Source organism: Clinocottus analis, unplaced genomic scaffold (assembly GCF_023055335.1).
Source record: "Clinocottus analis isolate CAN_PGR_092001 unplaced genomic scaffold, fCliAna1.0.p SCAF_7, whole genome shotgun sequence".
In the NCBI taxonomy this organism is placed as follows: Eukaryota; Metazoa; Chordata; class Actinopteri; order Perciformes; family Cottidae; genus Clinocottus; species Clinocottus analis.
The window spans coordinates 3787542-3859175 of record NW_027176229.1 but is presented as its reverse complement, the minus strand read 5'-3'; the positions used below and the strand labels follow the sequence as shown (position 1 = coordinate 3859175).

At 44.3% G+C, this 71634-nt stretch overlaps 4 protein-coding genes across 6 annotated transcripts in view; 1 reads left to right on the top strand and 3 right to left on the bottom strand.

Moving 5' to 3' along the window:
- Window positions 1-4941: 4941 nt before the first annotated feature.
- Window positions 4942-8842, bottom strand: ccn1l2 (cellular communication network factor 1, like 2). The gene is made up of 5 exons (XM_068605382.1): window positions 8594-8842; window positions 8242-8455; window positions 7180-7542; window positions 6308-6510; window positions 4942-6023 (listed from the first exon to the last, which is right to left on the bottom strand). Exons 1-5 carry the CDS (start codon window positions 8660-8662, stop codon window positions 5721-5723), a joined length of 1152 nt encoding a protein of 383 aa, XP_068461483.1. The 5' UTR covers window positions 8663-8842; the 3' UTR covers window positions 4942-5720.
- Window positions 8843-16363: 7521 nt separating this feature from the next.
- Window positions 16364-37470, bottom strand: fkbp15b (FKBP prolyl isomerase family member 15b). 3 transcript variants are annotated; one of them, XM_068566597.1, is made up of 30 exons: window positions 37275-37470; window positions 35364-35467; window positions 35056-35134; window positions 34757-34826; window positions 34593-34667; window positions 30761-30859; window positions 30501-30650; window positions 30343-30411; window positions 29550-29693; window positions 29248-29390; window positions 29105-29153; window positions 28901-29017; window positions 27939-28023; window positions 27717-27796; window positions 27537-27624; window positions 27272-27381; window positions 27033-27131; window positions 26796-26890; window positions 26332-26434; window positions 25053-25085; window positions 24237-24408; window positions 22578-22714; window positions 22129-22284; window positions 21776-21928; window positions 21061-21153; window positions 20863-20976; window positions 19372-19479; window positions 18393-18964; window positions 16959-17067; window positions 16364-16844 (listed from the first exon to the last, which is right to left on the bottom strand). In XM_068566597.1, exons 1-30 carry the CDS (start codon window positions 37322-37324, stop codon window positions 16767-16769), a joined length of 3534 nt encoding a protein of 1177 aa, XP_068422698.1. In that variant the 5' UTR covers window positions 37325-37470; the 3' UTR covers window positions 16364-16766. The 3 variants fall into 3 exon arrangements, with proteins under 3 accessions (XP_068422698.1, XP_068422699.1, XP_068422700.1); XM_068566598.1 differs by having other exon boundaries at window positions 27537-27606; XM_068566599.1 differs by lacking the exon at window positions 25053-25085.
- A 1575-nt stretch (window positions 37471-39045) lies between these two features.
- On the bottom strand, window positions 39046-43818 carry fgf17 (fibroblast growth factor 17). The gene is made up of 6 exons (XM_068605344.1): window positions 43787-43818; window positions 43658-43694; window positions 43267-43444; window positions 41748-41854; window positions 39792-39794; window positions 39046-39409 (listed from the first exon to the last, which is right to left on the bottom strand). Exons 1-6 carry the CDS (start codon window positions 43816-43818, stop codon window positions 39119-39121), a joined length of 648 nt encoding a protein of 215 aa, XP_068461445.1. The 3' UTR covers window positions 39046-39118.
- A 22890-nt stretch (window positions 43819-66708) lies between these two features.
- Window positions 66709-71634, top strand: part of LOC137778965 (ectonucleoside triphosphate diphosphohydrolase 2-like) — a 6951-nt gene continuing 2025 nt past the window's right edge. Inside the window, exons 1-6 of the mRNA XM_068566371.1 lie at window positions 66709-66955; window positions 68190-68307; window positions 68982-69132; window positions 69286-69445; window positions 70332-70559; window positions 71282-71554. Of these exons, the coding sequence (XP_068422472.1) occupies window positions 66836-66955; window positions 68190-68307; window positions 68982-69132; window positions 69286-69445; window positions 70332-70559; window positions 71282-71554 (1050 nt within the window). The 5' untranslated portion in view covers window positions 66709-66835. The remainder of the gene's footprint in view (window positions 66956-68189; window positions 68308-68981; window positions 69133-69285; window positions 69446-70331; window positions 70560-71281; window positions 71555-71634) is intronic.

Sequence of the window (71634 nt, the reverse complement as noted above, 5' to 3'; positions counted from 1 at the left end):
TAAGATGACATATTATGTGCAGCATGGGGGCAAGGTCAGAAAGTGATCCCAGTAGATGCAGTAGTAGTGTCAGAAGCAGCAACAGTAGTAATAGTAGCAGTAGCACAATGCCAGTCGTAGGTTTAGGAGATGTAGTCCTTTGAATCAGCGTTGACGTCATCGTGTTTGCTCGGCTGTGAATCCTCAGCCTGAACCTTTGTAGAAATGTTGACCTAAGTTCCATAAAAGTTGTTGGCTGTGACACTCTTAAAAATGGATGTGTCACGTTCCACACATTTGTTTTTAGCACAACAAGCCAATAACAAATGATTCATGTGTATGACGTGGGCGACTTTTCTCGCATTGTGTTGAAAAGGAACCACTTCAACACATCCCTTTTCAGAGGGCATGTTGTCAGTGAGGCCGCCAACTTCCACCACTCCCCGAGGCCCCGTTGGTTTCATCATACTTCCTGTTCCTCTGTCAAGGCCATGCTGAAAGTCACAGCTCTCTGTGAGGCTGGACAACACCTGTAACTTCCAGTCTGGGTACCCGGCCAATACAAACCTCTGGGGGGCATCGCAGTACCGCTGACTGCCAAGACAATCACATTTATGAAGTCCCTTCACTGACATCCTTCCATCTGAGGCTCCATTTTCTCTCTCTTGAGGGAAAGCACCTCAGTGTGATCAGAGCTTTGTGGTATTAGCCTAGAAATGAGTGATCCTGAATATTTGATAACTCCTCAGTCCACAGGCCATGAAATGTCATTTCTCTTTTCTCTTTCTCTTTATAGTAATGGTAGTAGAATCATGTATTTTTTCACTCTTTGACGGCAATCTGTAGTATGAAATAATCAGTATCTTGCACTTAGAACTACCTTAGTTGCTCTGAAGATGTGGAGTGGATGGATTTACATTGAAGTTATTGAAAACCCGGTACGTCCCGACCAGATGCTCAAGGGGTTGTGATGCGTCGGTATTAGATGATAAGGGACACTGACCAGACCAAGTATGACCAGGTCCAGGTACGACAATGGCCAGGTAAGATCAAGCCCAAGTACGACCGGGCCCAGCTAAGACCAAGCCCAGGTAAGACCAGATCTAGGTACCACCAGAACCAGGTACGACCAGGCCCAGGTATGACCAGGCCCAGGTGCAACCAGGCCGAAGTAAGACCAGGCTGAGGTGCCACCAAGCTCAGGTACAACCAGGTCCAGGTACGACCAAGCCCAGGTACGACCAGGTCCAGGTACGACCAGGCCCAGGTATGACCAGGTCCAGGTACGACGAGGCCCAGGTGCAACCAGGCCGAAGTAAGACCAGGCCGAGGTGCCACCAAGCCCAGGTACAACCAGGTCCAGGTACGACCAAGCCCAGGTACGAGCAAGCCCAGGTACGACCAAGCCCAGGTACGAGCAAGCCCAGGTACGACCAAGCCCAGGTATGACCAGGCCCAGGTACGACCAGGTCCAGGTGCAACCAGGTCCAGGTATTATCTATCTGAGCTTAATCCTCCTAATATCAATAACCAAACATTTACAATTTGGCATATGTAAACCAAAAGCCAATGTCCTACAACTTCAACTTACGTGTTGACAACACTAAGATTGTCAAAATCAGAACAATAATAACTTAAGTCCCTGAAGGGCAACGTTAGCGTCGGTGACGGTTGCTTTCATCCTATTACCCAAACCACATCCTAAAATGTATTTTAGGGTCGCAGGGCGCTGGAGCCGATCCCAGCTGACATTGGCTGATCTCAGGGCTCATACAGAGACAGACAACCAGTCTCATTAACCTGAGCTGCATGTCTTAGGACTGTGGGAGGAAGCCGGAGAACGTCCCACTGGGAGAAGGTGCAGACTCCACACAGAAGGACCGCCTGGGACCGGCCCCTCTTGCTGTGTGGTGACAGTGCTTATGATTGTATTTATCAGAAATGACTCTTCTGTGGGCACACATAGGTGAGGCTGCTGAAGTACAGTGGTGTCATAGAGAGGAACTGATACTAAACTCATTTATTATTACTGCAAACTTCCTGGAAAAGGTAAAAAATGATTGTTGTCGTACTTCAAATTCAAGTCGAGAGTGAGTTGTTTACTCATTGCACTCATTGACAGACAGAGATGAGGAGCAACAGAAATATGTTCCTAATATCTGCCTCCCACTCGTTTTTAAAGCACTTTTAATTTCACTGCGATGCCACGATGACCCTGAAACAAATGAGCAGTCAAACGTCGTCATGGGACACCAGCTTTTGTGCACAACAACTCTGTTGGAAGGATCATTTCCTTGAATTTGCACCAACCAAACAGTTCAAGCAGACAAACATCGTCATCAAGGGTAATGTTGAGCGCTCAAATAGGAACTGTTGGCGTCATCAGTGACGACAGCAGATGGTAAGGAAGTCTCCATGGTGCTATGGTATGTCATGTGTGCTGTTTGGTTGCTGCCTGTCGGTCGGCCGGTGAAAGAATTCAACCTTGTTTGAAGTGAGAGGATAGAGGGATATTTATATTTGATCGGTTGAATTTACGATACATAGGAGAACGTGTCAATATAACTGACATACTTTTCAGCCCAAGAAAGACTTTTCTATCTCTTTTTTAAATCTCTTTTCTAATTTTCTATCTCTTGTATTGTTTCGATTGAAATGTGGATGAGGATCACAGTCGACCGCCCCTCTTAAAATTATTCGAGATCGATTTCTTTCTGTGTTGAAATGCAAGGAGGGTGTAACACCTCACTCTGTTATCAAAGAACCAGGGTTACTTTAAGTAACCCAACGTTATTTTTCTAACTCGGTGTTTCACTATGGGAGATGTCGACCGCTCCCGGATTGGATGAGATTCCTATCACAGGGACTCTGACGCGTTGGCCTCTAGCACAGCATGTGCCTGTGTACCTCGCAAATCCAGACTAGGACCAGGAACTGCATTCGGCGATGTGTTTGAAATGGGTCGTCTATGACCTGTTAAGCAGAAATCCAAGCTAGCCAAGATATGCTGAGGGAGCTATAGTCCCTTCACGGGAAGAAAACAAGAATAATTTTAAGAGGGGTGGTCGACTGTGATAATATGAGGGGGCGGGGCCCCGGCACAGTTCGACCTGTCTGTCACGGACAGATGTGGTGTCATTGGAGCTTCCTTAGTTGGTCACGCCGAGGCGATTCTCCAAAGTGAAACACCAAACAAAGTTAGAACACGGACCCATGATGCACTGAGACGGCCTGAGCATGAACACAATCATCATATTAAAGTGCTCTCCTACTGGAGGTATGTTTTTGTTCGTGGAAACCATGGACTCTATGTGGGGTCATGGACAAACATTCTGTATGAGAGAATGGCCACTAAATATTTAGTAACGCCACTATTGTGGGGGGCTACACAGCTTCAAAATATAATTGACTATATAGTGTTGTTTTGTTTTAATTGCACAAATCTGTCTGCATAAAATACATACAAAATATATGATCAGATTATCAGACTACCATGACGTTAGCTGCAGACATCCATGGTCGCCTGACAAATAATCCTAACTTTACTTCTCGTGCCGCCATACTGAAAAAGTATCGAAATGCAATGACACCGTCGCACTTCTTGAAGAATGAACCCGTTCCATGTGTAGTAGCCACCAAGCGTTGAGGTTCCCACCACACTTCATATCTCAGGAGAGTCGGTGGAGATGAGGCCCACTGCATAAGGACTGACTGGAGCAGTCAGGAGGGTTCCTCCCTCCTTTCAGAAGGAAGCAGAGGCCAGGGTGAGGAATTTAGTGGTCCACCGCCATGTTTGTGCTCCAGAGCCAGCCGGAGCATTGTGTGAGGCCGCGAGGGCTCAAGAACGCAGAGCTGGAAATGTGTGAGGACGTCTGGGAAGCTCTACGGTAAAAGCAAGATACCAAAGAATAAAGGGTTAAGGAATCCATTGTTAGAACAAAGGCCTAAAAAACACGTGAGGGTCATGGTTGTCCAACCCAGAAATATGGGTATTGAACTGTATAAAACTCACCTTTTCTATTTGGTAAGTACACTCCCTTTGTAACTCTTTCCAGCAACATGTATTATCAGGCGGTTAGTGTCACGATGCATTTATTGACATGCCTTCTCCTTTTCGTTTAGTTTGCTAAAGCACAGCCACTGCAGGTTCCTGCTGAAGGGATGTTTTAACTTTTAAGATTCTTCTCCTAAAGTGTTTGACTGTGAAAGGTGTACTGGTCCTGCCTGTTTAAGCAACACTATGATTACAATCTGGAAAGCGTCCGCATTATTGGGACTATTGAGAGATTCTGGTTCATTTCTGTTGCGGTGTTAGTCGTCTCACTGCTTTGTCTCTAAACACCTTATCTGGATGTATCCAAATGACTTTGGTGATGCTCTGACTTTTCCTTTAGCGCCATCATCAACCTAAAAAAAACACACACATTACACACCATAGCAGAGCACACAATCTAAGAAGCCGTCATTGAAAACTAGAAAAGGACCAGTACTTTCAAACAGCTCTTACCAAAGCAAGTCAGTAGAAGAGTGAAAACATCTTTTACATGGAGAGAAGCCTTTGAAGAGGTTAGCATAGATGCTACTACAGCATCTATGCTAACCTCTTCAGGGGTTCCTTGTTGTTTTGAATGATCAGCTGCCAATTTGTGTGGCTACACACACACACACACACACACACACACACACACACACTCACACACACACACACACACACACACACACACATGCAGACACCTAAGTGGCTCCTCAGTCTTCACATGATGCTGATTGGTCCTGACAAACGCTCAACTTGAAGACGGACATATCACTGATCTTGTGATATTGTGAGAATCAAGTTCCCCACCACACTAAAACAGATAACAAAAGTGCCACATCATGCCTCTCCATAGATTTATTATTATGCATTAACCCAAAAAATAAGATGTATTACAGGTTGATACATTTTTATTTGATGTCCAGAAAATACAGACCAAAACATTCGATGAACGTGTGTAACAAGTTTTAAATACATCATCATTTCACTCCTCAAAATAAAACATTGTATGTACACTGTGAAGGACACACACACAAAAATAAAATATATAATCACACCCCGAAAAATGAGGTGATCCTAGTATTTACCACTCCACAACTAAGAGTGAAGTCCATATACACTATATTCTTTGATCAATATACTGCAGAAGCATAATGAGCACATTCTCTGTCTCATCCTCATCCTTCAAACAGACACACACACACACACACACACACACACACACACACACACACACACACACACACACACACACAAACACACACTCAATGCCACAATCAGTACAGGTGCATCACAAAGGACAGCTAATAAAGAACACATAGCCGCTACAGTAACTAATGAATATGTCATCTAGTGCTTCCTCATTATTTAAAATGCATGTCCCTCATTTCCATCACTTGTCATAAATGTTCCCGATTACTGGTTTCCATAACTACATTCTGTGTGACTGTCACATGGCTCCCTGTGGAGGGGACACAACATTACAATTCAATGAAAGAAGTTTCAGTAAAAGCCGACAGTCCAACACCGCAGCACGCTGCAGAGTGCGGCCCTGAAACACCAGCGTGGACAGACTGCTGTGAGGGCGCTTAAAGTGCAAGCGAGTGTATTGCCTAGTTAGGGAGGGGGTTAGGCGGGGGCTCACCCCGCTGACAGGCAGGGGGAGGTGCAGAGTCTTTGCCCATGTGCCAGGCATGAAGAGCCAGCCTCACTGCCTGAAGGTGTGGATGTCGTTGTGGAGGCTGACCGAGGGGCTGGAGGGCCCGCCGTGAGGACGGCAGCTTGTGTTGCAGCTGCAGCGCTGGATCCACATGACTTTCCTGTAGAAGCCCTCTCCGTCGGGGCAGTGGAAGCGCAGCATCACAGTGCGGGAGAGGGAGGGCGTGCAGCAGCGGCCATCGGTGCAAGTCCCACAGGTGCGAGGGCGGTAGCGCTGTGTCGTCCAGCATCCGGCGAAGGTGATCCTGACCGGGTCCTGGGGGCGGACAGTTCGCTGACACTTCTTCCCCTTCTGGGTGACAGAGATAGAGCAACCATTAAAATGACATCACTCAACTATTCTTGAATCTTTATCCAGGAACAATGCAGTAACTACGTGAAAATCACATTTACTCAGAGGACAGTAGGCTGTAATCAACTTAAAGACAGCTCACTACCAGTATGGACCGCTCAAAGACATGAGAGGGGAAAGAGAAACGAGTTCATAATGTCGTCTCCTGTCCCTTACATCCACTAATATATGATGTTTGTCTCCAATATGCTTTCCTATGTTAGCAGGTGCCCGTGTCAGCGTACCTTGCTAGCTACAGGAAGCTGCAGCTCACATTGCTGGATCTGACACAGTCTGGTTTCTCTGAGCAGACGACAGTCTGGGTTGTCACTGCTCACTCGACTTGAGATGCCCATCCCACACGTGGTGGAACACTCGGTCCACTCTGTGGTTTGTGGGAAACAGCTCGATTTGAGGAACACCTCAGACATGGGGAAGGACATCATATCTGTGGGGGAAACAAAGGCGATGACTCATAATCAAACAATGCATCCCAGAAAACCAAAAACATCCATCCATACAATTATGATCTTTGGATGAGAGCGGTGGGATTCCATTAACGGAAGAAGATGTGAGCCATTTGAGCACGATGTCTCAACAACAGGACACATTAGTTGTGGACGTCTATAGTGTCAATATCCGATCTTCACTTCAACAAAATAAATATCTGATGTGTGGTTGCCATTATATCAACTAAGCCCATTCATGCTCCCCTGAGGATGAACCATTTCCTGTAGTGCCCCCTCAGGATAAAATGCTACGCTAAATTGTATATTTTTCATATTTTTAAATCTCAAAATAAGGATTCATATATTCTTTATGAATCGGTGCCTAAAGATCTCTGACTGGAATATGTGATGTGAACATTTCTAACAAAAACGTGACCTGCTTTATCACAGAATTACACCAAAGTTACTGAATTATCTCTCTGAAACCGGTTCAAGATGGATCCCAAAGCAGTTTTTCATAGGATTTGTTTCATTATTAATCATGCGATAGGGAAATGTTGTGTTCAGTGATTCTGACGCTGAGTTTGGCTCCACCCCTGCACTCCAGCAATAACAAATCTCCCTCAGGCCACATGTCGTGTTGGTGCTGGGCCTGAGGAGAAGCTCACCCGTGAGCGTGGCCCCTCCGGCAGCAGCTGGGTGCCGAGGGTGCGGCGGGGCCTGCAGCAGGGCACTGATGTGGTTGGGAAGGGACCGGCTGTCTGGCAGGGAGGTGTGTGTCAGCTCGTCTGGCTCCTCACTGATGTGGTTGTTGTCGTCGCACACCCACTCCTCGCAGCAGCCGCCCTCGGGCCGGGCCAGCTGGGGCCGCGAGCAGCGCCAGTCGGGCAGCGGCACTTGGCGAGGACAGAGTGGCATGCAGCCCACCACCCGGTCCATACAGGTGCACTGGTGCTGGCAGCTGGGCTGGAAGTCCTCGCCATGCTGGTACACCCGCCCGTTAAACTCACACGGCAAACCCTGGGCCTCAGCTGTCAAACACACACACACACACACACACACACACACACACACACACAAAGGAAACACAGCTGTGAAGGGAGAACTTTGAACTTTGTAGGAGACAGTGGAAAACCTGCGTTTAGACATGAGCACGATCACAAATACATCACAGTCCGCGTCAAACTGCACAAATAATTTGACTTTCTTTTAGGGAATATGTCATGATTTCTAAACTATTAGCTTTCCATAATAAAAAGCAACGTGAACATTTGTGCAACAAAGGCAGAAATATTCTTTCTGTCAGCTGCGACAAGCCAATCTCCAAAACTCTGAATCCTAAACTTCCCATGATGCAACTTCATATTACCTTATAAAACACAAACATCTTTAAAACTTTACACTTTTAGTTCATGACACAGACTTTCTGCTGAAGCTTTGCTTTCTCCAAAATCACCCTGATGACATCACCGCGGCCATTTCCTCAGCTCCTCCAGACTGAATCTTTATATGTAAAAGCATACGAGTGCTGCTTTGCAGTAACACTGGTTAATTGCATTGTTACAGGTGACCCTTTGGGCCCTGGGACCTTTAAAAGGAATCGATGTCTTGTGACTCCCCCATGATGTGAGCAGTTCAACCGAGGTGGGGGAAGAAAAGTCAGAAAAAGATAAACAAAATGTCTTTCTTGAAATGTTTTCATTTAAATTGAACAATGAGCCTTCACTCACCGCGACACAGTCCCCTCGCCGGGTCTCCTCCGGCCCCCAGATGGCAGCGCAGCCCCTTGATGTGGTCGCAGGGCTCGGTGCCACTGCAGTCCTCATTAAACTGCCTGGCACAAACTTTACAGCAGCCACAGTGGTCGCTCACCCAGCTGACGCCCGGCGGGCACGGCGGAGGCGAGGACGGGCAGGAGCACTCAGCCGGGCAAGCACTGTCCGCCTGGGGACCGGGGTCAGAGGTCAGAGGGCAGGATGGGTGAGAGGGTGAACATGTACAAACAAAAGAATAAGACGACAGCTCCTCTGATAGTGCGTGTAACGACAGGATGTAGCGTGGTCAGAAGTGAGAGAGACTCACCATCACTGCAGCGCCGCCGAGCGCAAGCAGGGTGCAAATGATGTGCTGCATAGTAACAGGGCTAAGCATCCTGCTAAGAGCACATGAACAAAAAGATCAGATGGACAGAAAAAAAAAAGTATATTCCAAAGGAATAAAGATTGTAGACGTAAGAGGTTTTACATGGACCCGACCAAAGTCCCCTGAGGAAAGAGGTCTGGTGGTCGGTTCCAGGATCAAAACGTATCCACAGTTCAGAGTCTGTGCACCGAGAGGTACACCCGTCTGCTCCGGCTGCCGCTCCCACAGTAACTTGTTGTGAGCACAGCTCAGCTCTGCTTCATAGAGGTTTCCCTGTGCGGGGCCTGTTCTTATAGACACACATGCCCCGCCCCCTCCGCCATATCATTACCTCTTCACTCAAGACGGCCCGAGGAGGTGGTGTGAAATACTGACGGAGACGGATTCAAATGACTGTGTTGTTGTGGACATGTGACCTCAGGAAGAGACGTGAAGGTGTCAGAATGTATGCAAGTGACAAATGTTTGGTAAATAAAGAGTGACTGGAATATCAACCATGCAATAAATTCAAATATATGGAGCTTAGGGCCTCAAAGGTTGTTTTAAGTCTGACACATACCGGCAAGAAAACAAAAGGAAAGGATCGGGGGGACGGGTATAATGGAAAACCTGAGTGGGGAATCCCACTCCATGCTGGTCGAGTGTTGGACGGGGCAAGCGGGGAAGTGGAGAAAATCCCTGTGAATAACTCTTCCAGCAGCTCTGGGCTCTGTCCTCTGTGCTCAGGACATCCTGTGTTCTCTCCATCTCTTTCCGATTGGGCCTCCGTCCAGGAAATACAGGCCTGTCCTCGGGTTCCCAAGAGCGGTCGGAAAACCTCTACATTCCCATTGTCATCCCACAGCACGTAAAATAAAAAGTGTTTTGTTGGAGAGCAGGAAGGTGCTCACATTGAACGCTGGCCCGCACAGTCATGAGCCACGGGAAATGTCCGTTGGCGAGTGTGATAACGCCGCAGGTCTCCCTTTGTTCCCTGAAGAACCTGGGAGTACGCATGCATTCATACCTTCAGGAGCACTGACCAGCTGTGCTTTCTGTGGGACCAGAACAGTCTGGAGCAGGGAGACAGAGGCCGGGCTCAGAGACCAGCAGGACACCAGAGGATTACAGACATAACATTTGAAAGAAGTGGCGGTGCTCCCCTTGAGCACATGTGTATCAATATTACAATATTACATTGATCATTTCTACAGTAAAACATAGAGGAAAGATTGGTTTTGAATGTAGACTTTAAATTATGCGATTTCACATCATTTTGGACCGACAGTATTACTGGAGGTCTAGATTTACACGCAAAGAACTTCAATCATTATTTTACTACACATATCAACACCTTCGTTGGAACATCTCATTATTCTGGAAATGCATATTCTCTAAGTCAAGAGAGCAGATTCAGACAACTTTAAAGTTATGTTTCATTGCAGGCTATTTGATCACAAATGACAAATCATATTTTTTTCACAAAAAGCACGTGAGCACATTGTTTTTATGTCTGATTATGAATCTTTATCGATTATGAGCCTGATGTGCAGTGAGTATTGTTGAGTATAGTGAGTATAGACGTGGAGGTCTGAACGCAGGAGGAGTCACACGGCGCCATCATGAGCTACACCTCCACGTCATCCATGCTGGTGGGGGTCTGACGTACCAGTAACCACACCCACCAGTGATGTCACAGGGTACTGACACACCCTGACACACTACATCAGTGAGTGGAGGTAAAAGTACTAACAAGACTTCTACTAGCTGTTAAGTTGCTCATGAAATATTTCTGGGGACCCCTCATGACATATCATCACTTTTTAAGTAGATTTGGAGGTTTTTTTTTCTTTAAGGGGCCACAAACCAGAATGTTTTGTAACTTTTATCAACATCAGAACGTGTTTGATAACTTTGTATTTCAAGACATCATTTGAGTGCCAGATAGTTGAGAAGCATTGCCACACCGTCCGGCACCAAAGAGGTCACATGGAGAGATGAAAGAGAGCCGGCCTCAGACCCCACAGCACACCCAGAAAACCTCATCAAACTCGTGTTTGGCCTCAAGGTTGACAGTTGGTGCAACTCCACACAGCTCACTTCCTGAGAGCAGGTGTTGTAGCTCCAGACTAACGCTGATGTTACTGTGCAGCGAAAACACGACATCAAACCACACGCAGCCGCCAGACACCCGGCCGGCCGGGCTGTGAAACCACTGGGGCGCTGTGGGTGGGGCGAAATGGGGGGAGAGCACCTTGTTGGGCAGCGGCAGTCTGGATTCCTTGAATTCCTGGCCCACAAAGGCAGGATGTGTGTACTGGCCACGCTGCGTCGGACACTGATGGAGAAGCGGGAGGAGGAGGGAGTCGGAGAGGGGCGGAGGGGTTGCCAGTTTGGCAGCCTCCTGCCTGGCCATGTGCCAACCATTGTTTGTCAGCCAGGCAAACATTTCCAAAACACATGGAGGTCAGGAGTCGGCGGCGATTCATCACGCAGCTATCTGACACCATCGACCAGTCAGTCTGATGGACATTTTTCATACAAAATACAAACAAGGTCCCTTGTTTCTGCAAGAAACAATGTGCAACAACTCAGATGCACACATTCATAGCGATCCAAAGGATGAACAAGCGTTTGCAGCATGCGGGCCGAGGTGCTGTAACGCCACCAAGAGCTCAGATGTCCAGCTGTTGTTTTAGAAGTGAGCAGCCAGTTCAACACTGAACAAGGCCCGGTTGGCATTTACCGGTTTCATCCGGTTAAACGACTTTAAAAGTTAAGGGAAGTTTAGAAGTTTTTAGTCCCAAGATGCCTTTTTAATGAAATACCTAATAAAGTGACTGCACTTTAAAGATAGAAGATGTCATGGCCAAGACGTGTCTTCAAAAGCCTGACATTAAATCTTATTTAGTGCTTTATTCATACTAAACACTGAGGCCCCAGAGGCGTAAATGTAGTACCAGTTCACTGGGGCCCGATAGGGCCGGGGAGGGGGCGTGGGGGGGGGGGGGGGGGCTGGCCCTAATGTGTCGGGAGGAAGACGGCTTCTTCCAAGTGGCCCAGATAGCCTCCGAAGGAATGTGGCTGTGTCCTAAGGAGAAGGTACATTAGAAATGTTGTCATTTGCGATTGACGTTGTTCCTCATTTTGTAATCTGACTTCCGTTTTTGAGAGGAAGTGCCATTGTACGTGTGTGCTCAGTGTGGTATCAGCTGTGGGAGCGTGTGTGTGTGTGTGTGTGTGTGTGTGTGTGTGTGTGTAAGTGAAACCTTCACCTCCACCCGTTACATATCTGCTACATTCCTCATGCTGGTGTCCTTAAAAAGCCCCTGGATCACTGCCGTCATCGCTCGTCCCATTTTCCTTCAAACACAGACTGACCACACTGTACACACTGACCACCAGCTGAGGATTAGAAGTCATAGATCATAGATGAGTGGGAGCAGGTTATGTCACGAGCTGTGGTGACTGTCATCAGCCCTCTGATGTAAAGCTCAGCTTCTGTCACCTTTGACCTTATCAATAGCCATTGCAGATGCTCTTTTCTTTTTTCTCAGGACAGTTTCTCGTCATCAATCTCATCAATCTCTCACCCAGCATCACACCTTGCTTTCGTTGTCTTTACAGCACGTTGACATTGAAGCTGAAGGACACTGGCCAGCCGGTATTTGACAAGCTGGAGGTGAGACCGGGTTGGACTGGTTCATCTCCTATCTGACCAACAGGACCTTCTCTGTCAAACCTGGAGATCCCTCCTCCTCTTTTGTGGTGTCCCCCAGGTTCTATTCTGGGCCCCCTCTTATTTACTTGCTACACCGAGGGTAAATCTTGCGTAGACATCACATTGTTTTTTATTGCTGTGTGGATGACATGCCGCTTTTATGTCCTTTATAATGTCCTGCCTCCATTTCTTATCAAGAATTGAATGTCCAAACATGTCCAGCAGTTAAATGACTTTAATTATTGTTCTAATGACCTCTTCTGACCCTTCAGCAAGAGCAGCATTAACAATCCATCATCTGGTATGGCTGCTTTTCCTCACAGTGATTTCAAAAAGAGATCTGAAACCTGCGTGCACCTTTTGAGTTGTTGTTTAATGCCTATGAGACTAGAAAGGTGCGACTCAGAGGCATCTATCTCCGCCAGGCAGGAGTCTGGAGAAGCTGTTGTCCCAGAATGACATCCTACAACTGTACCGTGTGAAAATGGAAGACGGATACTTCCTCGAATGAACGCTAAAAAGTTCGGAATTTATTCCAAAGTACTAGTCCCATAATCCCGAACAAGGCTCCGGTTGGTTGGCTTTTCATTAGCAGGTCCCACAACCTCCTGGGACGAACACAAGTAAACGACGGAGGCCGGTCCTGCGTCCGCCGGTCCTGCAGCCGCACACAGAAGGGAGCCGTGCTTTGAGCTGGCGGCCGCCCAGGCAGCAGGCAGAGGGAAGCCGTGGCCCGCACATTCCTCCACAGCAGCTAATAGGAGCGATGACAGCAGGGAGCAGAGCAGCAATAACCTGGCCGTTGCGTGTCTGGCATGAGCAGGTGTGCTGCAACTACTGATGGACACATCCCTTCCACAGAGACCCTGAGCGATGCATCAAGTGGGTTTAAAGGTGCCCTGTGCAGGTTGATAGGAAGCAAACAAACATCCTGTGCAGTGACAGTTTAGAGACAACACCTCGTGTGCATCCTTGAGGTCTTTCCTCAGTTGCAACGCCGCGAGTCTTTGTATTCAAGCATTGTTCACGTGTTTCCAGGCTTCTTCTTCTCTTCCGTGTTGGCCCCCTGTGGATCAGACGAACATGTGACGGGTCCACCCGGGTCCATGTTCCTGAACCCAAAATAGATGAAAACTTTTTATATCAGTAATTTAACCAAAAAAACACCCCATGCAGACTTTCATACGTAGAGTTACGTGACAACGTTTATGTTTATTTTTGGTTCCCCCCTTATAATTCCCATTTTCGTAGCCTTTCTCCCGCTGTACACTTATCATAGCTCGTACCTTTTCAATGACAGGAGTTGTGTTCTCCCAACTCCAAAAGCCAACATCTCTGCTGAGATGAGACTGAAGCAATCAGTAAAGTTAGGGGACGAAAAGCGTCCGCATAGCTGAGGGGAACGTTACGGTCTACTGATGCGAGCATTACGTGATGCTTGTTGGTAGCTAGAACAAGTGAAACTGTGGGAGATGAAGTGGAATGTGTAAGTGTAGAGAAGTTCACACTCACAACGTTGTCCAACAATAAACGTCATGGATTCATCACTGTATTGTACAGACGACAACATAGAGGCAAAAGATGCAGACATGTGGACAGATGGGCAGAAAGAATAGCTCTTCTAGTTGAGTAGGATGGCTTGTTAGTTAGTGGGATGCTTCTCTGTTGCTCTTCTGAAGGTTTCTTTTTCCTTGCAAAAGGTTATTTTCTATTTTTCCTGATCCGATGTCCCGGCACAGGGATGTCATACATGTACAGACTCTACTCTGTCATTTTGGGCAATACAAAATAAACTAAATTGAATTAGTGTGTGTGTGGAGTTTATAATCCAACATTGGAGAACAATGTATACAGTGATTTTTTTTTAGGCTGAAGGCCTAAAACTGAGGTCATCTGAGTTTTGCAAATACAAAAGTGGCCAATGTGGGGGCCGTCACCCCATAATAACATCCCACTGGACGGAAACGAAGACACAGAAAGACAAAACAACAGAGTGTTGGGAGACGCGGAACCAACGAGGTATGATTGTATGAAAAAAACACACACACACAAAAGAAAACAGGGCGAGCATGAGCGTAAGGTGAGCGAGGAGAGAGCCGTCAACAAGATGCTGCCGGTCTCTCCAGCCAATCTGAGGTTCCTCGAGCGGCCCGCTGCATATTTAGTATACAAGAATAAACAAACTGCTATTTCAAAGAGACTTTAGTGTGGGAGCTGGCGGGGCAGCCGGCCGACAGAGAGTGTCCTGTTAGCGGACAGGGGAGAGGTGGCACCGCTACACAGCGCTGCCTGTGATGCAGAGGGGGAATGTTATCACAGCGAGGCCGTAAACAGAAAACGTTCCAGGGCTCCCCTGCAGGAACTGGGACACAAACACATAAAGCTCACTGAGTCGGAGGCTGCTGGAAAAGCAATATACAGTAAATGGAAATGAAGTCACTTTTTTGCAATGACAGCACAGAAGGGATTGTATGTGCGGGGAAGAAACTCCACCTTGATGTCGCTCTCGGCAACATTTGGCGCCTTCAGCAAACTGGCGAGATCATTAGTTTGCCCGGCGCTAATGCCCCCACGACTCTTCTGCGTTACTGGACGCTAAAATTAGAAAGGCGTGTCTGTGCTGATCCCAACTGGGATTCACTTCATGGATTCACAGAACTCTTTGGTGTGAAAGAGCAGGTTTCTTGACTCATTTTCAGGCAACATGCGCTGGTGATCTCAACAAATAAAGTCCCATAAGAAACACATGAGTGTAGCCAGAGAGCTCCATAAAGCAACAGAAGAGGAGTCTGGGTATTTAAAGCACTGAATCAGATGTACACAGCACTTCTTCTGATGAGTGGGGAGTCCCAGGCCTTTAAACCTGTGCTGCTCCTTCACCTCTTGACGTCACATGACTTGTTAGGGTCGTATGAGTCGTTGCAGCTCCTTCACTACCACACAGGACTATTTGACAACCAAAAAAACCCAAATTACACTCAATGCCAACGCTGTAATGTGTTTTTCTGCGATGGTATGGTTAGGGAACATCCTAGTTATGGCTTATGAGCTTTAGTTTACTGGTTCATTCAACAAGCTGGTGGCATTGTGTGATTGTAGCGGAGCATCTTTGTTATTGATCACTGACTCACAATCAGTGGAGACGTCTTCTGTTCGTTTGGAGACGTTGGTAAGAAATACACCTGTCAAAGATTTCACCGTCCGGCTTCATCACCGCCGTGACTTGAGTTTGCTAATGATTTAATGTAGGCTAGATGACCAGATACGGTACAGTGCCTCCTTAAAGTGTGCAGAACCGAAAAGACCTCAACCGATACACCAGCGGTACATGAATAAGTTCGCAGCTCCCTCTGAGCCTGGGATCAGGCGACAGCTGGCTTGACTTAAACATGTCTCGACTAACTTCATTAAAACACAATCTAACAAATACATAAATGAAGTGAATTGCCCCGCTCAAAGCCCAGAGCCATACCTGAGGGCTTGACCCCGCGGCTCCTGAAGGGGCGGGGCCGTGGTGGAGCCCACGTGACACAGAATCTCAGCGAGGTGCAACAAAGAGGGGCGTTTCCTTTCTGAACCACAGCCGAGACTTTCACACGCAGTCTCTGCCTGATGTTTCAGTGAAGCCTCCTCTCAAAGAGGAAGGCGTGTCACCTGCTCAGGCGGCTTTCTGGAAGCGGTGACACTCGGCTCACCTTCACGGGTTCCACTCAGGCGGCTTTGTGCCATTTGGTTCAGCTCACGGCAACTTTTACTGGAGTCTCCATCACCCTCTGCTGGTCTCTCGCAGTCATCCCCAATACTGAAGATACGCCGTAGTTTACAAACTAATTAATGACATTTAAATTGATTTTTTTTTAAATAACAAAAACACATTAAATGATATACCCTGCATTTAAGGACACTTTATAAATAAGCACCTTTTTTGTTTGTTTGAGGTTTTAAACGTGTTAAACTACTGCAGACAAACACTTCTTTGACCCCCTCAGTGACACGATGAAGCCAAGACCACAATTTACATGTCATTTATTTCATGGAAGGAATTTCTGGTTAGCAAAACAGTGTAAAAGTTCTATTTTTAAAGCAGCGAGCTAATAATTAAAACCACAGGATTTCTGCTGATTCAACAGACTAATCTGCTACAGTGCAATGTAAAAAGATTGGGACTGAAGTACATCACCAACAGATATCACATCATTTATTTAACTCGTTTCTTTTGATTGCCTCCTCCATTACAGGCTCATTTCAAACCAGACCACAGCCTGGACTCGTAGCCGTGGCAGCTGTCAGTCACACGTCTTCTCCGTCCAATCAGGTTCGTCGTCTCCTCCGGGCCGGACCGCTCCTCCACACGGAGACAGCTGCTGGAGCGCCTCGTGCCTCTTCGAGTGTTGGACGCAGACTTGTATGATATCAGTTTAGCCAGTCCAGATCATTATCCTCCTCTTCATCACCGAAGAGCGGGGCAGGGGGGGGGCGCCCCTTCAAGCTCTGGACACACAGCAAAGAGACGATGACGTTAATGCCGCCGGACAGAACAGACATCTTAAAGCTAACTTAACATTGAAAACTAAACACAAGCAAAGGAAGGAGATCCTTCCTCACCATCTCATCCTCCTCTTCCTCCTCGCTGGGTGCTGCGGGGGGGTTGGCGGGAGTTGCGCTCTGGAAAAATGGCTCCTCTCCATTTTCCTCACCCATTCTCCCAGTCGGACTGAGAGAATAGCCGAAAAAGGGTGGGGAGGTACAAAAAGACAGCGAAGAGGGAAAGGGGGATGAAGAAGCAAGCAAGGAAGGAAGGAAGGAAGGAAGGAAGGAAGGAAGGTTCAGACAGGCAGTTAGTTGGCAGGACTCTGCATGCTGTATAGAGATGTTACAAGTGTGTCTGACACCATGTGACCAGGTCGGGAGGTCAACATGGAAACCGTTGTGTTTTTGTTCAGGTTCAGCTGGTTCTTTGTCACTTGAATCAAACGTTTCACTCGACAGACAAACTATTGTCTCCTAAACAGAAGCATGTGCGCACATGCAGCGCCGTCTGGTTGTGACAGTAGCAGAAATATTACATGGTACTAATATTTAAGATTCATGGGTTTGTGCCTGCGTGCTCCATCTTCATGCCTCTGTGGCCTTTGTGTTTCCAGGGAAGGGAGGGAATGTCTTGAAATTTGACACAAACAACCACTTTGACTCAACGATGCACTCTGAGAGCAATTTGGTGGTCAAAAGGTCAAGGTCACAGTGACCTCACAAAACACGTTTTTTATGGCCATTACTCAAGAATTGATGTGCTAATTATGTCAATTTGCAGTCAGTGCTCATGGAGATTAATTAGTTCAGTTGGAACACTACAAATGTTGAGGACATTGCCCACGCTAAGGTGAAGTTAGTCTGTGGTGAGAAACAACAGCCACAGTGGTAAAACACGAACCAAAGAGACGACATCTCCACAGACATTGACAACTAGGAACGGAGTAATGCAAGGCATAATATTCATAAACCTCCCATATTTAATACTGTTGACTGATCACACAAAAATCCACCTTGTCAAGCATCAAGTAATGCATTCGTCTGGACCAATCAGCTCCTTGAGGGGAGCTACTGGCAGCTAGGGGCGTGGCTTAGGTGAGGGACGACAATGGCGGCTATGGAAGAGGTTAGCATAGATGCTGCAAAACTATACTGAAGGCGTTTCTCCATGAAAAACATGTTTTCACTCTTCTACTGGCTTCGGTAAGAGTTTGATTGACAGATGTTTCAACCATTCACCTGCCAAGTATTCTTAGAAAGGCTTCTCAGTAACAAACCATCTGGCGGGTCAGGTTAGCCATTTCCCTACAAACTGCAGTGATTCAGACACTCAAAAGAAGGATATCGACCCATCCCTAATGAACAATATCACACCTCTTATTATGAAGTCACTGAAAAGGCCGCAGAGCAGAGGCGACGGGCCACACTGCAGCCCTGAGACGGCTCCTGTTGATCAGGACTTTGCTCAGACTGAACCGTTGTGGGCCGAGTCTCAGGACCAGGACTCACCTTGTGTCCTCTCCTGCGCCGTGTGGCGGTGGAGGCGGATTGGCTGGGGGTCCGAAGGCTTTCTGAGAAGCCCCATGCATTTCTTCTACATGCTCTCCATTTCTTTCTGACACAGTTTCCTGTCCGTCCTCAGGTGGTGGATTCTCATCAGGTTCACCATCGACATCTGCAGACTTGTCGCTGTGTTTTTCCTCCGTAGGGATTTCAGGAGCAGGGGGTCCTGCCGTCTCCTGCTGCACTTCAGACTCTGAGGTCTCTTGCTGTCTCGGTTCCTCTACTGCTTCTGCCTGACTTTGTGTCTTTGACCCAGTCTCTGTCTCCGCCTCCTTCTCCGCTGCTACTTCCTGGTCCATCTGGGTCTCAGCGATTTTGGGAGAATCTGAATCGGCCTCATAATCTTTTTCCTCTTTGACTTCTCCGTCACCATTCACTTGTACATTCTGCCTGGTCTCCTCTCTTTGTTTCACATCATCACTTTCTTCTTCCTGCTCTTCTTCCTCTTCCTCCTCTTCCTCCTTACTCGATCTCAGTGAAGCTGCGTCTGTGCCACCCAGCAGCTGCAGGGTTACATTCTGGAATAGAAATATCCACTTAGTGAATACAATGAAGTAAGAAAGTGTGTGTGTGTGTGTGTGTGTGTGTGTGTGTGTGTGTGTGTGTGTGTGTGTGTGTGTGTGTGTGTGTGTGTGTGTGTGTGAGTCTTCACTGGTATCCTGTGTCTTTTAGAATGGCTGGTTGTGAAAGCCTGCAGACGCAGACCTGCTGTATCAGTGAACCTCAAACTCCACATGAGCCTGGGGGTTACTTGTGATTCCTCTCAGGCAGGACAACTGTTTTAAGTCCCTCCTTGAAGCTCCATCATCTCATATCTTTTTCTAAATGCAATCATCTTGAAGACCCACCTGCGATGGAGTCTTATGAGCTGGATGTGTGTAGTTAGTGTGCAGTAGTTATTGTGTGAAGGGGACACGAGACTTGCCTTAATAGTCGTGACGATCACCGCCAGCACCGCCTGGCCACTGTAAGACTCCCCGACGTCAAACTCCCCTCGCAGAGAATGAAACACTCCGTTCATCACACGCTTCACCTGCAGGGACACACGGCCGGCCTCAATGCTCAGAAACGATGAGTCACAGCACACGCCCACACAGACCCCGACCTTTAGACCACGCCACACTATATTTATTACATTATCACATCCAGAACGTTAGAACTCTATTCAGATTGAGATCTGACTATCATAAAAGATGCTGGTTCAAACTGAAAGGCTCTAGAAAGACTTTGCCTGTAGGACTTTAATAAACAACTTTGTTGGTGAGCTCATAGTACCATATTACCCCACTAGACAGCTCATAGTACCATATTACCCCACTAGACAGCTCATAGTACCATATTACCCCACTAGAGAGCTCATAGTACCATATTACCCCACTAGAGAGCTCATAGTACCATATTACCCCACTAGAGAGCTCATAGTACCATATTACCCCACTAGAGAGCTCATAGTACCATATTACCCCACTAGACAGCTCATAGTACCATATTACCCCACTAGACAGCTCATAGTACCATATTACCCCACTAGACAGCTCATAGTACCATATTACCCCACTAGACAGCTCATAGTACCATATTACCCCACTGGAGAGCTCATAGCACCATATTACCCCACGAGAGAGCTCATAGTACCATATTACCCCACTAGAGAGCTCATAGTGCCATATTAAACCACTAGAGAGCTCATAGTACCATATTACCCCACTAGAGAGCTCATAGTACCATATTACCCCACTAGAGAGCTCATAGTACCATATTACCCCACAAGAGAGCTCATAGTACCATATTACCCCACTAGAGAGCTCATAGTACCATATTACCCCACTAGAGAGCTCATAGTACCATATTACCCCACTAGAGAGCTCATAGTACCATATTACCCCACTAGAGAGCTCATAGTACCATATTACCCCACTAGAGAGCTCATAGTACCATATTACCCCACTAGAGAGCTCATAGTGCCATATTACCCCACTAGAGAGCTCATAGCACCATATTACCCCACTAGAGAGCTCATAGTACCATATTACCCCACTAGAGAGCTCATAGCACCATATTACCCCACTAGAGAGCTCATAGCACCATATTACCCCACTAGAGAGCTCATAGCACCATATTACCCCACAAGAGCGCTTCGCTCACTGAATTAATAGAAGCCGATGGACACGTGGTACCTTCATGGCAGCTCCTCCCATCAACGTATGATTGAGTGAATGCAACATGTAGGGTTAAATAGTTTTGGTCAAAGACTTGGAAAACGCTATAGTACAGTTCATTTACCGTCACTGGACATAGAAAAGGCATAAGTCCCTGATAAAACATTTAGAGTGGACGCCAGTGTTCAACTGGTTCTGTGTGTGTGTGTGTGTGTGTGTGTGTGTGTGTGTGTGTGTGTGTGTGTGTGTTTCCTCACCTCTGATGAAGTGTCTCCTGAGCCTCTCTCCTCTGCCAGCTTCTTCTCCAGTTCAGCCACTCTTCTGTCCAGTTTCTCCCTTACAGCTACTCCTTGCTGCTCCAAGGCTGTGTACTTAAAGAGAACAACATGCAGTGAGAGTGTGTGTGTGTGTGTGTGTGCGTGTGCGTGTGCGTCTCGACTAGTCGTCCATCTTACTTTCTGCTGAAGGGCTTGCAGCTCTTTGGCCTCCCCGCGGTGTTGGAGCAAAGTCTGTTCTTCTAAATCTCTTGACTGCTTCAAAACCATAAACTGTTGAGTGAGAGTAAACAAGGAAATCATAAAATCATATGTTCACTTACATAATACTAAAGAAATATAGAATTTTTCTTGATTCAAATTATAGTAAATCCAAGTTTACGTGTGGGAGTCATCTTTTTTAGCTAAACAGCTTTGGTAGAAAATTCTAAAGATATTTGTTTTCTTTGGCATTGTTTTTTTTGGTATTGTTTTGGTATTATTAACATCTGACAAGTTGTGTTCAAAGGCTTTTATGTGACCTCGCAATGGTCATTTAGGAACCTATTTCATTCACATATTCATGTAAAAGCAGATGTAAAAATAAAACGTGCAAGGCATATTGTGCTGAATCTGCTCTGCATCATGACCTTGCCCCAGATGAAAAGATTGAAAAATGACATTATTATTAAAGGATAACTCCGGCATCATAAAGATGCTGTACCCAGATGTATAAAGAAGATATTGTATTTTAGTATGGGCCTACATTTCCCATCACTGTAGGGAAATAATGAATTGATCTGTAGTCTAATAAAGTCACCATAATGAGCAAAATTGATCGTTGAGTCAACAACCAACGAGACAAACTCTCTGATCACATTGCTCGTGTTTGTTTTCTGGTGGCGAGCTTGTCTACCTTCTCCTGTAGCTGCGTTAGCTTGTCCTGCAGAGCATCTCTGTGCTCCGTTAGCTCAGCCAGCTGCCGACTGTGCTGCTCGTTAGCAGAGCCCAACATCTGCTCACACTTCCCCTTCCACTCGTCCTCCAGCTCCGCCTGCAGCTGAGACAACTGTGACACATGCACGGTATACGTTAGTTAGAGGACCCGAATGAATGACTGATGGAGGACCAGGACTTAACTGAGACTGGTTCGGGACCAGGGAAAAGTTCCTCACTATAACTTGAACTGATCCAGAATATGTTTAAGGGAACTCGGAGAGAACGTTATCCTACTTATCCCTACAGAAAACCCCCTTCATCGGACTCCACCTGCTCAGAAGCGGCGCTGCCGCTGCTGGTCCTGGCATTGCGGAGTTGAGCGCGAAGGTGGTCCACCTCCTGCTGGCTGCTCTTACGGAGCTCCTCCACCTCCTCGTCGCGACGCTGACGCTCAGCCTGCCACTTGTTCTTCCTCTCTGAAAAGGTCTTCAAGGAAGGGGAACCAACCGTTAGAGTAGAGAACCAAAGTCAGTCCCCCATCACCGACACAAGGACAAGCACATAATAATAAATAATAATACGTTTTATTTGTAAGGCACTCTTCATCTGAGAATCTCAGAGTGCCACATAGTTAAAATAAAAGTCATAAAATTAAGGTCATAAAAGTCAAAGTGAAAACGCCTTCTTGAATAAAAAGGTTTTTAGGCCAGTCTTAAAAGAGTCCAGGGTCTGTGTTGCCCTCAGATGGTCAGGGAGACCGAGACATGAAGCAGACTTACTCGTTCCAGGCTCGCTTTATCTGTCTTCAGGTCCTGCACTTCCTCCTCCATGTTGCTGACTCTCAGCTCCATCTCTTTGCGTCTTTGCTTCTCTGAGCGGTACTGAGCCTGAGTCCTCTCTGCTGCCTCCTTCAGCTCTGCAACATATAAAGCAGCGTCGTTAGACCGCCGTTTCAACATGGCCTCTGCTCAGTTAGTGAGTAACATCCCTTATCTTCAGCATTTCTTCTGTCATTCAAAATGTATTTAGAGCTGCTCAGAAAGCAACACGCCGTGTTATGACCAAACCTGTTCAAATGAACGTATTAGAGCACATGTGGATCAATCCACCGCTAAAAATAGTCCCCGACACATTTCCTGTACATGTGCGCAGCTGATTTAGCCTCCCGTGAGAGTCTGACTGTAGTATTTATGTGTTTACAGGAATCAGACTGAACAATTCCCAAAATGCTCGCTCCAATCAGTGTATCCACCATCCTGGATGTCATTATACAAAAGGACATTTGATAGGTGAACACTGTTTAGTTACTTATGGCATTTTTTCCACAGTGTTCCTCCAGTGAGTTCTGGTCCTCGTGTACCTGTTTACAGGTCGTCTGTGCTCAGTGTGCTGAATCAGTCCCTATAGAATAAACCAGGAATCAATAAAGTTGCGTTCACTGCAGCGACTGTTCTCACAAAAACTACGTTCAAGCTAAGATGCTACTTGGTGATATCTGCACAGTGTTAAAAGATTATTGAAAACTGCCAACGCTCTGTTCTGCATTTCTACAACGCTTTTTGATTAATATCTGACAGATGATGCTCCACAGCTGATCACGAGTGTCTGTAGTCCGGCCCTCTTAGAGGAAGAGAGCAGGCAGCGATAAAGAAATATGAAGGGAAATTTGATTTGAGGATTCATTGGTTCATATCTTTCATAACTGAAATGCGCTTAAAGTTTAGAACAATAGTATAAGCACAAATAGCTGCTGGTTTGACTGTTGGTGATAAAAAAAAAAAGGATCTAGAAGTGCAAAGTAACGTGTGATATGAAGTGAAATTAAATGTGTGATTATTATTATAATATATCATTATACCTGTAGTGATGCCTCTCATTCATTCTACAGTCTTCAACATCTGCGTCTCCAAAATGTCTGTACCCATGTCTAGATGATCACATTCTCCCAACAAGTTTCTTTTTATAGATCACAAAGATTATAAATTATATAAAAACTCCTGGTGTTTCAGAAAATTACTGAGCACTAGAAAGAAAAAAATAAGCTTGATACTGATACTGGTGGATATCTGTGGCCGTTTTTGAAGATTTTCAGTAATTTGTCAAAATGTTGGAAAAAATAAGAACAAATTCCCTTAAAAAACATCAACTAGATGAGATTGAACTGGATTCTTTTAGCTGTCTCACACATATGAAGTCTGGATTAGTTAAACCATGTATGTGGAGCAGAGCAAAGGACCGGCTAGGGGAGTGTCACCAGTTTAATATGTCTGTTTGTCGAAGCTCTTTTAGACATCATTCATTTCAATGAGGATAGAAGGCCCCACAATCTGCCTCCAAACTGACCGTCAAGTTGAACACCTCTCTAAAAACACAACAAAAAATGAACATCACTTCCATGAAGGGGATGTGTGAGGACTCCACGTGAAGCCAACACGAACCTTCCAGCTGTGTGTCCAGGGCAGCGATGCGCTGGCCGTGCCTCTCGCTGTCCTGCAGCGCTGAGCTCAGCTCAATCTGCAGCGCCGCCGCCTTCTGCTGGTGAGCTGTAGCGTCGAGCTGCAGCTGAGCCGTCCGGGCCGAGGACGAAGCCAGATCCTCCGTCAGACGCACCTGTGGAGACGCAGAAGGACAGGGAGAGGGTGAGAGGAGGGGAGGCGCCGGTGAGGGAAACCCAGGCCACACAGAGACAGCGGAGCAACGTGACGACAGCCAAGATGAGTGTCTACTGGTGCTAGTGGTGTGAGCAGCATGGACCTGTGGGAGAAACACGGAGGGGAGTCGGCTGATGGAAATGGAGCCAGAAGGGGAAAAGAAGGAAGAAAGTTAATTCAAATGTCGTTGACGTATGATATGAGAAGGATCATTCCAGTGGCAGGGGTCAGATCTGGGTCAAACAGTAGTTCCACATGATGCCTCACATGTTGAGCATGTTTGGAAGAATATTGCCTGATCAGCTGACAATATGTCGCATGTTGCATCCAGAGTGAATTTAAAATCGTTCGCAGAGGTTGTCTAAACTCACTACCGTCCGGTGAGGTGGACTTTTTTTTGCTGTTGTGCGCTCCACATGGGAATCATGGCAGGCCGAAAGAGAAGGTCTAATCTGTCAATGACAAACTGAGGAGCTGTCTTTGCTTTGTTTTCTCAAAACAACTGCCGATTTGGAGCACTTGCACCGTTTCATGTTGTCGTTTTTTTCCGCCCTCACTATTTGACCTCAGTCTGCGAGCAGAACACAGAGAAAACGGGCTCACCTGGCCGGAGCTCAGGTCCCAAGGCCGAGCATGCTGAGAAGAGAGAGCAGTAAATGCTAGATTGTTCTCAGAGCAGCACTGCAGCGCAAACAAGCAGGCAGATGATACCGTATCGTTAGCATCAGATGTGGACCAGGAAACAGAATGATTTAATACTACTTAATCAGGGCGTTACTCAAGTGAAAGTCACATGGCGTTGAACAGAAGGTAATGATGTGTACACCAGTACCGATCTATCCTCAAATAGAGTAACCTTAGAAACAGCTGTAAACCCTGATATACATGTAGATGGCTTTTCTCCCATCAACCTTGACTTTAACAATGTCTACTTCTAAACTTCTACTTCTACTAGACCCCATCTCGACGAGGCTGCTTAAAAGAGTTTTACCTTTAATTAGCACCTCTCTGCTTGATATTATCAATGTATCTTGAGACTAGCGAGCTCATAGTACCATATTACCCCACTAGACAGCTCATAGTACCATATTACCCCACTAGAGAGCTCATAGTACCATATTACCCCACTAGAGAGCTCATAGTACCATATTACCCCACTAGAGAGCTCATAGTACCATATTACCCCACTAGAGAGCTCATAGTACCATATTACCCCACTAGAGAGCTCATTGTACCATATTACCCCACTAGAGAGCTCATAGTACCATATTACCCCACTAGAGAGCTCATAGTACCATATTACCCCACTAGAGAGCTCATAGTACCATATTACCCCACTAGAGAGCTCATAGCACCATATTACCCCACTAGAGAGCTCATAGTACCATATTACCCCACTAGAGAGCTCATAGTACTATATTACCCCACTAGAGAGCTCATAGTACCATATTACCCCACTAGAGAGCTCATAGTACCATATTACCCCACTAGAGAGCTCATAGCACCATATTACCCCACTAGAGAGCTCATAGTACCTAAGTACTGAGCAGGACATTAAACACTAAAATAAACACGTCACGCTCTCTGGTGGACAAACTTTGCACTACAGCCACTGTTTCTAAACTACCTCAAACAGATCGTTGACTTTTCTTGAACGGTACGTTCACATTTTGCAAGCTACTTGGTTTCTGTGACGCTGTATCCAGGCCAGCTGTTCTGCATTTAAGGCTCAGATCACAAAAGGTATGGCACTACTCTGGAGTATGTGATGGTTTAGCGCCACAATAAACCACTATTTACTAACAGTGTAGCCTGTCTGCATAGCATGAGAGTAATGCGGTCTCACGTGAGCCCCCTCTCACCAGGAAAGACCAATCCTCACCTTGTCCTGCTCAGCCTGCAGCAATCTGGCCTGGTTCTGTTCACTGGTTGACTTGAGAGAGTCGTTCCTCTGTTCCAGCAGCAGGTTACTCTGCTCCACATACCTAGACCGCCACGGCACACAAGCACATTACATCCAACTCAAACACAGTAACAACACTTTCCTGATACTTCCTTTAAGCTCCATCAGTCAGACTGAGCCGTTAGTGTGTGTGTGTAAGTGTGTAAGTGTGTTATTTTAGTTTCACACTGCAGCATGATGGGATTACACAGAAGCACTGTCTCTCTAAAACAAAGACCAAATAAAAATGTGTCCTTATTTTATCCTTTGAGCTATTTGAAACCAAACTTTCAACAGAATGGCTCCATGTTGTCGTACGTACATCTCTAGTTGAAATAGTGGCAGCACATGATGTCCTGGCCGCCTGTCAGCTATAATTATGACTATTTGACACTTTGACTCACCTTTGGTTCTGGTTGATGAGCTCCCCGATTTTATGGTTTTGCTCCTCAATGCGAGAGCTTTTCTCAAAAACTTCCTTCTTTAAACATTCATTTTCCTAAAAATAAAAGGTAGAGTTTTTAGAACACAGTATGATTCCAGTACAGCGGCAGACGTTGTCACAGAAAAAAGTATCTTTGATATAAAGATACTGAGGAAAAAAACACCAGTAACAGAGGCTCCAAAAAGCGGCACCGTACCTGGATAATTCTTTGGATGTTGTGCATGATCATGGAGGTTTCCATTGACATATTAGGAACAGCCATGGAGTGACTCCCCTGCCTTTGAAGGTCATCCATCTGTGAAGGCAAACCAAAAAAACAAGAACCAGATTGAAGGCCGGCGGAGGTTCTTGGAAAGGGAGGTGTGGGAGGTCACCGCCAGATGAATCCTGCCCACCGGCCCTTTAAAGCCTCTTCGTCATCCAGAGAGTTCATACCTTTGAGGACAGCTGATCAACTCTATCTGCTACTTTTCCCACAGCTAAGCGGATCTCTGTGTTGTGTTGTCGGGCTTCGGTCATCAAGAAGGACGTCACGTCACTGGAGCCTGAGAACAACGCGATCAAAGGGTTTGGGATTTGGAACAGTTTTAGGGCCCCGGTTTACCAACACAACCTCATTTTACATTTCACTCTGTACAACCCTCTACGCCAACGCTCCGCTGAGCAGAACGGCTTCTTGTAGTTGTACATGGCCTCTTACCCATGTATGGGATGGTTTGTGCAGGGTAGACCTGGCCAACAGGCTGCAGCTGAGATGGAGCCACCGAGCTCTGTGGGTAGGAGTAAGGCTATGAAACAACATCATGCACTGATGTTAACACATTTGTCCAGGATGTATTTACTGAGGATGAGTCAGTACAACGTGTGGATAACAGCTCACCTGAAAGGCATGGCTGCTGCCCGCAATGGTCATAACAGGAAGTAAGGCAGAAGGTGCAGCAGTGTGAGGATGAGGATACACTGCAGGAAAGAAATAATACACATGAAGGAATTTACTGAGAAATAGAAAAAAACATCCTGTCCACCATCAGTGGAAACTGTGTTTTTGTAACGCAGAGCTGCTGGAGCAGGATGCACACACAAACAGGTGGGAGAGGTTCACCGTGAGCTGAAGCCGGAGCCGCAGTGGAGATCTGCACTGGAGACGGAGCTGCAGGCCGGTCCTTTGCTCGGCCGCCACTGGTGTCCTGCAGATCAACCCAACAGTGGCACAAAGTCAGTCATGGACAAGTTACAAGAATCATAAAAGGAAAACATACGGTGGAATGCCTGCCTCTTGTTTGAGGGCAGTTTACAGTTTATTCCATTTTAAAAAAAAGGCCTAAAGCAGCTGTGCTAACATCAATGCAAACATGAGTGATATCGAAGGTTCCTTATTAGATTTAAATGAGATGTCAAGGAGTTTGGAGGCTTCAACAGCAGAGCTTTCTAAATGAAGAACAAGAGAATGAAGCATGGACCGTCTGGCGTCACTTTTTATGACATGATCAACCTAAAAAACATAGATTTTGTCATACTGCGGTTATATACATGTAATTCATGGAGCTGCTAGACTGCTGCTGCCTCTCTTTGTGTACGGCGAACGGGAGCGCACACAGTGTTGGACCAGTTCAAATGTTGTTGTTTTAAGGGAAAACCTTTGCTTATTAAGTATTACTTTTGGACGTGACAATGCTCTGGAGTTAAGGTAAATGTTCGGATCACATGAGTGTGAAACAATCCAAAGCAGCCACTCATGGAATATTGTGATAAATATGGTAGCATATTAATAACATGAGGACACCTCTCCAAAATGCTATCACTTAATAATGTTGAGTAAAATGTTTATAATTAGCATATAAATGCTGGAGTTATGGCCAAAAGCATTATTGTGAGGTCACAGCAAACTTAACATTTGACCACAAAAATAAAAAAAGTCAAAAAACTTTTTGGGTTAAATTTTAAAAAATATACCTTTTGGGTTCCTCGCGTCAAAAGAACAGGACGGACAACCCGAGAGTATAAAAAATATAGCACATTGCAAGACACATTCTTTTAAATTGACAGTCAAATGTGCAGACCCACCTCGAGCTCAGAGTCACTGGATTCGGGCTGGCTGGCCCCCCCCGTCAGGAAGGGCAACATGGGCTGGCCCATCTTCGCCATGCGAGAGATCAGCTTGGCCTTCGTGACGTCTGGATTCTAAAGTTCGAAAGAAGAGATCTTCCATGAATGCAGCTGCAAGATAAGTGAACAGAATCAACATCCTCTGAAGTCGATATAACTTACTGCCAACTGTTCACTGAGCGAGTTTGACTTTGCACGAAGTGGTGGTTCGCTGCAAAAGACAGAGAAGTCCCGAAACAGATCATCATAAGTGACAAAGAGCTCAAGGTGATGCGGTTAGTTATTCCCTGAGGTGTAAGTCTCACCCTGGTCTACCGGGACCGGAGGCCGGCGTCTGGACTGCGGGCTCCGGGGCCAGATTCTCCACACTGGGGGCCGGGGAAGGGATCGGGGAGGGAGCAGCAGAGTCTCTGGAGCTAACAGACCCGCTGTCCTTGGAAAATTTCACCTGAGGCACAACAAAAAAAGTAGAAAGGGCTTCAGCTCATTCACCAACATTACAACAACTCGGAGTAAGGAAGTCTGACCAGAAGTGGCAATAAAGTATTTGTGTGACACAAGAAAGATATTTCAGAAAGGGACAAATACGAGAGAAGAAGGACGTTACCCGCCGAAGCTCCGTTTCAAAAACAAGAGTGCTGTTAGCCGGGACCCGGTTGGGGACTCCCAAGGATCCGTAAGCTTGGTGAGCTGGGATGACGATGAGACGACGGCCGGCCTTCTTCAAGCCCAGCATCCCTTCCTCCCAGCCCTGCTCACACAGAGAGAATGCCTTTATAATATCGTGATCCATGTCATGTGGTGATGATGACGATGAACATGATGCTGGCCAATCAAAGCTAGGCTCGGTATTGTCGCAGTTATTACTAAACTTGGAGAGACAGCCTTCAGATATGTTGTCCCATTAGTCTGGAATACTTTACAGACTAGACTGAAAGTCCACACACTCATATAGAGCGAGCGATTCAGAAAACTCAGGTTCTATTGATTTTAGCTGCGACTGTTTTACGTGAGATACATTTATTTATAATTTGTCGTGCTGTTGCCTACATGCATGTATATTTAAATATGCAAGTTTTGTCTGTACTCCCTGATTAAATAATGGATCAAACAGTGTTTCCTGTGACATCAATCATTAGTCTCCATGAAACATGTTGAACCAGATTGTTCTGATGGGAAACATTAAAGAACAATCTCAACAAACAGTTGGACATACAAATGTCATGCACCACTTAGTTTAAAGAGACTAAAACTTATAGTAATAAAAAGGACCACAGGATAAGAAAATAAATGTATAATGTGTATGTAGTAATAATACCAATATGTGACAGTATGAGTGTTTCCTCCAGGGACTGAACTTAAGCTGCTATTATTATTTAGTAAAGTACACTCAGACTCACTTTCATCACTTTTCCGGCTCCAATCTTCAGGCGCAGCAACTTGTCCTTGTTCTGGTTGGAGTCGAACATCTGCAATGGTTTCAGGGTTTAGCGAGTCGTCGTCAAAGGTTTCGAACCCACAACGAAAAAGGAAACAAACAACGTAGGAAGTGTGCGACCTGGCCGATGGCGTGGTTCTGCAGGAGCCAGCCCGTGTACACCACCTCCAGTGAGTCTCCATTCTCCACCGCCTGGCCCTCACCAAGACTCAGATCCTGAACCACCACAGCATCCAAGGAGACTTCGCTGTTCACTTTCGCCAAACACACCTGATGCACAGAAAAGAAATCCCATATTTAATAAACAACATAACTTCTGCGTAGGTAAGAATAATACAAGGGTGCTGAAGATGGATCCTGATAGAGGACACCCCACTCACCTCTTTGCAGAAGTCCCATGAAGACTTGTCCGACTCAAACATCAGAGACCAGTTCTGCCGCTGCTCATCATAGAACGTGCAGTAATTGTTTGGCTGTACCTGCAGGAGAGAAAGCACATGCGATCAGTGACGAGACCACTTCCCTTTTCTTAATTTATCATCAGCAATCTGCTCCGTTAAGCAGCAACTTGCTATGTTAAGCTGCAACTAGCTCAATTAAGCAGCAACTAGCTCCGTTAAGCAGCAACTAGCTCCATTAAGCTGCAACTAGCTCCATTAAGCAGCAACTAGCTCCGTTAAGCAGCAACTAGCTCGGTTAAGCAGCAACTAGCTATGTTAAGCTGCAACTAGCTCCATTAAGCTGCAACTAGCTCCATTAAGCAGCAACTAGCTCCATTAAGCTGCAACTAGCTCGGTTAAGCAGCAACTTGCTATGTTAAGCTGCAACTAGCTCCATTAAGCTGCAACTAGCTCCATTAAGCTGCAACTAGCTCCATTAAGCTGCAACTAGCTCCATTAAGCTGCAACTAGCTCCATTAAGCTGCAACTAGCTCGGTTAAGCAGCAACTTGCTATGTTAAGCTGCAACTAGCTCCATTAAGCTGCAACTAGCTCCATTAAGCTGCAACTAGCTCCATTAAGCTGCAACTAGCTCCATTAAGCAGCAACTAGCTCCGTTAAGCAGCAACTAGCTCGGTTAAGCAGCAACTTGCTATGTTAAGCTGCAACTAGCTCCATTAAGCTGCAACTAGCTCCGTCATCTACAAGTTGCCCTCTGGGGGAATCCTCAATGTCATGAGCTTCGCTATATTAGTGCTGTTGTGTTTGAAAGTATTTATCTCCAGTGACAAACTCAACTTTGTAAATGTTTGACAGTTGAAACATTACAGAAGGAAATGATACAATTTGACTGAAAGAGTCAAGTGGCAGATTTCAAAGTGAAGCCAGCTGATGACATTAGCTGCTGACCACACCCCAATGAAATTAATAAGATCAAATAAATGCAAATTATGTCCCATATAATGTCAGAGCGGAACAATTCCTACATATTTTCAGAAAAGTGTTATAATTTACCTTTTACCAATTCATGTCATCACAGTACAGTGAACAACATACACGAGTAGAGCTATTCAAAGGAGGACAGACGCATTGGAGTCACCCTGTTGTAAACGTCTCCTAGTAGTACACTACTATACTGTCTCCTGGTAGTACACTATTATACTGTCTCCTAGTAGTACACTACTATACTGTCTCCTAGTAGTACACTATTATACTGTCTCCTAGTAGTACATTACTATACTGTCTCCTAGTAGTACACTACTATACTGTCTCCTAGTAGTACACTACTATACTGTCTCCTAGTAGTACACTACTACACTGTCTCCTAGTAGTACACTACTATACTGTCTCCTAGTAGTACACTACTACACTGTCTCCTAGTAGTACACTATTATACTGTCTCCTAGTAGTACACTACTATACTGTCTCCTAGTAGTACACTACTATACTGTCTCCTAGTAGTACACTACTATACTGTCTCCTAGTAGTACACTACTACACTGTCTCCTAGTAGTACACTACTATACTGTCTCCTAGTAGTACACTACTACACTGTCTCCTAGTAGTACACTATTATACTGTCTCCTAGTAGTACACTACTATACTGTCTCCTAGTAGTACACTACTATACTGTCTCCTAGTAGTACACTACTATACTGTCTCCTAGTAGTACACTACTATACTGTCTCCTAGTAGTACACTACTATACTGTCTCCTAGTAGTACAAAATTACACTGTCTCCTAGTAGTACACTACTATACTGTCTCCTGGTAGTACACTACTATACTGTCTCCTAGTAGTACACTACTATACTGTCTCCTAGTAGTACACTACTATACTGTCTCCTAGTAGTACACTACTACACTGTCTCCTAGTAGTACACTACTACACTGTCTCCTAGTAGTACACTACTACACTGTCTCCCAGTAGTACACTACTATACTGTCTCCCAGTAGTACACTACTATACTGTCTCCTAGTAGTACACTACTATACTGTCTCCTAGTAGTACACTACTATACTGTCTCCTAGTAGTACACTATTATACTGTCTCCTAGTAGTACACTACTATACTGTCTCCTAGTAGTACACTACTATACTGTCTCCTAGTAGTACACTACTATACTGTCTCCTAGTAGTACACTACTATACTGTCTCCTAGTAGTACACTACTATACTGTCTCCTAGTAGTACACTACTATACTGTCTCCTAGTAGTACACTACTATACTGTCTCCTAGTAGTACACTACTATACTGTCTCCTAGTAGTACACTACTATACTGTCTCCTAGTAGTACACTACTATACTGTCTCCTAGTAGTACACTACTATACTGTCTCCTAGTAGTACACTACTATACTGTCTCCTAGTAGTACACTACTATACTGTCTCCCAGTAGTACACTACTATACTGTCTCCTAGTAGTACAAAATTACACTGTCTCCTAGTAGTACACTACTACACTGTCTCCCAGTAGTACACTATTATACTGTCTCCTAGTAGTACACTACTACACTGTCTCCCAGTAGTACACTATTATACTGTCTCCTAGTAGTACACTACTACACTGTCTCCTAGTAGTACACTACTACACTGTCTCCCAGTAGTACACTACTATACTGTCTCCTGGTAGTACACTATTATACTGTCTCCTAGTAGTACACTACTATACTGTCTCCTAGTAGTACACTACTATACTGTCTCCCAGTAGTACACTACTATACTGTCTCCCAGTAGTACACTATTATACTGTCTCCCAGTAGTACACTACTATACTGTCTCCTGGTAGTACACTACTACACTGTCTCCTGGTAGTACACTACTATACTGTCTCCTGGTAGTACACTACTATACTGTCTCCTGGTAGTACACTACTATACTGTCTCCTGGTAGTACACTACTACACTGTCTCCTGGTAGTACACTACTACACTGTCTCCTGGTAGTACACTACTATACTGTCTCCTGGTAGTACACTACTATACTGTCTCCCGGTAGTACACTACTATACTGTCTCCCAGTAGTACACTACTATACTGTCTCCTGGTAGTACACTACTATACTGTCTCCTGGTAGTACACTACTATACTGTCTCCCGGTAGTACACTACTATACTGTCTCCTGGTAGTACACTACTATACTGTCTCCCGGTAGTACACTACTATACTGTCTCCTGGTAGTACACTACTATACTGTCTCCCGGTCGTACACTACTATACTGTCTCCCGGTAGTACACTATTATACTGTCTCCCGGTAGTACACTATTATACTGTCTCCTGGTAGTACACTACTATACTGTCTCCTAGTAGTACACTACTAACTACTATACTGTCTCCTGGTAGTACACTATTATACTATTTCTTGGTAGTACACTACTATACTGTCTCCCAGTAGTACACTACTATATGGTCTACTAGTAGTACTAGTAGTACAGTACTACATGGTCTCATGGTAGTACTAGTACACTACTATTGTCTCTGAGTAGTAGTAGTAGTAGTAGTAGTAGTAGTAGTAGTAGTAGTAGTAGTACATTCCTATATTGTGACAACAGGTCAATAACAAGATAAATAACCATGTTTCAAAGAGTATCTGTGGCAATCTTAAAATAAAGTGTGTGATCAAGCTTTGGACTTTTTGTCAGTTAGGAAACATTAACAGACGTAGAAACGATTCAAATCTTTTTTCCACACGTTGATGGACACAAAGTGTGATATTCCTCTCATGCGTCGCACGTTCTGTCCAAATAGATCCAACATTCTTTACGTCTCCTCTCACCGTGAAAACAAAGCCCACATGAATCTTGGCAGCGGCCACTTGTTTCTGTTGGCTCAAGTACAGCAGCAGCTTGTACTGCAGGAAGAAAAAGAGGTGCATTATTCATCAAAATCAAAAGTCACATCAATAATCTCAAACATGTGACCGATTAGCAAACCCCCGACCTCTTTTGTTGTGTGGTTGCCCAGTACGGCTGCTCCCAGCTTCCCCTGCTTCACATACTGTCCGTTAATACTGCACATGGGACAAAAGCGGCAGAAAAGATTTTCAATTGACTTGGTATAAGATGATTTGGGACTTGTTATTAATTACGCAGTTTCTTGTTGAAATCCATTGCGTAGTTACAGATTTTAAGTCAAGCAAATACATTATTGTGGGGAGTGAATAGTTGTATCCTCCAGATGTTTTACATTTAGAAAACACATGAAAAAGCTTCAAAAATAAAGACTCTCTGCCTCCTCACTATCTGAAGGCTTGAACTGCTGCGGCAAGTAACACTGCAGGAGCTGCCGGTGCTGGAGCCGGCTTCTGATTGGCTGGTACTGCAAACAAACAAAAGACATATTTTGGTTAAGCCTCCACGTCATGGCTGAATCTGGCGTCTTGGTCCTGATCGTCTTGGTCCTGATCGTCTTGGTCCTGATCGTCTTGGTCCTGATCGTCTTGGTCCTGATCGTCTTGGTCCTGATGGTTTAAGTCCTGATGGTTTACGTCCTGATGGTTTACGTCCTGATGGTTTACGTCCTGATGGTTTACGTCCCGATGTCTTACCTGAATTGGAGTTCTTTCTGGGTTGTTTGGGTGCCGTGTACTGGAAGGACTCGTTCCCCTGACTGCCTTCCTGGTCTAGTCCAAACAGGGAGGCCAACTTTGCCCTGCAAGGAGAACAAGTGTGGAGGTCATCTTCATACGGTTACTGCCAGGTCACTATGGTTGGAGAAGCCCTGCAAGCCTCTCATCTCCATCTCGGGGGTAACTGCAGCAGCCGGCTACCCAAATGTATGATAGCTGCAATAGCTCCAAGACAAATAAGCAAACACCATTCGCTAAATACGGACAAAAGAAAACAGTGTGAAAGTTTCTTCTTGGACTAGTCTGTCAAATAAATCTGAATTTATGTCCACAAAGTGTCTTCCTGCGTCAGCAGCCTGCGTCTGCTCTGCGTCATGGAGCTACTGATTAAACACAAAAATCCAATCAATCAATTCCTCCATAATCATATCATAAAAGAGAGAAGCAGCAAACAACTGTAGTGAGGAAACCACTATACTGTAACTACATAATCACAACCTCAATCACAGGCACACATCTCCGTACGGTTTCTGTGCGATCAAAACAAGACCGGACTGACCCCTGAAACTCCTTCCACTGGTAATCACTGGCGTCTTTCAAAGCCGCCATGTTGAAAGGCCCTCACTCCGATGGAAAGAAACTGGGATGAGAGAGGCCGGTCTCCCTGCATGTGCGAGTCAAACTCCTTCTAGTCCCGGGATCACTCTGACCTCTCACTCCCCGGTGCGCTCACACCACCGTGGTAGATTCAACAGCACAGCAGCGGACTTGGTGCCATCCCCGCTGAGCCCGGATGGGCTGCAGCAGAAGGCCTCGGCTCCTCTAACAGGCAGCATGTGAGAGGAATTAGCCCCATGACACTCCTCCCCTGAACGACCCGACACTGGCTGCTTGTTCACCAGCTCACACACACTGTGCTGCCATCACACGACGGGCAGGCAGGCAGACAGACAGTTCAATTCAGTTTATTTTGTATAGCCCAAAATCACAAATACAAGATTTGCCCTGGAGGGCTTTACGATCTGTACACATAACATCTCTGTCCCAGGACCTCACATCGGATCAGGGAAAACTCCCCACATAAAGATAGTAAAACCATTTCACAGGGAGAAAAAAAAAGGGAAGAAACCTGAGGGAGAGCAACAGAGGAGGATCCATCTCCCCGGATGGACAGAAGCAATAGATGTCATGTGACCAGACAGACAGTTATGACAACGCAGTTGTCAGTCAGAATGGGGCAAAGCCTAGACTGAAGTTAGTCTGTCTAGACACAATAAGTTCACAACTTCTATTGACAAACATCCGTTTGAAGTGACTTCACGAAACATCAAAGACAACCTACACATGTAACAACGTGACCTTCATTATCGTTAATAGACGTAACCCTGTGTGTGACAGCAGGGTGTGGGTTCATCAGACCCTTCAGCCTCCGGCTCGTGTCCAACACGACCCGGTGCTGTCCACGTGACTCTCCCTCGGATGACCACACTTGTGACGTCAGCTGCTACCGGACACGCACGTAGCGGGTCTGGTGTGACGTCACAGAGTCCGAGCCACTGACGTTCTTCTGAAGCAACTGCATTCACAACCTCTATGAGCTGATGCTTTGGTGGAGAGGAGGTCGGGGAACAACAACCATGTTGAAACGTGTATTGGATGCGTGCTCCATGGTGCAACCTGTAAAGCCAAGAGGAGAACAACCCGACAACCCGACAACTCGACAACCCAACAACCCAACAACCCGGGCCGGGCTCCAGGTTGTTCCCTCAAAGCTGTTACCTGCGAACAAGCGAACGAGCGCTTGCCATATGTCAAATGTAACGCTGCAGCCAGTCGTGCTACACAGCGGCGAGCCCGTTAGCTCGCAGGCTAACGGGCTAGCAGACTCACCCTCCGGTGGGAGACAAGAAGTCCCCCTCTTCATCGTCTCCCCCGAACATCTCCGGCGTCTGGAGCCTTTTCTTAGTTCATAAAACAAGGGCACAAATGTGTGAGCAGTTTTTTCATGACTAGTTTGTTGAAGTCGGACTTCCTCTTCCTGTTAGTGCTGGAATCAGCTGACTTTCCACCTGATCCGCATTCAATTAGCTCCGGCGACCACTGGGGGGCGCCAAAGACCACGTGACACCATGTGACCAATGACCCCAAACGCAGTTGCTTCTCGGGGTAGTCCGGGGGGAAGACGCAGCAGTGACGTCAGGAGACGCTGCATGTGGTCATCACTGACCTCTGACCTCACAGGAGGATTACAGGAGAACATCATTTTGTAATAGAATAATTGTATACATGTGGCGTGAATTACTCAAATAAAACAGTAATACATATTAACTAAATGTGAACTTATATCTGGAAGAAGAGAAAAGGAGAAGGGCCTGATTTTGCCTCGTACATTGTGTGTTCGTGACGACTCAGCATGTGGATGGAGATAACTTCTGCTCGTTTTGTGGAAATGTTGGTAAAACATAATTTATTTTTTCCCCACTATATATTAGTCATATAGGTTAATAAGGCAACATATGTACAATTTAAAAATATTTAACTATGACTGTATTCTCTATGTACTTTGTTATGGTGTTGTAAAGCTCATACTGTGATACAGTTTATTTCACGAAGGTCCGAAAAGAAAAAAAGAAAGTAAGCCAATCAAAAGCAATTTGTCAAATAGAATGACACATTTCACGCATCAAAAGTCTTCCCCAGTGAGTCTGTGGCATGCTTTGTACAACTAATAAAAACCAGAAAGTGTGTGTGTACTCCTACCAACCTAGTATTAAATGTGTTCCTCTCATCATCACTGTAAAAATAGGTCTCATTACGTTACAATGGTTAACCCGGTCTAAGGCTCGCGGCTTCCTTCTTTGCCAAGTTCATTAAAAGAGCTTTATTGTTTGGCTGAACTCCAAATAGCATTTTGATCTGTCATAACATTGTGTGGGTTCTGGGCACTCATAGACCTCATGCTTTAATCTGATGTGTGATGGGAGTGTTAGTGTGTGGATGAACTCCACAATCTCTGCACATTCTCTGCACATCCCCCCCCTCAACCTCTCATGCTCCTTATTCTATCTTCTGTATTCAAGTCGTCCTCTAGCACCACCGTGAGGTTAACGTGAGTCCCAAACTCCCAAATCTCGACCCTGTTTAACTTATGACGAACTGTTCCATGTTGCATTTACGATTTCACATTTCTGCAGACCAATTAGCTTCTGAGAAAACTTTGCGACTGCTTTAATTTTACTTCCTACATTTCCCACAAGGGTTGAGCATTGTTTTGTTCAGCCACTGCATAACAATGTGAACTAATATTGGAATAACGTGAATCCTGCATGATGTGAAGCTGAATGTCATTTTATTTGAACTTTGAATTGCCTCTGACTTTTGTTCTCAGTGTATTTTGGTTGATGTTTGTGTTGCACGTTAAATCCGGTGAGCAGTTTGTTATCCTTGATAATGGAAGTGCTCGTGACACAGAGATGATCTGACGGGTAATTACGTCTCACTAACCCTGCGAGTCATACGGTCCCTCGAGCCTCTCAACACATACACGCTGGACCATTAAATATAATCCATCTTCTTTACTCTTTTTCAGTATTTACACGTCATCATTTTACAGCAATATTACTTTAGATTTATGGCGTTTTAACCATCTTTTGCCTATCAAAAATATACAAAAATAAAATGGCATCTGTTTCTTCCCGTGTCACAACCGTCATCAGTCCATCTTTTGCTGCATGTTAGGAAGAGGTACGTGATTTCCTGTTCCGCTTTGCTCGACGTGTGGCCGGAAATCGGATGAACTCAAAGTGTTTGCTTTGGTCCGTGTTGGGGAAGGGGGGCGGGCCCGTGTGGAGCCTCTTGATGAAATGGACCTCCCTTTGGTTCTCCCTCGTCCTGGAGGCTTTGATGGGCCTCCCTTTCCTGGTGAAAGCCACATACCAGCCCTCATACTTGGCATTCTGGAAGGCCGTGTAATTGTTCTCCAGTACGATCTCTGTGAAGATACAATCCCTGCTCCGGCCTTTGGGCTGCGTGAGAAGAGAGAAAAAGGTTTCTTTTGTTAAAACTGGACAAACCGCTCGACGCATGGATAGAAGCATTCATTCAGATTCAGTCATTTACACCTGACTACCAAACTAAATCACAAAGCTAAGCTATGCAATCTCTCATAAGATAGTTTTAACATCGTATCAAGCCACCTTGAAATGAGACGGTGTAACTTTAGAAAAAAAGAAATGACTCATCATTTCTGACCAATGAGAAGTTGCCGGCAACAACACACAGGGGTTTGGGAAGAAGTGCTCATGGGAAATCTACAAAAGAGTCTGAATCACACCAAAAACATTATCAATATGTACAATATCCATGAAAAGCAAATCATTCCCATGTATTCTTGTTCTAATTGAAAACTTTCTGATAATCAATTAATATCACAATTATGCATATTTTCAAAATTGCACAGGCACTGGAACCAAAATATAAACATCATATATATATATATATATATATATATATATATATATATATATATATATATATATATATATATATATATATATATATATATATATATGGCCAGGAAGTGGTGGGAACCTACTTAACCTACATGTGACACCTGGAAGGAAAGTTCTAGAAAAAAAAAATAGAAGCAGAGATCAAGAGCAATAATTGTTGTTGGTGAAGTAAATGAATTGAACACAAAGCATCATAATTAAAATGAAACAAACAGCAATTCAGACATGCAGCCTTAACTGGACACGCATAGAATTTGATGCAGTTTTCTGCAGCAGGATGTGAGCTTTGCCGTGGACAGACACGGAGGTGCACACTCACTTCACACACTTTATGATTAGTGGTTGTCTGGGTGGAGGCAGAGCACCAACCACCAGGATCCTCTGACCCACAGAGCAATAATAAAGTGATCACACATGCACACATTGCTGCCTCTATTCACACCGTGAAAGCTCATCACAATCAACATTCTTTGTAAAAGTGACGATGACAAAAGCAAGTATATTGACGATATTCATGTAACAAGCTGAAGTTGTTAGTGGGCTGGCTTTTGTAGGAAAAGTATTTTTTCTAAGATATTAAATAAGTTGTTGCATGAGGATATGTTGGATGCCAGTAGCTTAAGGCGGCTAATGTTAGCTAATGTTAGCAAACTTTAGATAGATGTTGCAGTGTAGCAGACCCTTTAATTATTATTTTTTTTAACAAGTGTTAGTATCCAGATTTTTTTATTTGAAACTAAAATTTAATGTTGGTTTCTTGAGTTACATTCAGGAATAGTTTGTCTATTTTGGAGTCGCTTATTTGCATCATTGGATAATACTATTATTTTGGTCCATGAATTATGAAGCTATAGCAAGCAGTCGGTTAACTTGGTAGCTTTGTGGCTGTGTCCAAAAGTACTCTAAATACTCTAAAACTCACCAGCTAACACCTTAAACTCCCTTTTTACATTATTTTCATCAAGCGGACACTTTCAAAGACTTACAAATATGCTGAATAATTAACCCCCAAATGATATGTACATGGATGAATGATATTGTCATAAACATATCACAAAGATGTAAAAAGCTATCGCTCATCTCTTTTCTGGAAATATGTTATGTGCTGTTGATGTTGTCTGGTGTGTGATTGACAAGTGAAACCTGAATCTAAATGAAACAATCACACACGGTCACACATTCATGCACATGTGATACACATTTCAGCCTTTGGAAGTTGTCAACTTTGAAGTATTGAATGGGCTCATCACTTCTTGTATCACAGAAATGCTAAAAAATAAATGTCTTTCTAAAAAAGGATTAATGTGAACTCTTGCTCTTGTCTCAGCTTCTGAGTGTCAAGAGCCGTTTCCATGAAGGAAGTGGAGAGTTGACTTCTGACCCGACACACAGGCAGTGCATGATGGGTACTTTCCTCTCATTGCCGTCATCCATGGCCCAAAAGGCGGAGCAGCTTTCCTATCAGCCCTCTGACTATTCCTTTTTTTTCCAGCACATCATGTCCCAGGTGACTGACAAGTTATGAGACCATGACACCGTGTGAGCTTCAGTGTGGGAGCCACATTGTGTCTGTGTGAGAGCTGATAAGCTCCATATGGATTTAGATTTAAGATTGTTACACCCACATTTTATCTGTTGGGTAAAGAGTGACATTTTAAATGAAATCTGTCCTTGTGAACTTAATATGTTTCCGTAATATGTAAAGAATGTAATTCCTGCTTACAACTCGCTGAATAATATCATACTATAAGTTCAATTAGCAATTTACTCTTCTTTTCAGAGCGTTGATTCGACGCCATCTAAAAATCCCTTTGTTTCACAAATACAAGACATCCAGACACGTGTATCCTACCTTTCCCACCAGCTTCCCCTTCCGGTTCATGCAGAGGAAGCGGCCACTTTCTGCACCGCGGATTCTCACTCGACTGCCGAAAGTATCCGTCTCCACAAAGAGACGAGCTGCCAGAGAGGAAGAGAGGAGAGAGTCAAGGAGCTGCCGGGAAGAAAGAAATGTTCGTCTTGTACAGACAAACATCTCATTTCTTTGTCTTTATTACATTTATGTTTTTGTGTTTTCAAAACTTCTTTGTAACGTCTCTAACACTCAGCCAAAAAGCAACAGCAAACATCATTTACGACAAGGCATTATATTATGTTACTTGTTACTATGAGAATTTACTTTGTAATAATCTGTTTGTCAGTGGATGATATCTCTGATGAGCTGGAACTGCAGACTGACACCCGATGAGCCCCGGTAGCCTCGAACAAATGATTGAACAAATGTGATCACAGAACATTAAAGAGCACAATACACATTCTCAATTGCGTTTGTCCTGCAGTCAATTATGGCTATTGGGCGTTGCAACAGCTGTGTGTATTGGGGCTGCCGAGACAAAGGACGCGTCCTAATCAGCCGCTTACTCGCCAGACGACGGCTTCATGGATACAGCAGGGAGGCTGAATTAGCATAGAGGCCTGAACACAGCTCACAGAGGGAGGGACGAGCAGGCCGCTTGTGCCCGAGGACATCGTTCCCAGCAGGGCTCTGAGGCTCTACTGCCCGGGACCGAGTACTGGCTTCCACCAAGATACCCTTGATTCCTCTGAAGAATCGTTAAATAGTGCTGCCGTTAAAGCAGGACGACCTCTGTTCACCAGGAGCCAGTGTTTGTGTGGAAAATATATCAGCATAAACAGGAAGAAAAAAAAAAGACAACATGGATTCCCTGCAGACTTTATATCCTGACACTTTGAGGATGTGTTGACTGGCAGGTTGGATCAGAATAATGTCCCTTCCCACATCACAGAGCCAAGCAACACATCTCCTGACAAATGATTACCCGCCAGCGATATTTCAAGCTCAGAGGGTCAATATGCAACCTGCCATTGTTTCCTGAATACTCTCCAACTATCAGGAGGATATAACTGTTTGTCCGCTGCATGATAGAAAGATGTGAATCCAGACAAAGATGATCACTTTGCTCAATGTCACCCTGTGATGAGCATATCGGTACGTTTCGATTTTACTGGCCAATATTTTACATTTTCACCAAAATAAAGAGTTATGTGATTGTGTTGTGTTATTTCCAGTTCACTGGCTTATGATCGCCTGAGAAACAGGTTAAACATCTTTAATATCTTTTTTGAGGACTGTATAAATGTTTCCAAAGTGGTAGTTTTCCCAGATGACGGCGAGGCCTTTTCCTTCTGTCCGGGACTGCAGCTCAATGAGACACAGGGTCCCAAGTAGGAATAAAAAAAAGCTGAACGTGTGATATGTATAGGTGGACTTAAAGGAAGATCAGGAAACCCCTCCCTGATGCACAACTCCAGAGAAAAAGAAACACAGCGGGTCTGGGGTCAGCACTTACCGAACATATTTCCATCCTCAGCTGTGGCGGTGACCCTCTTGCCCTGAATCTGGACGTGTTTCCCGCTGGTGCGGCTGTAGAGCTGGTACACCCTGACCTGCCTGTGGCTGAGCTGGTCCGTCACTGCGCCCTGCGTCCTCACATACTGCTTAAAATTAGGAGACGGGTGATTCTCCCCCTTTTTTATGCAACGGGAAAAATGAAATACATAATGTTTTTCTTTCTAATCTGAGAATCCGGCATAAAGAAAAGTAGAGCCAATTGTATAACCGCCTATAATTAGAGTATGGTGATATCTGTTCATATTCAAATGCGACATTCAGAATTTAGTTATTACAACTTTTGTTATTAGCTTTTTTTCAACTTTTTTTCTACCACAAAGGGAGCTTACCTGGGCATGGCACCACAGCACGAAAAAATTAAAAGATCTGCAGAAGTAACAATAATGAAGAGTTGTTATTATGAAGGAGTCGCGGTGTGGCAGTCATGCAAACATGCTGCAGTTATTCGCTCGTCTTACATGTAAATGCAGCGCTGGTTTATTCCATACATTCTCCTCTTTATTTCATCCGATCAAGAAACGGGTTCTTGAGGCACATAAATCCCGGGAGGATGCGGTGAATAAATCCAACGGAGCTCCCACAGTGTCGCATATGCTCTCCTGACCTGTCCATCCACCAGCAGAGGCTCGGAAATAAGCAGCTCTGACTTTGTTTCAGCTCACAGACCTGACCCGGAGGGCTGAGGGGTGAAGAGCTCGGCAGAAGATCCGCGCATCATGTCATCCATCCCAGAGTCAGAGTCCCGGGTCCTCGGCTCGGTGCAGGTCCGCTGGCTGTCGTGCAGCTTTTGAAAGCCCTCTGTCTCCGCGGGATGAGGCTGCTCACTGGTTAGATGTCGAAAGGCAAAGTCCCTCCCTGAAATCCTTCTCGTGTGGGTGGGCACAGCAGCAGGACCCTATGAGGGGTTACTGTAACAGGGAGACGCACGTGTGCAGAAAAGGACGTGTGAACAAATCTGGAGGACGGGCAAAATGAAAAGAGGTAAAGAGGAAATCCACATCCAGATCCTAAAGTTACAAAAGGAACGAAACTGAGAAGGAAAGAGTCCAGACTGCTTTCATGTAGAGCATTACTGTAGCACTGTATGTAAAAGTAAAGAGCCTAATGACACCTTCTGGGTGTGGCAATTACATGTTAATTGCCCCCCTCCCTACACACACACACCCACACACACACCCACACACACACACACACACACACACACACACACACACACAGACACTTCTCTTTTATCTTATGTTAACTGGTCACACTTCCAGCTCATGTTAGAGGAGGCCAAAACAAATCATGTCGACAAAAGGCCTGTTTCATCTTCACATTAAACACAATCAACATCCAGAGATGAGCAGGATACTGTCCTTAATTACCAAAGAGGCGGAGACACGCCAAGAGGAGAGGAGAGAGAGCAGAGGAGAAGATGGATACAAGATAAGCAAAGAGAGAAGAGAAAAGGGAACATGCGAAGGACGGCGATGTGATAACACAGGGCTGTCTACACGGGAGCTCCTGAGTCCAGATGAGACGTGGTTCATGGAGCGCGAAGCTCCATGAAGTGCCTCCTCATCGTCCCCTTCCTGACCCGCCGGCCCTGACCAGGTGGTAAAGTGGCGACTGCAGCAGTTAGGCATGAGTGACGTGTTGATCTGCTTGAGACTGGCTGACAGGAGGCAGCTTGTTGATGTCTCTGATGTAAGACACATTCAGTCCATCAGCAGGCGCTTGTCCTCTGGTTCTGTACTGAGGGAGCCGGGCTGTCGGAGGCGACCCGACCGACCACGTGTCCCCAGATAGACTTCATCTTCTGGGTGAGATTGTGACGAGCAGAGTCTGATGCAGTTTAGTCTGTCTGCACAGGTTCAATTACATTTTACAACAGTTAACAACTCAGTGTTCTTCTAATGTGTCTTTGAAGTAAACAAACAAAACTGAGAAATGTAAAGATGATATTGCAATGATTAAATTCAAAGATATAACTATAATTTACATATAAGTCACATTCTACTATTTTGACCACTTGGCCAACAATACATATTTGGATCTTTTTTGTGCCCAAATGATGAAAGCTGAGCAGGAATGTAAATCATACTGAGACCTCAGAGCACCACTAACAGGCCTTTTCCACAGTCCACACTTAACCCGTCCCATTGAAGGTCCCGGTCATCACCGTGAACCACAATGCCAACGGGCCCTTGAGCAAGCTCACCCAAAAGGAACACAGTCACGACTGATGCTGTTAATTACACCTTAACATCATAATTAATATCCTTTCTTTAGTTTAAAGTGTTTTAGTCTGTTTCTTCTTTGTACTTGGGACTGCAGTCCCAAGAACATAGCAGAGAACAAAGCAGAGAACATAGCAGAGAACATAGTAGAGAACATATCAAAGAACATAGTAGGAACATAGCAGAGAACATATCAAAGAACATAGTAGGAACATAGCAGAGAACAAATCAAAGAACATAGCAGAGAACATATCAAAGAACAAAGCAGAGAACATAGTAGAGAACATAGTAGAGAACATAGTAGAGAACATAGCAGAGAACATAGCAGAGAACATATTAGAGAACATAGCAGAGAACATAGTAGAGAACATAGTAGAGAACATAGCAGAGAACATATAGAGAACATATCAAAGAACATAGCAGAGAACATATCAAAGAACATAGCAGAGAACATAGTAGAGAACATATCAAAGAACATAGCAGAGAACATAGTAGAGAACATATCAAAGAACATAGCAGAGAACATAGTAGAGAACATAGCAGAGAACGTATAGAGAACATATCAAAGAACAAAGCAGAGAACATAGTAGAGAACGTATAGAGAACATAGTAGAGAACGTATAGAGAACATAGTAGAGAATGTATAGAGAACATAGTAGAGAACATAGCAGAGAACGTATAGAGAACATATCAAAGAACATAGCAGAGAACATAGTAGAGAACATAGCAGAGAACGTATAGAGAACATATCAAAGAACAAAGCAGAGAACATAGCAGAGAACGTATAGAGAACATAGCAGAGAACGTATAGAGAACATAGCAGAGAACGTATAGAGAACATAGCAGAGAACGTATAGAGAACATATCAAAGAACAAAGCAGAGAACATAGCAGAGAACGTATAGAGAACATAGCAGAGAACGTATAGAGAACATAGCAGAGAACGTATAGAGAACATAGCAGAGAACGTATAGAGAACATAGCAGAGAACGTATAGAGAACATAGCAGAGAACGTATAGAGAACATAGCAGAGGTGTAATACACTGGGAGGTGCTGAGACACAGGAAAACTTCATCAGTGGCTGCAGTTGAATATTTAAAGAAATGACCTCCTCACGTCTAACGTTACCCGTGAGGAGTTATGAAAAGACCTCTGCGGTGTTTAGAGGATCAGACTTTCACTAACGACGTAGTTATCGTGTTAGTGACGTCGGTCTGAAGCAGTGGAACGACAACGTTCAGGAGACGGACTACGATAAAGCACATCTTAAATACTTGGTCCGTGTGTTCTTACGTCATGCAGACAACATGAACAACATGGTTCAAAGTGTTACTTTATTAACGAGGTTGGAATAGAAATGAAAGAAGGAATGTGTAAGTAAAACAAAGTATTTTTCACAGATAGAACAAAGCTACTAAACGGTCTCTGTTCAGTCTCAAACATGCTGAATATGAAGAATATGCAGACAATAGTTTATGAAACACTTTATTGATGATCTGCGTTTGTCTTCACGATCGTTTGTTCGCGTAAACGGCCGAATGGTGCGTCGCTTTAAATGTTGCCACCACAAGGAATTGTGGGGCGGCATTACCTCCTTTCCGTTCAAAAAGGCAGGTCCAGTGTTTCCTATGCTGAAGGAGCTAAGGAAGGAAGCACTGAAGCTCCTTTCTTTTCCATTCAGAGAACGCAGCCACTTAGGTACTTACGGGTCCAAAAAGGACTATTCGACTACATTTTCTTCTTTGTTTTGCGTCCATTTTCCACTAATACGCTACAGGGCTAGATGTCATATGTAATCCTTCCAGTATATCCTCAGTCTTCCTCAGGGTGTCCCCCAAATGATCTCCACATCCAGGCGCTGAGGGAGCCTGCTGGTCAGATGCTTCCTCAATGCCGGATATGAAGATAGCTCATTTCAGCCCCTTACATCCATGAATGTGATGTCCATGTCCACGTGTGAGACAGTATGTTGCTTACAGTATCGAAATATTTCATAATATAATGAATCGTGTCCCCTGTATCATGACACAGCAATGGTCCAGAAACCTGGATTATGTTTAGCAGGACTAATTAATTTGTATGGAATGATTCACTAAATATATCTCCTGCATAGCAGTCCTAATGGATGGCAGGCATATAAAGTCTGGGGTTCTCATCCGGATCTTCTGTCCAAAGCACAAGACCCTGGTTTCAATGTCTCAAATCACTATACAGACTTTTTCTGTAGGCTATTTCACCTGATTAGCGGATTAAGTATTGCGAGGCAACATATTACTGATACGTTTAGCATCTACATATTTGTGACTTACCAGATACGTGAACATTTCCTCTTCAAGCTGATATAAAATCTAATCTACTTGGTCATATATTACCTTCAAAAGGCATTTGCAGTTCCAGGTGCATATAAAGATCATTTCTAGGAGACGGGGTTGGATCCACTACCTTCAGGTTCCTGCCGTCCCGTTACAACTTGCTGGAAACATCAAAATCGAACAAGCTGTAAACTGTTGAGAGAGAACTTACCTAAAAAAAACATAAAACAATGTTGGTTTTAGTTCACATTCATAGGGATATAGAGATGAGATGGCTTGAGGCTAAGTCTCCTCGTAAGCTCGGAGGAGCTACGCTGTGGTAGCAACCTGTCAATCACAAGTGAGCCTCCTTCATGGTCTATTTGAACCTAAATGGGACCATAATTTATACGACCTTGACCATCATTCTGTATTGAAGAAGACTTGAAACTGGAGATTGAGACATAAACTCAAGTTCACAATGTTTATTGAGGTAATAAATCAAGTGAGAAGTAACATAAAGTCAGCCATAAAATATCTGGGTGTTATCTCAGATAGTTAGCTTGGGGCAACACATAAAGAAAGTAGTGCAGTCAGGTATATCAACTGAGGTGTATTTCAAAACTTGGGTCAGTTCTGTCCGTCAGCAGCATAATACACACTCCTCCATGTTCCTGTGTGACTGTAATACCTCGTTCACTTGCCGAACTAATCAAGGAACAGATCCACGTTGTTCCAAACCCGGCAGCTTGACTTTCGAGCAAAACAATATGATTCACACTCCCATTTTGTCTGATCTACATTGGCTTCAGGTCTCTTCTACAATCCATTTGTTGAAGTTATGTTAATCATATTTAGGGCTCTGAATGATCTGGTGCTGGATTATATAACGGAGCTCCTCACCGCGGACTGTGCCAACATCCCCTTCTGGTCTGCCAGTCTGACTGTATACACTGCAAAAATTCAGCTTCCAAAAACAAGAAAAAAAAGTAATAAAATGAGGGAAATATTACTTGAAATAAGACAAATTATCTGCCAACAGAACAGGAAAATTTGACTTGCCAAGACTTCTTGAAACAAGTGAAATGCTCTAACATAAAAACTGCCTGATGAGAAGAAATATCTTGTCAATCAAAAAACAAGCGTCAAATGCCTTGATTTAAGATATTTCATCTTACTTAGATTTAAATTTTTGCAGTGTAGTCCAAGTTAAAAACAAAGAGTGATCAAGCCTTTGGTCTGTCTGAAATATCCATAAACTATTGGATGGGTTGCCACGAAATTTGATGAAGACATTCATGTGTCCTTAAAGATTGAAGAATTGAGATTAATTAAGAAGAATTGTTATAACTTTGGTGGTAATTTAGCTTCATCATCACGGCCAAATTATAGCGTCCAACACATTGGTTCTTGACCAAATACAAAACCAATGATAGCCTCAGCTATTATTTTTTTGTCGATTCATGACAATGAACATTTTGGGTGCCATCCCAAGTTGTGATGGAAAAAGTAATTATCACAATAAATATGTCTGTTTATAAAATGTAATTCATTAAATGCTTTATCGTCGTGTTAATACATGGAGGAAAGGGTTCCTTACAGACTTTTGAACAATTGCCAAATTTTCCAAGACTTTAAAACAGTGAAGTCCATTTCCCTTCCTCGGGCTACTTTAGCTCCAGTGACAAGTGAAAGGAGAACTGGTGGTCTCCAAACAGCTCTGACCACATCGTAAAAATCTCCGCCATAAAGAGCAACTGGCCACTCTTTCTGACCCTGCAAAAATAGAGGCAAGGGTTCAGAAAGTGGGTGGTCCCCTTTATGAATGATCAAAAGAACAGAAAAGTAGAAGAAAAAAAAGACTGGAGGATTCACTTGGACGAGCAGCCTGCTCTCCATCAGCAGCAGCTCTTCTTGTCCTTCATGCCACCCGGACCCAGAATCAGGTCAGTCTTCACCGCTCTCAGTTGACTGATTCAGCAGCCTTGGAATGTGACGCTCTCAATGTGAACATAACAGTGTCTTTGAATGGACTTTGAATGACGTAAAAATGGACAACTCTGTTCTTATTACAAAGGCTGCTGACCCTTAGGTATCGGCCGGCCATTTGCAAGCTGACCATTTGAGCTTGCCAAATTTGACACAGCTGACGCAGGCAATAAATTTGAACTAGTTTCCCCACCCCCTTTATCCATAATGAGTGCTGCCCTGGAAAGCCTTTGAAGAGACAGACACAAACACACTCATGCACACATACCAGCAATGATGCGATAATCATAGGATAAAGTTGAATTATATGATGAAAGACACAGGCAATATCCAGAATCGTGAATCTGCATGAGTGTGAAAATGCAAAGTGATGTCTAAAAATTCACATGGCCAGTCAGACTGATGTGTGTGAATAACTAACGAGGATATGTGAAGAGGTATTGGTCGACAGACAACATTGTCAGGGTGAGCAGACTGTGCAAATCCTCAAGTCGCTGATCCGTGATTAACGCTCGCCAGTTGCAGACAGGCTCTGATTGCTTCTACAGGCCAAGAAGCTGAGAACATGTCAGACTTCAGCACTAATAAAGTGACTCACACAACTGTCCTTCTCAGAGACGCAGACACCAAGAGAGAGGGAGGGGTAGTAGTAATAACAATAGCCGGACCTACAGATACGCCGAGGCTACAGGGACAGTCAGACGGGGCCCAGCATCTGTGTTATTTTTAAGGAGCAAAATGTCACTGAGCAATGAACATGCTCAAGGCGCATATCTAACAGGGTTAGATGCAAGGTCACGCATAGCCAGATCACTTTCTGAAGACAGACGCTGTTGTAAATGGTAGTGACACACATGTTACTGCTTTGAAGGCGTAACCGAAGCTTTTGGAAAATTAATTGTTAGCTTTTAATCAATTGTACTGGTATGTGCACATGTGCCCTGTCTCAGTCGTTTGGAGAACACAGGAGCTGTAAATATCATTCAGAGCATTAAGCAGTAAAGGCCCGGATCTAGAGGAGTAATGTCTACCTGAGCAGAGCATGAAGTCTCTCTCGCTCTCTCTCTGTGTTGATATCAGACCGACCATGTGCCTTTTAGTGCATGTTCGTGCATGTGAGCGTGCCCCACTGATTGGCTTACGGCTGCCGCTCTGCATTGCTCTCATATGACGGTAACAGCTGATTACGGCCTCCTGATCAACAGCTTTGTGGTGGACGTGCAGCACCACCCTCCGGTTCCCCCTCAGGTAGCAGGTCTGTGTGGTTTGCACTGTTAGCGCCGTTAGCTTTGAGGCGCTGCCTTGTCGTTGCCATCTTGAGGTCCAGTAGCAATTTCAATGCTCCCAATGTTGGATCTTGCACATTTAAAGATACATTCTGGTATTTGTCAACCTGGTACACTTTCCTGAGACTTCATCAATAACATCATCATATAAGACTACCTGTCCTACACCGTGTGTTTCATTCACAAACAAGGTGGATTAAAAAGAAGAGTTTTACACCACAGAGCTTCATCCTTCTGTTTGGAATCAGCAAACATAAATATAGCACATTTAGCAGCGGCATTACAGGACAAAACAATGGAAAAAATGTAGCTTTTAGGATATCGTGTAAAGTGACTTTGAGTACTAAGAGAAGCACTATATAAATGTAATGCATTACTATTAATATTATTATTGTGCTAAGACAATAACAATACTTGGACCAATCTTATCTCAACTTACTAAGTAGAAAGTAAACAAATTGTTCAGATACATTTATCGTAGTACATTTTGAGGAACTGACTATGCACATCCTTGAAGGAGATCATTTACTCTGCCTTTTATGAAGTTAAACAGCTTTCCTGCAATGAAATCCAAATTAATTTTGGTACAGATTACATGATGTTATAATATTTGAAGGTGTATGTGTCTTTGTACGGCTTCCTGTGTCATTAAATGTTGTCATGTTATAAAGCACTAATGTCATATTATCTGATGCACAAATAAGCAATAAGATATCAAAGTAACAGTCTACAGCTCAGATATCTAAACATGTTTTTACTATGTTGAATGTGCAAAACTAGTTACCTAAATCCACCTCCCACAAGTCAAAAAATACGCTTGAGAGACTGTGGCCAGAAAAAAGCATGCAAACAATTTGACCTCTGAGCACTAGCATTGGGAAAGTGGCCATTTATTAGAAATTAGTTATGGATGGAAAAACATGTGACCTCCCGCTCCCAGAGGACACATCAGGCCATTATACTTGACTGGTTTGGGATTTCAAGGACTCATTGATGGCCATTTTCAAGATATACTCAGTCATCAGTTGACGGCAGGACTACAGACACATGTTGCTGATGTCACTGGGCCGTGCAGTCAAAACACACCAAAGCAATTCTTCAGAGAAAACCTTTCAAATAGGAAAAAAGTGTCCACACAACTGAAGGAAGGTCGACCTAAAAGGGTACCAAACAGACATTTAATGAACTACATTGTTCCTCTTTATTCACTGTTCATCACACATCATCATCACAATCATGAAATTACATTCAAATTTACCTTCAGTAGCTAGCATAGAAGTGCTAACGCTAGTTAATGATGTGCTAACACACTCTCATGTTAGCGCCAAAGGTTCTTAGGGAGAAATGTTACATATTAAAGTCGTATATCTCCTTCCAACCTGTCTGGGAAAAAGGCATCACTATCACACAACGTTGGACCAGGATGAGCTCCAGATCCACTAAACCAGCTTGAACCGTTGATGAGAGTCTATGAAGCAGAGCTGGCTGACGCTGTGCTGTGATTGGATGGTTGGTGTGGGAACTTAAGAACTCAGTGAAGGTTCAATACAAAAACCATATACATTATGTAATCTGCATCTCGTGTGGAAACTACGGACTGGATCAGATCTCATTATAAATCATCAGGAGCTAATGTCATTCCCATGCGTTTGTTGTTCAACCATAAAAGAGCCGTCCACAGGTCGTAAACCTTGACTTGCTCACACAGTGCGGCAACAGTTTTAATTTCATATTTAGAGCCTCCACCTTGTCTGGATGGCTGGAGCAAAACGTCACTTCCGCTGCGCACCATGCGCTGACATATGTATAAAAGACTATAGGAATGATAATTGATTTCCTACATAAATTCATACAATTAGTGTCAGCAGAATGACAAATGGAGCCATCAACACTTGTGTGATGTGTGTCTGAGAAAAGATGTATTCCTCTTGTTTTTTCAATCACTACTTGTGAGTTTGGTGAGGTGTCAAATATCCCACCACTGGGTGCCGATCAGTCATCTTGTTAGAGGTATCAAACTTCATCAGTGTTGGACTGTATTCGAGAATGCAAATTGCTGTATGCCGTGTCATCTCATATGAACGTGTGTGATTAAACGGCGTAGATAACATGTTTGTGTGCGCATTAGCTGTTCCACAGGCGTATCCATCGTGCTCGGCATTCCCAAAATGGTGTGGCGAGAGCCGGGGCCCCCGGTAGTGAGCGCTGGGCCTCAGTCCCAGCTGGTGTGCTGTAGTGGAAGGGCTTGATGTGGGGCTGCAGCAGCTGTCTGCTCCCTCCGCCCCTTCCTGCCCTGATCTCTTGCTCTGCAGTTCACACCTGATCAACAATGACTGCACTTCACACAGGAATTTCCCATTTTCTATTTTCTGTCGCCCTCCACAGCTCACCCCCACCAACACAACGGCCCCCAGACCAACAGCAAGACAAGTTGTGTCTTACAACTTGATGATGGCGACAAGGACACCCAAACCCGCCAGGGACACAACAGCACGCCTGGTATTTAATAAGGACCGCTGGTGGGAATGGAGAGTTACAGATCTTCTACCGCTGCTAAAACAAACACCAAGAATAACAGCTTTAAATGTAAAGATGTTAGTACAACCTTTAACAGTCTAACTGTTAGGTAAAGAGGAAACTGTTTTGTTCAGCGCTTTCCTTAACCTCGTGTTCTCTGACACCAGAAAACAACAGCATTGATAATTTGTTGGAATGGTTCAAGTTACCCATGATTATGTTTTCCCGTCAAGCAACCTGTTGTGGTCGCAGAAATACGATGCTCTTATTCTGAACTAAAGGAATGTAGTGTGATGGTGAATGGTGGATGGTGGATGGTTGGGAGCCCAACCATCCACAACCTTGAACGTTTCTCCACATCGTCGTTTCAAGGCGCTGGATGTGAAAACGCAAACGTCTGAATGATTCAGTCGGGACATTAAACAAACTTTACCCTGTCAGCTTGTCTGTGTCATGTCCTGTGATGCCCATGTGCGAATAGTGACGCTCATTGTCTGGAGAATTCACAGCGAGGGAGTGGGCGGGTTGATGATTTTCTACCATGTGACTGGCACAGGCGAGACAACAAACTAGCGAGGGTGAAGAAGACGGGCCATTTACACAAAGACGCAAACACCGGGAGAGACGATATGTGGTAAGTGCAGGCGCCAAAATGATCAGACACATTCAAGGAATGGCAAGTTGTTTCAAAGAAACTCCATACCAAAGATGTTAGAGTGCAGGCTCCCCCAATGGTTTGAAATGGTGCACACTTCCTGTCTGCCAAGTTGGCGTGATCATGATGTGTGCTAAGTGATTCATGGTTTGTGAAAAAGGGTTTCAATATTTACTTTGGTTTACTTCTGTGCCTCTGGTCCCTAGTCGGACCGGGTAGTGGTCAAACCCATGCGACACAGAAACAGGAAACTGTCCTTCAGTCTCCTTTCTGGACTGTCTCTGGTTCTTTATGACACAATCAGAAGTCGGCGACATGGCTGAGGTGTAATCTGCTCATGTCCTGTTTAAGGTCTTAGGTGTTCAGATCAAAAACAGCATGAAGAAACACCAGAGGCTGCATTATGTCAGGTCCCAGAAACATGATGAATGTCAATCAAAGAAGGCCCGTTTGAGTAACAGGTCCATGAGTGTGAAGGCTATCAGACCCCAACACACTGCACGGTGATTTATAATACAACAAAGACTCTGGGTAGTTTTCACAAGTTCAATCATTGTATTCGTTGTCTCAATGATCCCAAAGTGATAGAATTACAGCATTCAAATGTATCTATTCAATGTAATCTATGAGGAATGTGTGCTTGTATGTTTTTGTGCATTACCAGGTGATGTTGCATTGTGTTTCGTACATATTGTTTACAATATGATGAGGAATTATTCATTACGATCATACAGTTGTTGCTCGGTGGCTGAGTCAAGTGTAGTAGATGAGCACAAGGCTTACCTCTTACCTGGCTGTGACCTCACGGTCTGCCATCAACCCCTGTCAATCTCTCCTCGCTTCTCGCCTCTACGGCCCCTTGCTCCTCTAAAAGGCCCTTTCACAGCCTGCAGGTCTCGGTGGCCCAGCTAACTTTGGTTCTGAGCCTCTCAGAAAGCCATCAGTCACATGATCCACAGACATAATGACATAAACAAACAGGGCCTGGTGTTACTTCAACAAAGAGGAGGGAAAACTGCCATCACATGGTGGTAGTGGTGATGTGGGGATCAAGACAAGCAAATGTCTGCTCCCTGTCTGCAGAATTTAGAGCTACATAAGACACTTATGTGAAGTTAAAACCATTAAAAATGTCCTTTATGAAATGTAGTTTATTGTTGCAATACTGCTGCTATTGTGTAGAGTAAAGGGAATACGTGTCTTACCTGTGCGGTCATGGAAGGAGCGATGTAACAGGACACTTTAAAGACAGCACTTAAACACTTAAAAAAACACAAGTGCGTCTCTTGTTTCTGCTCACCTGCGACGCCTCGGCATCAGACCCGAGCAAGTTGCTACAGAGCCCGTCACTGCGGCTGCTAGCACAAGAGTGGGTCAAATGCACCCGTATTGGCTCCCATATCATCCTTGAATTGTCTCCATTAGGCCTTAACAGGACGGCATTAATTGTGTTGGAAGGTTGTATCTCACGTCTGCAGTTGTCGGTGGTGGAGTGGCTTCTATCTGTGGCCGCTCTGATAACAGCGTTTGATCTTGTTTGGTTGAGTAGAAAGCAAACACTGGTGGGGGTCAAAGGCGTTTCAGTAATGCCATTAGCCCATTCTGGTGGGTCACAAGGGCATGAACTGATGCGGTGATGACAGTGGAGCTTCAAACAGGCGTTAGCACATTATTATGCAGCGAATAATTGCTATTTAATTATACTCTAATTGGGTAAAGCTTTTTTTATGATAAACATGTCACCTAGTAGGGGGCAGGATTAAGTACCATGTATCTGCCAAGAGAAAAAAGGGTAGTTGAGGTGACATGCTCTGTCGGAAAAGAACAAAGGGTTTCATTTTAGATTTTAAGTGCTGACACAATTAGTCTAATGACTGAAATCGTATCGACAGTTTTGATAATGAAGTGTTTCTTTCATTGAATAAGCAACACAAGGAGTCTGGCACTTTTAGCTTAATGCGTTAGCAAAGTGCGAGCATGTCATGAACCAAAATAAAATGTTGACCTGATGATTCCATACATCCTTTGGGAAGCAAGGATGTTTGTACAGGATCTCATGTCAAGACGTCCCACAGATGTAGAGATATTAGAGTCTGGACCGAAGTGCTGTCCGCAGTCGCTTTAGGAGCCTGCCTCGAGTATATTCCTACGTTGTCTTCATTTCTCGGCACCGGTGGCTGCCACTTGGTTTTGATGAAGTCGTCGGCACGCGTGTTCACATTATAGCCTGTCCCCACACATTCCCCAAAGCAGACCAGTCACTGTGTTATGTGGCTTTTCCATGCAACACATAGCACACACAGGCAGGCGACAGGCCCTGTCTAGCGCTCCCATTGGCTGTAGCTCCCCGACAGTTCCAGATATTTAGCATGCTAGATATCTGTCCGAGGCGTTTGAGAGACTCACGTCTTTGGACAGTCCACACATGGCTGAGCCAACGCGGAAATGGCTCTAATCTGAGGATTGTGTTGGGGAGTTTCGACTGTCAGAGGACAGAAACCACAGGGGTTCTTACGAATGTTTATTCATCCAATTTGTCCTTATTAGAATGCTCCTCAAGAGGATGAGCTCCAGGCGAGGCTCTCAGGTTCGGACAGAAGGGAGCAGTCAACAGCGGAGCAGAGATAAAGCCTGAGATCTGACAGCGGATACGGTTACATGTCACTCTGATAGCTCCCAGCATTCCTGAGAAAATGTCTGCCTAGACCTCACTTCAGCACTCCAGCCCCACTCCCTCCTTCTCTCTCAGGTTGACAGGCTGAGTAGCAGACACAGGGGTCCACAGCAGGGTGTGTGTGTGTGTGTGTGTGTGTGTGTGTGTGTGTGTGTGTGTGTGTGTGTGTGCGTTTGTGTGTGTGTGTGTGTGTGTGTGTGTGTGTGTGTGTGCGTTTGTGCGTGTGTGTGTGTGTGTGTGTGTGTGTAGCTCCAGTCACACTCCAGTTGAAACAGAAGCAGCCCCCTGCTCTCAGGGTGCAGACAGCAGGTCAGCCACAGACAGAGAGAATCAAACACCCGGCCCGACACTGTTTGTCTTTTACACCAAAGAAGAAGAAGAAGAAGAAGAAGTACGAGTGGAATCTCTTATCCATCATGGCCATGTGGGGTTGTTGGAAGACAGATGTTTCAAAATAGATGATGGATCTCAATTAAAAAGATTGTGTTGCATGATTACAGGTTTTATCCAATGATTGTGTCCCGGATGTTTTATTAATAACTGGAACATATAAACTACAAAAGGAGGGAGACTTCTGATTCCATCGAGCTGGATGAGCTCACATTCGCATGGACACACAGAGGGAAATCTTAAACGTGACTAATGTGTTCGTAATGCATCAATGTTCCTCCCACTGGTGAGCATGTCACCTCCGGACCGTTTATCCTGCAGAGCAGCGTGGGAGCACAGCTTATGGCTGAGTATTTTCATCATTTTAACGTGTCGGCGCTCACTACTCGTTTGATTTAGAATTAAAACCAAAAGAACCAGATCCCAGAGCAGTTTGTTCCTGCAGGACGTCACTCTGATCAACGCCAACATGTCACAAACCATGCTTCTAGAAATGTAACATTATCTTTAGATGGATGATTGATGGTTTTTTTATAGATATTTATAAAAATGCATATTTTTTCACATTTATCTGTCCAGCTTTGTTTTCTTTTTTTTTGTTATTTGTATGTCTCTGTACATCCAGAGAGATAAAACACTAAACAGTTGAATTCCTTGTATGTTTCTGCTAATTGAACAGAAACTGGACTCTGAATGAGGAATAGAACCAACGCACCAAACCTCTCCCCTGAAACCCTGATGAAATATTTTCAGAATCACAAAGTCTTCAAAGCGAGAGACAGACCCATCCATTGTCTTCCACGCAGTTGACAGCACTAAGGCCCAAACTGCTGCTTGTGAGTCAGAGCAACAGGAGCTGAAGCCACATCTGGACATCTGGACACTTCTGTACTCTCCGGTGAAACTCTTGCATTGCAGCTGGAGCTCCTGGTGGCAGGTTGTCCCACAGACAACACATCGTGTCCATAGCATTTATTATACCGATGAGGTTACAGGCTAAATGAGAGAAACACCTCTCACAGTTCAACAGCACCACAAACTACTTCCTCCAAAATTAAATTAAATTCAGTTTATTTTGTAAAGCTCAGAATAACAAAATACAAATTTTCCTCAGTGGGCGTTACAATCTGTAAAAATGATCGTACACTTGAAGCAACAGCTCTTTACAGCAGCTTTGGAATTAATGGAGATATCATAGCCTTCGAGTGATACCACTAAATATTAACAATTGCAATGACCAAACAACAATATATGTTACATCATTGAAGGAATCCTCATAAAATTGGATCTTGACGTCATTGCCAGCGTTTCCTAAGCGGTTAACCTGCGATACCAGCGGTCCGTAATACCTGTGGGAATAAAAACAGAGTGACTGTTGCCGCTCCGTTATTACACACATCTGTCAGGCACACAGTCTTTAGGAAAGCAGTTGTATAAGCCCCTAAAAAAAAGTGCAGAAAAGGAGAAAAATGCAGGACAGCGGTGAAATCCCCACACATGCACACACACCCTTTTTAACACATTCCTGATGCCTCCGATGAATGACATCCTGTGAGGTACTGTATCTGTCAGGCCAACCCACTCACTGCAAACTCTGACCGCCTCAATACACAAGCGCACCTGAACCGTGAAAGGAAGGTGAAAATTAAGTCTACTTTGCGGCATTAAAAAAAAAGCCTGTGGCTTATCTCCCGGCTGGAACGATGCCTTCCCCTATCTGACACACAAGGAGGCAGGGAAGTTCTCCTGAATGGGAAACAACAAGGCCCTTTACAAAGACCTGTTAGAAACAATTAGTCCTGAGTGCCAGGGTTTTTGATTTGACCGTCTAATTGCCGGTTCAGGGTTGAGAGAGTGTGTGAGGTGGCTGGGAAGGCCGGGGAGCTGTGAGGGCCCTGGGGGAGAGTCACACTCACACAATAGCAGCCTTTATTTCACATTCAGCTTCCACAAAGTGGGTGTGCTCAAAAGATTTAATCCCACATTCAGCCCCGACAAGAAAAGTCATTCATATTGAAAAGGTGGGTACAACACAGTTTCAGGTGCCTCCCGTCTACTTCCTACTCTTACCCCGCCCGCCATATAAAAGGGAGAGGGAGGAACTCGAGTGTAATATTTGAACGCTTTTCTTCTAGAGATGAACTCGGTGGAGAGGAAACCTGATCCTTTGTCAGGATCACCTCTGAATCCTTCACCGGCACTCCTCTCGGAGGGCAAATTGACCAGGATACCATTCCTGACTGCAGGATGTGTGAGTGATGAGTGGTTGACACAAATAACAGTAGGCCATGCATGTAAAAGGATGGCACTGTGCTACAGGATTACAGGAGCCCCCTCCACAGCGTTTGAGCCTCATACTTTCACCCTGTAACACGCCCCCCCCCCCCTCTCTCACCCCCCTCCCTTCCCTCCGCCCTTCGGTTTCAAGAAGTCCATCCTCACATACCAAATCCCCCCTACTCTTAAATATCACCTGCTTTCTGCTCCTTTAATCACCTCAGCCGGCATTCCTTCATGCAGTTTACAGCAGTCTGTCTTGCAGGTAAAAGGAAAAAACAAAGGTGAAGCATCCATGCAAGCTGTAACTACAACCACTTCTGGACAAGAATAACACTTCACGGTGAACGTGCATGAAATAGATGCATTAGTATGGACCCCAAACCGAGTGACTGGTCTTGATGTTTAACTTTAAATGCCTACATTTAAATCATCCACTGTATGTTTTTTGTACAGTTTGGGGGATATTTTAGTAATTTGGTCAATTTACTCACCGGGTAGTTGTCCAGATCTGTGACAGCTGCAAACAGAGAAAGAAACAGGAGCAGTGAGATTAATCTGGACTTAAACAGCAATCTCTTTAGAAAAATTAGGTAAAATATATATGTTAACAACATCCATTACACACTGTCTTCCTTCTTCAAACTCAGCTGACACTGTTCCTGTGAGTCATCTTATGAGGGATTATCAACCACATTTTGGATGCTTACACTTTTACCATTGAAAAAAAAGTAGTTTAGGTTTAAAACACAGACAGCTCCCAGCCTTAACAATGCTGAGGCAGTGACCTGTCAATCACCTTGGAGCTCCGCCCTCAAGCTTCCCCTGCTTTACGGTCTGTTTGACTCTAAACGACCATCATTTACTAAATGAACGTCATTTAGAAGAAGAAGAAGACTTGAAACTAGAGATTGAGACATACACTCATGTTTACAATGTTTACTGAGGGAAAACATCAAGATAGAAGTAGAGTCATTTATATAGACTTCTATACAACCAGAGGAGTCGCTCCCTGGTGGTCAGGAGGGAGAACGCAGCTTTAACGTACTTCAGCAATGCCTTCACCTGTCAGACTGCGCTGTCTGCTGAATGTCAGTTTGTGTGTGATAAAACACAATTTTGTTTACGAATATGATATATATTACTCATAATATAAATTGAAGCGTTCAGTGTAATAAAGGGGTAATCCTAATAGTTTGCATTGTACTGACATACAATTTATGAGAGACCAATTAAAACTAATAAAGGGATGTCTAATCCAAAAGAGAAAAATAAACAACAAAGAAATTCAAAGTCATTGTAGGATTTCCCACAATGTAACTCAATAGCATCCACTGCAGTTAGACCCTCCCACCCTGATAAACATCCACTGTCCTCACACAATTGTTCTTTGTTCTCGTCACTTTTCAGAACCGGAGGCTGCCGCCCGACTCCAACTCTGCTGGCTGGAAATCTTCCTCTCCTCCAGAACCAGAATCACAATCCTTTATTAGCCAAGTGTGTTTGACTCTGTGTAAGGTGCATAACAATGAACACAGACAAAGAATAAAACAATACAATAATACAAATATCATAAAGACAATAAACATGGTAAAGGACAAACAGATACCAGCTCTTGTACTCGTCTTTGCTCCAGCACTTTGCTTCGCTTCTCTGCACCTGTACATGAAACAAACGTTATAAGGACCGACGTAGAAATATTGTTCCAGAGCTCAACTAGTGGTCATAAACTCCACATGGTACCTTTAATTTCATCTCTCACCACATTAAAAACAAGAGGCAACATTTGCATCAATATACATTACTGAGGTGCTACATACATGTGCAGACACATTGTTATAACGTGACTATAATTAATCCCTATTGTCATTGACTGAATCAGTAACTTCTACAGTGGAGCTCCTCCTCGCCGCTGTGCTTCACTGTAAATGACTTCCTGGTTGAAAGCTTATTATAGGACAGATAAAGCCAGTCATCTCTGAATCGATGAGCTCCTCATGTACAGTGCTTGTTGTGTAAATCACCATGCCATGAGAAGAAATCCCTTTAATCCACATGAAGTGTTGTCAACGTTTCAAAAGGTTTGTTTCTAGCATCTAATCTGACTGCTCATGCTTCTTGTCTCGTTGTTGTAGTGATGGCATCATGTTCCCGGATGTCAGCAACTACTGCACTGAGCACAGTGTTATTATCACTGATGGAAATGATCATAAACGGGACTTAATCTTTAATTACAGTCCAATAACTAATTAAGAGACCTTTCATTTGACTGTTATCCAATGAATGTCACACCTTACCTCTCTTTAAATGATCTCATCCAGGTTCACACTGCAGGCCATATGTAGCCCAAGGTGTGCTGCATTCACATTCACAGAGCAAACCCTAAACGTCTCCACCACCTCAGTGGACAGAAAAGGTCACTTCAAAGCAGGGACCGAGTCACAGGAGCAATAGAAGCCTGCGACCGACAAATGCAGCGGCTGTAAAACTTAACAAGGTGTGAATGCCCTCTGAGTGCCCCGGTCCTTCATCTGCAGGCCAGTCTGTGGAACTTCTTAGGGTTTGTGCTGCACTGCAAAAAATGTTGATTCTGACTTAGATGTCGTCTTTTCAGTGGTAATGAACGACTTGATGCACTCCCATTCACATCCATTAAGCTACTCAACTCAAGATGGGATTTAGAAACCTTGGCTAAATGGATGTTTCCTGATCAGATGAAACATTTAATCATCAACTCTCACCTTGAGCCACATAATTAACAAGTGGCACTGAGGTCAACTGTTATCTATCCGGGAGGATCGACTGGTGAAAACCTGGAAGGTGTGAACCGAACTCTACCCAATAATCATTGTGATATTTCAGTTTGAACCCCACACTGACTGACTAACATGACCCTCACTGGAAAAGAAATGTAACAAGAAGTATAAACTGGTAAATATAGGTGTCATAATTATAAACAGGTTAATAGTAAGTGCCATGAATGTAAACAGGTTAATGGTGAGTGTCATACATGTAAACTGGTTAACCGTAACTGCTATAAATATAAACTGGTCAACGGTATTGTCACAAATGTAAACATGTGAGTAGCGGGTGTCAGAAATATAAACAAACGTACGGCAAGTGTGATAAATGTAAACTGAATAATGGTAAGTGTAACAGAAATAAATTGGTTTACGGTAAGGGCCATAAATATAAACCGGCTAACGGTAACTGTCATGAATATAAAATGGTTCATGATAAGTGCCACAAATATTAAATTAAAAAATAATAGGTTAACAGCGTCATGAATATTAATTGTGTGCTCAGCTCATGGAGAGGGCAATCCCATTGTAACATCTACATGATGCCATCGTTAGCTAACATTCACCAGCTTAAGCTACGGGTCATTCAGCATCAAAATAACCCCTCATAATATTGACTTGAGCAAGTGTTTGTTTTATTGCTCATGTATACAATTTCTTCAATTGCAAGAGGATGAATGTGTTATTTCCTCTTTAACAAAAGGAGCTTATTATGGGCTTAAATGTCACAAAGGATTTTTACAGTGCAGCAGCTCCTGGGGGAGGAGCGAGTGTTTGGAGAGGAAACATCAGGTGGCTGGTTAGACCACTGGGCCTGGACACTTCTGATTTATCTGTGTATTTCAGAATTATGTTGCCGACCTCTTCACCTCACTGCCATTTGTGTCACCCCCCAAGTTCTGTTCAGGCAATCACCCCTACCCCCAAACCCTGCGACCACAGAGACAAGCTGCCGTGTCATCAACAATTCAGTGAACACACATACACTTGGTGAGAGATAAATACGAGTCGTGCTCATTAGTCACGCAGCGAGTCAGTATGTCACCTCTATTCAGATCTTAGGCGGCAAAGGACAGGGCGACACGTTTCCTCTCTTTTGTATTGTGTGGGGCTCTTTAATGCTGAATAACAATACATGTTACTGAAACTGCTCGTAGCATATGTATTATATGTGATGATGACAGGCCTTTTATTTACAGATCTAGTATCAGTTCTCAGTTTCAGTCTTCGATCTGGTGGGTGTGTTATAATAAATGATAGAACAGTTGTCGCATTCATTAATATGGAGTTTATGGAGTTGCATATCAGTAAGTTCATACCAACATTTTTGGGAGAACAATTCTATCCTATTGTAACGGCCTTTCAGAAACTAGACTACACCACCCTCTAGTGGATGTAAATGGTTAAGACCACACGGTTTCAGAAAGGAGATACCACCTCTGACAATATGCACCGCAACCAAGACTAAATACTTGTTTTGCACATCATATGCATATGAGTTGCTTTGCAAAGTTTTAGGGCTGCATTACAAAGTGTTGTGCTGTTGAGAGAAGAAAAGAAACCAACCACATCCTGTTCTCTGCTGCAACCACCCGCAATGTATAATATAGGTGTGTGTGTGTGTGTGTGTGTGTGTGTGTGTGTGTGTGTGTGTGTGTGTGTGTGTGTGTGTGTGTGTGTGTGTGTGTGTGTGCATGCATATATGTGTGCGTGTTTATGTCCTTGCATGTACGTGTGCGTTGTGTGTGCAAAATGGGACTGCAATTTGCATTTGGTTGTGAAACCCTGTTGTAGAATGACAATACGTGATGAGAAGAAATTAAAGACACTTTTAGATAAAAGGGATATAAATAGTTCGTTTTGTAGCAGTCTACTCACTTGAATATTTATGTTGGAGGCAGCTGGGAATCGGACCTAGCACACCCAAAACAAGACTCAAGATGCATGAACAAACAACAAAAAATCTAAAAGAAAAATAACTAAATTTGACTTTGACACAAGACAAAGAAAAACAAATCCTCACAACTAAGAAACTGAAGGGAACAAAGAACGTCTGCAGTCTTTGTCTAAAAAAAATGGCAAACAATGATGAAAGGTGCTTTCTCACTCTCTGTCTTTATTATTCTGTCTAAACAGATGTGATTTGGTTACTGACCAACTGGCGTGTCCTTACTGGCATGTCCTTACTGGTGGGTCCTTACTGGCGTGTGCTTACTTTCTTGTCCTTACTAGCATGGCGTGTCCTTACTGACGTGGCGTGTCCTTACTAGCATGGTGTGGCCTTACCGGCATGTCCTTACTGGCGTGTCCTTACTGGCATGGTGTGTCCTTACTGGCATGTCCTTTCTGCCGTTGCGTGTCCTTACTGGCGTGTCCTTACTGGTGTTGCGTGTCCTTACTGGCGTGTCCTTACTGGTGTTGCGTGTCCTTATTGACGTGTCGTTACTGGCGTGGCGTGTCCTTACTGGCGTGTCCTTACTAGCATTGCATGTCATTACTGGCATGGTGTGTCCTTACTGGTGAGTCCTTACTGGCATGGTGTGTCCTTACTGGCGTGTCCTTACTGGCATGGTGTGTCCTTACTGAGGTGTCCTTACTGGCGTGGTGTGTCCTTAAAGGCGTGTCCTTACTGTGGATCCTTACTGGCGTGGTGTGTCCTTACTGCCGTGTCATTGCTGGCGTGGCGTGTCCTTACTGGCGTGTCCTTTCCCACTTTCTTGTGACAAAATGACCTGTAGTCAAACAAAGCCATTGTAAACAGCTGATGTCTCTCTGCTGCAGCTCACGGCTCGCGGCACCGAGTGGGTTTAGGACGGGTTGCTTTAAACTACAACAGAAAAGTAGACTGTAAAATATTTTTACTAATATATAATTATACTAATATTAAATATTACTAATATTTTTGGAGTAAGATTTACTTCCAGCTGTTTATTGTATATAGGTGCATTGAGGATGAAAGGGCACGTGGGAGATGTAGTCTTTAATGCAACAGAAAGACAATTTTGACTCTATCCTCCGCTTATAGAAGCAGTCTGACAACAGAGTCCTGAGTTATAGAAGCAGTTAACCAAATAAAGGAAGAAGAGACTGAGCACATATCACTTTATATAATTGTTTCAGTCCCAAAGTAAATGTTAGCTCCAAACATGGAGGTATACTATCAGAGGAAACTATTGAGCTGTTCTAATAAGTAACAGTGATGACAGTTCCTACAGGGGGGAAGTGGTGCCATAACGCTCTTTAAATGTCAATAAGAGAAAATTCATGTGGTCTCATAACACCAACTCCATCCATCTTCAGGGGAACCCAAAAGAGACAGAAGTTCATATGTTGCAGGAAGTTTGGTATAAGCATCAACACTATGAGCGCTGTACCATTGAGAGAGTCCCTGGTGGTTTTGGCAGCAGGAACTATATCATTGGATCCAAAGTACCACCACTCCATCATTTACACGGCACATCATGAAGGACAGCAGCGGGGCTCATGCTCTGTTTTCACTCCTTCATGTATAACACGTCAGCATCCAGTCATCCGGCGGCTCAACAGCTGACACATCCAGACACATGCGTGTTAAGTCTTTGTCTGAAGAGGAACTGAAGCCCGGCTAACGTGACATGTTCAACCTCTGCAAAATAGCCATTATTATGAAAGGTCTTGTCATTATTCAAAGCCCTCATGCACCCTAACCCTAAACCCTAGCCCCTGATCCTATTCATTGTTTGGGTTGTGTTTAGAGGTTGTACATGTGGATTCTATATTATTGTAGCCATGATTTTTGTGTTTCATTTGAACATGTTTTATTTATTTATTTGGGATTCCTACCATGTTTTGTTCTTGATTTGTACCGTGTAACCTGACATAAAAGGATCCCCTAGTTGTTATATTCGATACCTTGTTTATTTTTAGTTTAGAAATACGAAATTATACTGATCGTTTAGAGAGGATTGAAGACGTGTCATTAGAAAATAGTACATGCCAGAGTGAATTACAGAAAGACTTTTGCATAGTGACATTTTAAAATAAAAATGTCTCTGAAAACTGAAACTTATCATTATGATAGATTATAAATGAATGATTATAGAAAGTGTTGTTTTATGTTCAAAATGCATGCAAGGGATTAGTCCTAATGGCTAGTTGACCTTTAATATAAGGGCTTTAATATAAGGGCTTTAATCTAAGGGCTACATAAACAGCCGGATCTACTTTAAGTGCACGGCGGGGTGCGGGCAGGAGCGACAGGAAGCGAGGCTTCTTACCAAACCCAGAATGCGTCAAGACTCAGACCAAACCCCAGCCGTCAACTTCTCAACACGCCCTGTGTCTCTGTGGCTCCCCTTGACTGCGCATCCGGCCCTCACGCGCGCCACACCGAGCTGCAGGAGCCTCCGCGCGCACCGTCTCCATCATGACGCTCCGCTGCTGCTGCCACACCGCCCCGGCGCTGCTGCTGCTGCTGCTGGCTGTAGCTGGGATTCTGCTGCTGGTCCTTCCAGCCAGAGAGAGGGAGACACCACCTGAATACATGGTAATGAGTTTTCCTATTGTGTCTATGCACTCATCTCGTAATATCTACTGTTTTATGGACTGAACAAAATGTTTCATTTTCTTTGACTGAAGGTGACTTCATCCGATATTTGTTTTCATCTTCCTGCTTTGTAGGATATGTATCCTTGTTTGTAAAAGTGTTTTTTTTTTCCATCTGGGGAGGTTCTCTTTTAATCAGGCGTTTTATTCATGTAATTATAATAATACACAAGTTACAGTAAGATAAGAGGGTTTAAAAAGCTCTTCCAATATAATAGTGTGATAGTATTCTACATTGTTGCAGAGGGTGCAGCAGAGCCTTCAAAGAGAGATTGCCGTGTACATAAAAATGGTCACAGTTATGAACCATGTGTCCTGATTTGAACTTCCTGATTTGAACTTAAAGCTTCTTGACATGCAATAGACGGTAGTCTCAATAATTTAAAGGTGCGTTTCAGAAATAAGTCATTCAGAGCGCCCCGAGTAGACAGAAACATAGAGTGTGAGGTTCATATGCTTTTTCTTTTCTTCTTTCTGAGAGCATTACTCATGTGCTCTTCGTTTTGTTCATGTTGCAGACACTTAGAAATCGTTTTTGAAAGGGCACAGAAATTGGCCTTTATCCTTTGCCTACAGAATAATGCTGAAAAGAAGTTGATGCTCTTTGAAGTTGACATTAAAAAAGAGCAGACAAAGGGAGACAGAGGGAGACAAAGTCATCGTTGCTGAATGAGTGAAGACACCACAAAACATAACGCCATAAAACATCAAATAGCAAATCATTAGACGTGTACTTTGTAGTCTCATGCCAGAAAATATGTTTTTAAAAGGAATTGGCATAACCATGAATGGCATGAAAAAGACCATTCAGTGGATGTGTAGGCCAGAGGCACATCCTGCCAGTGGCACAGTTACTGGAGGTTCAAACGCAGTAGAGCACAGTGGTTACAAATGCTATTGCAAATACCATGAAATGTACATTTCTACTGGCGACTGTGTCTCGGTGGTAGAGCAGGGTCGTCCTTCAATTAGAGGATTGGTGGTCCGATCCCCATCTCCGCTAGTCCATGTCCATGTGTCCTTGGTGCAAGACGCTTAACCCCAAATGGCTCTCGCAGCTGTTCCTGCGGTGTCTGAATGTTTGTTAGTCAGGTCCATGCTGCAGCATTTCAGATAGAATGAGATATGGAGGGCATGCTGTATGTTTCTGACATACAATGCTTTGTCTGTTTCAGTATGGAATTGTTCTGGATGCAGGCTCCTCCCACACCGCCATGTACACCTACAAATGGTTGGCTGACAAGCAAAACGGCACTGGTATTGTTACCCAGCACAGCGAGTGTAATGCTAAAGGTGAGCTCCTCCCAATGGGAAGGCCGGCATAATGGACTCGGCATCGCTGCTTTAAATAATTGGCTGCCTGCTCCAGGCTTTAAAGGACGACAAGATGTTGGTATTCAAGTCAGCATTTAATTGGCAAAGCTCGTTGTTATTTCCTCGTCTTGATCAGGGCAATACAAGTATGCCGTAATGCAGGGAAGCGTGCGCTGTTCACAACGTTAAAATAAGCAAATTCAATTTGAGAAAATTCCATTCATGTCCATTAAAAATCTCAAGACATCTTGTATTTATTGAATGGTTTATTTTCAAGTGATCTGTACAGCTTGGTACCAGCAGAGGAGGTAAGTGAGGTACCAGAGCAGACCCTTTCAACCACGCTGCTGGTGAAACACTCTCACTTTTACTTCCATGCAATTCTACAGAAATTCAGCATGCAATTCTACAGAAATTCAGCATGCAATTCTACAGAAATTCCTCTCAAAACTTTTCCTTGCTTCACTTCCTCAGTTTAACGTTTGAGCCTTTTTAGTTAGTTCCTCAGTTGTTTCTGTTTGTTTCCAGAGTTGCCTTAGAAACACCATCCTCCATCTCACAAGCTCATTCTTCCTTTAAGACAGGGAAGTTCAATTTTTGGTCAGGTCAGGCCGAGTTTAACGTAAGTCAAACTATTTTCTCTTTCTGTCAAGGTGGAGGGATATCCAGCTATGCAGGTTCTCCTGGTGGTGCAGCAAAAAGTCTGGAGGTCTGTCTGGAACAAGCTGTGAAGGATATCCCCAAATACAGGCACCACCAAACTTCCCTCTATCTGGGAGCTACTGCAGGCATGAGACTCTTGAAGTATGTTATAGTAAATGCTTATAAACGCTTGGACAGTGCACTAATATTCTTACCACACTCCTCATCAATGATGCATGAATACATTGAAATGGATCCTAATTGGAATCGTTTAATATGCATTTCCTTCCCAATTTAACTCACTACTTTTTACAGCATAGTCAATGCTGCAGAGTCCCAGCGGCTTCTCAAGGAAGTGGAGAACAAACTGCGGTCTTATCCTTTCAAATTCAAAAACGCAACCATCCTGACAGGACCGGAGGAGGGGGCTTATGGCTGGGTCACAGTCAACTACTTACTTGAAAACTTTGTGAAGGTGAGCTTCGACTTCTCTCTCCAACACATAGAACGTCGCGAACACTGTTACATTAAAACCTTTTTGTGGAGGAATGCAAAGCGCCAAACTTGTGCAACACACAACCGAAGAAGTTGCGACGGTACATTGAGCCACATGTGCTGATCAGAGGAGCGAGGGCAACACCGTTTCTGCCAAGGTTTTGGAGTTCAAAGAGGACCCCAGTTCAGACAACTCAGAGAGCAGACGGAGGGCATTCAGAGAAGAAGAAAAAAGAGGAAAAAAAGAGGAACGAAGAACGGTTTGGCACGAGGAACTCGGGCAGGAAATCTGACAAGAACACAAGCAACAAATGCAGATGGCCTGAAAACTGATGGAGGGAAAGCACACTGACTAAATACAAAGGGAGAGCACATGTAGGAACAAATCATTTCTCATCATACGTTGCTGGTGTGAGTTGCTCTTGAAGCTGATGATATGCTCAGCGAATAGTTCATAGGATTTGTCGATCAATCCCATCTAAAGTTATTATAGCTGTCCCAAACACCAGCTCTTAGCCTTTACTCCCAAACAGATGTGTACACGGACACCATGGACACGTAAAGTTCTGTTCATATTGTCTCCTTGGAGGACGCGCTCCATGCATGCGCAATGGGTCAAGACAACTGGCAGCGTAGCGTAGCGTAGCGCAGCGTAGCGTAGCTGCAGACAACTGCGGACAGTCTCTCAACTCATGTTGCCATTAGATTCAAGTTGGTTGCACGCATAAAACGTCCCACACACAGGGGCTTTGGAAGTATAGATAAGAGTATGTTCTCCTCAGATTAAACTCTGTTCAGTAATGAAATATTTCTATTTTCCTACACTGAATAAACTTGTTTTGCATTAACCTTTTCTTGCCATTCAGTACGGTTTTGTCGGGCAATGGCTGAATCCAGGCAGAGAGACAGTTGGAGCGATGGATTTAGGGGGAGCTTCCACTCAGATTGCTTTTGAGACCTCGGAAGAGGTGGAGAACAAGGAAAATCTGATGCAGCTGAAGCTTTACGGACAAACCTACAGACTGTACACCCAGAGCTTCCTGTGCTATGGCCAAGACCAGTTCCTGCGGAAACTGCTGGCTCGTCTCATCACGGTACTGTTCAAAAAGTCTAACTCCAAACAGTACCATACGGCTGTTGTTGAAAAACATCAAGATTTGTACACTTCTGTTTCATCAGCTGTGAGGTCAGAGGTCAAGATCAGCTCAATAGAATCATATATGGACCTCGTAGAAATTCACTGTCTGGCTGCAGTACACGTCAACAAGGATGTGTGAACCAGAGTGGCCATTTAGCTTAGCATAAAGACTAGAAACAGGCAACAGCTAACTTCCCAACACCTGCACCTTTCCGGAGTCTCTCCTGATTACCTGGCAATCTCACAGTGATGACTTAACTCCAGGAAGTCCCGGCTCACAGCCAAGAATTAGTCTGGCACCACAAATTGTCATATATTTGATGTACTACTAATTATAAAAATAAATCACAAAACCTAGTACTATATAGGTTGACAAGCTGAGAAATGATCTTTATTGTTATATGTTAAGTGAACTTTATTATTTGGAACTGGTTGGTTGTCAATCCAATCGCAACCCTGTTTTTAGAATATCTCAAAATAAGTTGTAGATAAGGCTGGCAACAGAAACACATTTTCTTTCCTGAAATACATCATATTTAATTGCACACAGGAAGTATAAATACTGCTTGTACATTGTGAACATTTATTGATTCAGTCTACCTGGAATTATATTGTCATATCCTGCCGATTATACTTACCAGAAGAATCTTTTACTTTGATCTATTGTGTCTCTTTCAGACTGCAGGTGTGAAGCCCCAGGTGGCTCACCCATGCTATCCACAACACTTCAACGTATCTATCAAGTTGGGGAAGGACGTCTTTGATTCTCCGTGTACGGAGAGCTACAGACCAGCCCAGTTTGACCCCCAGATGAATGTATCAGTCGTGGGCACAGGAGATTACCAGAGCTGCCTGGACAACATCAGAATGTTGTTCTCCTTCGACAACTGCAGTTACTCAAAATGCTCCTTCAATGGCGTCTTCCAACCCAACGTGAGAGGAAGCTTCATGGTGAGGGAGACTTTTAAACAGGAGGCAAAAAGACCCGGGTTTTTACTCATAGACCAAACATCTGATGTTTCTCTTTGTGC

Excerpts from the sequence above, each read along its gene's own strand:
- fgf17 (XM_068605344.1), bottom strand. The coding sequence starts at position 43,818 with ATGTATGGAATAAACCAGCGCTGCATTTACAT. Across the intron at positions 43,695-43,786 it reads AACCAGCGCTGCATTTACAT|ATCTTTTAATTTTTTCGTGC; the intron begins GTAAGACGAGCG and ends TTACTTCTGCAG. Across the intron at positions 41,855-43,266 it reads TGAGGATGGAAATATGTTCG|CTCGTCTCTTTGTGGAGACG; the intron begins GTAAGTGCTGAC and ends CCTCTCTGGCAG.
- fkbp15b (XM_068566597.1), bottom strand. The coding sequence starts at position 37,324 with ATGTTCGGGGGAGACGATGAAGAGGGGGACTTCTTGTCTCCCACCGGA. Across the intron at positions 34,827-35,055 it reads GCAGTTCAAGCCTTCAGATA|TATTAACGGACAGTATGTGA; the intron begins GTGAGGAGGCAG and ends TCCCATGTGCAG. Across the intron at positions 30,651-30,760 it reads CATGGGACTTCTGCAAAGAG|GTGTGTTTGGCGAAAGTGAA; the intron begins GTGAGTGGGGTG and ends TCTGTGCATCAG.
- ccn1l2 (XM_068605382.1), bottom strand. The coding sequence starts at position 8,662 with ATGCTTAGCCCTGTTACTATGCAGCACATCATTTGCACCCTGCTTGCG. Across the intron at positions 7,543-8,241 it reads GGCGAGGGGACTGTGTCGCG|CTGAGGCCCAGGGTTTGCCG; the intron begins GTGAGTGAAGGC and ends TGTGTTTGACAG. Across the intron at positions 6,024-6,307 it reads AGCTTCCTGTAGCTAGCAAG|AAGGGGAAGAAGTGTCAGCG; the intron begins GTACGCTGACAC and ends TCTGTCACCCAG.